We start from the raw sequence: 72,089 nt of genomic DNA on the forward strand, positions 1-72,089 counted from the left end.
CACAGTATCATAATCGCATGTGTTTATAATTCGCTGAATACATACGTACTGCGATAAGAAATACCACAGCAAGCAGTTCAATTCAATAGCAGTCGATGTCTTTAAGTTGGGAATCTGAGTAGTTAGAAAGACATACGCACAAGGAAGTGAAATGCGAACAGTTTGCCGGAAACAGAGAAATGCTTCAACCGTTTAACGAAAAATTGCGGTACAAAACCATTCAGGTTGCTTCATGAATACACAAACAGAGGTAATTTAATCAATGTGAAAAAGTGTAATGCTAAGCAGTATCGCATCCGTTTGAAATCTCTCAGGCTATATATATTGCAGTAAGAAATAGCACAGCAAGAAGTTCAGTTGAGGAGCACTGACTCTATTTAAACTTGGTCGTCGGAGAAAGTACAAACACACAGGTACAAGGAAGACAACTGTGTAGCTATTTTCGATAGTGGACGAGGTACTTGAAATAACTGACGAAAGAACAGTGTACAAAATTGTTGAGCGCAAATCATGGATACAGAATTATAGGTATTTTAAGCAGTGTGAAAACACATGTCATACTGAAATACCTGGTGGAAACTGCATGTGTTTGGAATTCACTGATTACTTGCGTACTGGAATAAGGACTACAACAGGAGACAGTTGCAATGAACAGAATAGTTCCTTGGCCTTTTTAAAAAACGTTGAAGTGACACTTTACGTCTCTTCACAGTATACACATAACTACATACCATTTTGGTAACACTTGATAGCACTAATCACTTTGACCTCTGTCGGTCAATAGATAAGATCGATGAAAGCGACACAGTATGTCCTTTCATGCATGTATATTAAGCCAGTTGCATTATTTGACCTTTCAAGTCAACAGCTATTAGAACATAAAGGTCGTTTGTCAGTTAAACGCTATATGCGTTCACAGTCCTCACTTGATTAAGTTGCAGGGTTCAGTACCTCAAGTACCTGATTTTAATAAATTTAGCTTTAGGTTTTTTTCGTACTATTATGCTACATATCCGATAGCACTATTCAAAATGACCTCTGTCGGTCAGGAGATATTAAGGGCGATTAAGGCGACGATTCACCCCCTTTCACCCAATCACACTAAGCCTGTCATACTAATTTGACCCTTTTCTGATCAATAACGACTAGAATTAAATATAGTAGCTCTACATGCTTTCCAAGCGTGACCATCAAATACAGTCGCCGACACCAAGTAATTGAAAAATGGATTATTGATCCCCCATATTTTTAACCTGCTTCTAGCTAATGCTATTTTGTCTGTCCTACGAGCATGCGTTTTGACCATCTGTGGAATATGCTATCCCACATACATAGTTTCAGCCTATCCAAGTTCTATAAAATTGCCCTCGAGCTAGGACATTATACATACACAAGCATTAACTCCCTGCGCCACGGACCCACTTATCGGAACACTTTCGTAACACATTTTATGCCAATCACATAGATGAAGACGATTTCTCAATTTGCGCATCCGCGTTTCTTTGTGACATTCTCACAGCCTAGCTGAAGGCTCGACATCAGTTTATTTCAGAGCCCGCGGACCACCGAACGTTGGCTCGGGTGAGGAAGCACGCTTCTGACGTTTGAACTAAGTACAGCTATTGACATGGTGGACACGTACCGTTTATTTTACATTTTATGTGAGCATTTTGCCCCTTTGGGCGTTGACTATTAATGTTGGAACATGTCTCTTTAGGCAGTTTGTAGTTTTAGTGTGTTCCGAAGAAGGCATACTTATCCGTACCGACACCTAGGTCAACAGTCGGTTTCTATTTGCAATCGAAGCGGATTCATTTCAATCATTACAAAAATATTAATGGTAATTCATGATTACAGAAATACAAGCATTTTACTCAATGTTGAAAATCGTTCGGTTCTAAAATGCTAAAGAATAATCTAAACTGTGCGAAATTCTTGAAACATTCGTCTCAAATACACTAATTACATACATTTCGCGAAAAGAAACACCACAGTGGGTAGTTCTCATGAAGAAGAGGGGATTAATTTAAAAGGGATAAGTCAGAAGAAAATATTAGCAGCCAGAAACATACTAGATACGAAAAAGACAGTGAGGTTCAGTTAGTTTAATGAAGAAATATTGAGGCTAATCCGCGAATTAGTGAAACAAAACAACGATCATGGGTATTCGTGAATACATTAATAAAGGTATTTTAATTAATGTAAGTAGTCAACACATTAGGACATAATGTGGGATTAGAATAGTGTATGCAATTTGATGATTGTATAAATACTGAGATTACAAACTCCAAAGCAGTTAGTCCAGTTGATAAGGAGTGGATGTCTCTTAAAGCGACAGTGACAAGATTAGACAAAAATCTCTGGAAGGAAGATAACTGCCAACACTTTTTCCAGAAGAGGAGAAGTATTTGATGTGACACGCAAGAGTGAAGTACGAATTGCCCACAACAGTTCATCAATAATCAAATAAAGATATTTTCATCGATGCGCAAAGAACTGGCACAGTAAAAAACTGGGAAGAACGACACGTGTTTAAAATTCATTGATTTTATCTCTACTACATGAAGCAATGCCACAGAATACAGTTCAGTTGAAGACCAATCGATGACGTTAAACGGGAGATTCACAGTAATCACAGAAACGTACGTACAAGGAAGACAACTGCAGAATGTTCAAGAAACATAACAAATACTCCAGTGATTGACGAAGAAATGAAGTACACAAATGTGCAGTGTCCTTATATAGCAGGAAATGATCACAACTTCGTAATTCTCTGAGTCTATGGATACAGCGATAAGATATACAGCAGACTTGTCCATTAAAGAAGGCAAGCAAGAAAAAACTTGTTCTGATGAGAAATACTTCAAATGGCTAACGGAAGAATGATCTAGAAAATTTTTAGGAGAAGATCGTGACTATGGAAATGAAGGTATTCTTTCGAATGTGCAAGGATGTGGGATGCTGAAATCATAGGTAATTATGATATCTAATTGTAACCCAATGAGGAAATAGGCACGCAGTATAAAATACTAGAGTAGGTAGTTCACTTTAACTGAAGCGCATTCTTGAAAAGGGAAAATCATAGAAATTAAGGAAAAAGGCATTCGTGGAAAAAACCAGCGTGAAATTCTTCGGTACTAGAGTAATTACTTCATCTGGTTGACGAAGGAAAGAATTACAAATATATTCAAGCGATATCATCAATACACTAGTTAAAGGAGTTCGTACATGTGCGAAGACATAGGTTACCGAAACAGTTAAGAAAAATGCCATGAGTTGGAAATTGTGAAAGGCTGCTTCCATAAGAAAACAACAGGAGAGAGGTCAGTTGAACAGCGATAATGTGATCAAATGGGAAAAATGAGAGAAGTTACATAAACATCTGTACAACGAAGGTAGCTTAAAAGGAATTTTTGGGTAACAGAACTAATACTTCCATTGACTGACGAAATAATGAAGTAGAAAAGTTTAGCGTAGTTACTGACTCCTGCCATAAAGATAAGTTACTCAATGTGTAAGATGCAAAGTACTGAAACGCAGGGAATATATCACATCTTTGAAATCCATTGCTTATACACATTTTCCGATAAGAAATACCATTGAAAGGGGTTCAGTTGAACAGTGGCAGATATTGACAAAATAGAGAATCACAGGCGTTAGACAAACATACGCAGAGGGAACATCACTGCGACGAATTTACTGGAAACAGATGAACTACTTCACCTGATTGACGAAGGAATTACCTACAACCATGTTCAGAGGACATCATGATTAGAGAATTACAAGTAATTAACCAATGTGGCCAGTCGTGTGATTCTCAAATACTAAGTAAGAATCACATATATTTCAAACTGTGTCGGCTGTACATACTGTGTAGCCATCCTAGTTGAACAGCAGTGGATACACTTAAAAGCGCTAGTGACAGATGACAGACAAATATACGTACAGGGAAGACCGCTGCGAAAGATTTCTGGGTAACAGAAGAAGGTCTTTAACTCACTGACAAAAGACTGATGTACCAAAATGTTCAGGGCATTTCCTGAACACGGATATAAAGGTTGTTTAATCGATGTGCAAAGAGCTGACACGTTATTACAATGGGGAGAAATCCCATGTATTTATAAATCGCTGATCTCATACGTACTGCGATAAGAAATACCACAACAAGCACTTCAATTGAAGTACAGTCGGTGTCTTTAAGTTGGGAATCAGAGGAGTTAGAAAGACATCCATACAAGGAAGTCAAATGCGAACAGTTTGTGGGAATCAGAAAAAGATGCTTCCTACCACTTAACGAAAAAATGCGCTACAAAAACATTCAAGATCCTTCAGTAATACACAATCAGAGCTATTTTAATCAATGTGAAAAACTGTAATGCTAAGCAGTATAGCATCTGTTTGAATTCTCTCAGGCCATACGTATTGCAATAAGAAATTGCACAGCAAGTGGTTCAGTTGAGGAGCACTGACTCCCTTCAAACTTGTGTGTCGGAGACAGTACAAACACAGAGGTACACGGAAGGAACTGTGAAGCCATTTTAGATAGCAGAGAAAGTACTTCAATGAACTGACGAAAGAACAGTGTACAAAAATGTTGAGCGCAAATCATGAATACAGAATTATAGGTATTTTACTCAATGTGAAAACACATGCCATACTGAAATACCTGGTGGAAACTGCATGTGTTTGGAACTCACTGATTACTTGCGTTCTGGACTAAGGATTACAACAGGAGACAGTTGCAATGAACAGCAGTGGGAATTTAAAAAACCGGAATCATGGAATCATGGAATTAGCGTATGTACAAGGAACATCATTGCGATAATTACGGGAAACAAAAAACTACTTCATCTGATTGACGAAAGAATGAGCTATAAAAATGGTCATGGGAATTCATGAATACAGGATTACAAGTATTTTAGTCAAGGTCGAAAGTCGTTCAACTCTGAAATGCTAAGTTATAGTGCAATCTATGCGAAATTCTTGAAACATATGTTTCAAATACACTGATTATATACGTTCTGCGAAAAGAAATACCACAGTGGGAGGTTATCATGAAGAGAAGTGGACGTCTTCACAAGGGATAACTCAGAGCAGCTAGAGAAAATTGCGAAATATGGAAAAGACAGTGAAGAACAATTGGTTTAATGAAGAAACACTGAGGCTCATCCACGAACGACTGAAATAGAACAACGTTCATGGGTATTCGTGAATACAGTAACAAACGTATTTTAATTAATGTTAGAAGCAAACACATATTGATGTAATGAGGGATTATGAATAGTGTATGTAATTTGCTGGTTGTATAAATACTGAGAGAACAAATTTAACAACAGGTAGTTCAGTTGATGATGAGTGGATGTCCCCTACAGCGACTGTGAGAAAAGTTAGACAAACATTTCTAGAAGGAAGATAATTGCCAAGCCATTTGCGGAACACGAGAAGTACTTGATGTGACGCGTAAGAGTGTAGAACGAAATGTTCAGAGCAGTTCATGAACAATCAAATAAAGATATTTTTATCGATGTACAAAGAATTGGCATACTAATAAACTGGGAAGAATGACCCGTGTTTAAAATTCATTGAGTATATTTCTAGTGCAAGAAGTAATACCACAGCAAACAGTTCAGTTGAAGAGCAATAGATGACTTTAAACGGAGAAATCACAGTAATCAGAGAAACTTACGTACAAGGAAGACAACTACGGAATGTTTAAGAAACATAAGAAATATTCCAGTGACTGACGAAGAAATAAAGTACAAAAATGTTCAGTATCCTGATATAGTAGGAAATGATGACAACTTCGTAATTCTCTGACTCTAGAACAACGTTCATAGGTATTCGTGAATACAGTAACAAACGTATTTTAATTAATGTTAGAAGCCAACACATATTGATGTAATGAGGGATTATGAATAGTGTATGTAATTTGCTGGTTGTATAAATACTGAGAGAACAAATTTAACAACAGGTAGTTCAGTTGATGATGAGTGGATGTCCCCTACAGCGACTGTGAGAAAAGTTAGACAAACATTTCTAGAAGGAAGATAATTGCCAAGCCATTTGCGGAACACGAGAAGTACTTGATGTGACGCGTAAGAGTGTAGAACGAAATGTTCAGAGCAGTTCATGAACAATCAAATAAAGATATTTTTATCGATGTACAAAGAATTGGCATACTAATAAACTGGGAAGAATGACCCGTATTTAAAATTCATTGAGTATATTTCTAGTGCAAGAAGTAATACCACAGCAAACAGTTCAGTTGAAGAGCAATAGATGACTTTAAACGGAGAAATCACAGTAATCAGAGAAACTTACGTACAAGGAAGACAACTACGGAATGTTTAAGAAACATAAGAAATATTCCAGTGACTGACGAAGAAATAAAGTACAAAAATGTTCAGTATCCTGATATAGTAGGAAATGATGACAACTTCGTAATTCTCTGACTATGGATACTCCTATAAGACATACAGCAGTATGAAAAGCAGTGGTCCATTAAAGGAGGGTGGAAAAAATTTTTATCTCATGAGAAATACTTCACCTTTGATTGTGGCACCATACACAATCATTAACCCGGCTCCAGGGAGGTGGGGTGCCCTTCCCTATTCCTCCACTGGGGTAATTCCTGTCTGGCGCGTCCACGTCGCGGAGGTGGGCATCCTACACTTCAGTAGGCCGGAGTGCTAGGATGGCTGAGTTCACACAGGGACCCAATCCCGTGGGGTATAACACGGAACCCATGCCCAGGGTTACGGGTGAAGACCTTAATGGCAGCGACGGCGGAGAAGGAAGACTTCAGAACGGCGTAGCTGGCAGATAAGGCAACCCTCCTTTCTGGGGATTAAATGAGAAGGGAACCACTGCCTTTTGGTGGAGGAGAAACTCCAAAGGCTAAGGAAGACAACCCCAAAAGAAAATCCTTTTTTGCGTTAGGCCTAGCAAGAGAGTAGGAAAGTCTTAATAAACTCCTGGAAATTGAAATAAGAACACCGTGAATTCATTGTCCCAGGAAGGGGAAACTTTATTGACACATTCCTGGGGTCAGATACATCACATGATCACACTGACAGAACCACAGGCACATAGACACAGGCAACAGTGCATGCACAATGTCGGCACTAGTACAGTGTATATCCACCTTTCGCAGCAATGCAGGCTGCTATTCTCCCATGGAGACGATCGTAGAGATGCTGGATGTAGTCCTGTGGAACGGCTTGCCATGCCATTTCCACCTGGCGCCTCAGTTGGACCAGCGTTCGTGCTGGACGTGCAGACCGCGTGAGACGACGCTTCATCCAGTCCCAAACATGCTCAATGGGGGACAGATCCGGAGATCTTGCTGGCCAGGGTAGTTGACTTACACCTTCTAGAGCACGTTGGGTGGCACGGGATACATGCGGACGTGCATTGTCCTGTTGGAACAGCAAGTTCCCTTGCCGGTCTAGGAATGGTAGAACGATGGGTTTGATGACGGTTTGGATGTACCGTGCACTATTCAGTGTCCCCTCGACGATCACCAGTGGTGTACGGCCAGTGTAGGAGATCGCTCCCCACACCATGATGCCGGGTGTTGGCCCTGTGTGCCTCGGTCGTATGCAGTCCTGATTGTGGCGCTCACCTGCACGGCGCCAAACACGCATACGACCATCATTGGCACCAAGGCAGAAGCGACTCTCATCGCTGAAGACGACACGTCTCCATTCGTCCCTCCATTCACGCCTGTCGCGACACCACTGGAGGCAGGCTGCACGATGTTGGGGCGTGAGCGGAAGACGGCCTAACGGTGTGCGGGACCGTAGCCCAGCTTCATGGAGACGGTTGCGAATGGTCCTCGCCGATACCCCAGGAGCAACAGTGTCCCTAATTTGCTGGGAAGTGGCGGTGCGGTCCCCTACGGCACTGCGTAGGATCCTACGGTCTTGGCGTGCATCCGTGCGTCGCTGCGGTCCGGTCCCTGGTCGACGGGCACGTGCACCTTCCGCCGACGACTGGCGACAACATCGATGTACTGTGGAGACCTCACGCCCCACGTGTTGAGCAATTCGGCGGTACGTCCACCCGACCTCCCGCATGCCCACTATACGCCCTCGCTCAAAGTCCGTCAACTGCACATATGGTTCACGTCCACGCTGTCGCGGCATGCTACCAGTGTTAAAGACTGCGATGGAGCTCCGTATGCCACGGCAAACTGGCTGACACTGACGGCGGCGGTGCACAAATGCTGCGCAGCTTGCGCCATTCGACGGCCAACACCGCGGTTCCTGGTGTGTCCGCTGTGCCGTGCGTGTGATCATTGCTTGTACAGCCCTCTCGCAGTGTCCGGAGAAAGTATGGTGGGTCTGACACACCGGTGTCAATGTGTTCTTTTTTCCATTTCCAGGAGTGTATATTGCTTTCAAAACACAGATGAGCCTCGGAACGAACCATTCACGATTTGACCCCACTGCTTCTTCAAGTACTGGTGCAAATGATGGGAGACCTGATGATATTCATCAGTACAAGAAGATGAAACCAATCGGACTAAAAGGTAACCTACATTTAGACACCCTTAATATATTAACCCTCAATGGAAAAATGGAAGAAATGACAGATGTACTAACAGAGAGATATATTGGGATTTAGCGAAACAAAGTCGAAGGAAAAGGTGAGAAGAATTTGAGAGGAGGAGGAAAACTGTACTGGAGTGGGAATAACAGGTCTGGAAGAATTGGTGTGGCAGTGATGGTGAATAAGAATGTTCAAAGCTGTATTGAAAATGTGAGATATATATCAGACAGGATCATATTCTTAAACCTGAGATTCCAAAAAGATACACTAAGAGTAATCCAGATTTATGCACCTCAAGTGGGATATAGCGAAGAAGAGAAGATGTGTTAGAAAACCATATAGAGAGTGCTAATATAGTGATGGGAGATTTTAAGGCACAGGTAGGCAAAGACAGAAAGGGATTTGAGCAAGTATTGGGATGTTTTGGATATGGAGGAAGAAATGAAGAAGGGGAAAGACTCCTGGATTTGTGCCAGAGGAATGGAATGAAAATAGCAAACAGCTGGTTTATGAAGAGAGAAAGTCATGTTATCACCAGATACAGTTGGGATGGAAGAACCACGAGTGTAATTGGTTATATTCTAGTAGATAGGGAATGGGGAGAGAAAGTGACAAAAGTTAGACAAACATTTCTAGAAGGAAGATAATTGCCAAGGCTTTTTGCGGAACACGAGAAATACTTGATGTGACACGTAAGAGTGAAGTACGAAATGTTCAGAGCAGTCCGTCAACAATCAAATAAAGATATTGTCATCTGGCAGACTAAAGTATTGGGAATAACGACATGTGTTTAAAATTCATTGATTATCTCTGTAGTACAAGTAGTAATACCACAGCAAACAGTTCAGTTGGAGAGCAGTGGATGACTTTAAATGGGAGAATGACAGTAATCAGAGAAAAATCCGTACAAGGAAGAAAACTGCGGAATGTTCAAGAAACATATGAAATACTCCAGTGAATGACGAAGAAATAAAGTACAAATATTCTCAGTATCTGGATACAGTATGAAATGATGACAGCTTTGTATTTCGCTGAGTCTATGGATACTGCGAAAGGAGGCAAGGAAAAAAAATTGGTCTCATGAGATATACTTCAAATGGCTGAAGGAACAATGATCTACAAAAGTGTTCAGGAAAGTTCATGACTACGGAAATGAAGGTATTGTTTTGTATGTGCAAAGATGTGGGATACTGATATCCTGAGCAATGATGACGTCAATTTGTAACTCTATGAGGAAATAGGCACAGAATAAAAAATACTACAGTAGGTAGTTTAGTTTACCTGAGGCGTATTCTTGAAAAGGGTAAATCATAGAAATTAAGGAAAAATGGATTCGAGGAATATACCAGCGTCAGATTTTTGGGTACCAGAGTGAATACTTCATCTGACTGACGAAGGTAAGAATTACAAAGACATTCAAACGATATCATCAATACAATAAATAAAGATGATCGTGCATGTGCAAAGACATTGGATACCGAAATAGTTAAGAATCGTGACATGAGTTTGAAATTGTTTCCATAAGAAAAGCACAGGAAAGACTTAAGTTGAACATCGATAATGTGCTAAATTGGGAAAAAAAGAGAAGTTACACTAACATCATTACAAATACGACAAACAATTCTAGAAGGAAGATAACTGCAAAGACTTTTTGCGAAACAGGGGAAGTAATTCATCTGACATATAAGAGTGAAGCACGACATGTTCCGAGCTGTTCATGAATATAATGAAGGCAACTTAAACGGAATTTTTGGGTAACAGAAAAAAACTGATTACTGGCATAGAGATATGTTATTCGGTGTGTAACTACGTAAAGTCCTGAATACAGGGGAAATATCACGTGTTTGAAATTCTTAACTCATAAACATTTTTCGGTAAGAAATACCATTTAAGGCAGTCCTGTTGAACAGCGGTGGATGTCTTGAAAATGGAGAATCATTGGCATTAGACAAGTATACGTAGAGGGAACATGACAGCGACGAGTTTACGGGAAACAGATGAACTACTTCACCTGAGTGACGAAGAAATGACCTACAAAAGGTGTCAGAGCAATCATAATTAGAGAGTACAAGTAATTAACCAATGTGGCCTGTCATGTGATTCTGAAATACTAAGGAATAATGACAAACATTTCAAATTGTCTGGGCTGTACCTACTGTGTACTCATGCCAGTGAAGTAGCGTTTTTGCAGTTAAAAGCAGTAGTGATAGATGTTAGAAAAATATACCTACAGCGAATACCGCCGCGAGGGATTTTTGGGATACAGAAGATCTTCAACTAACTGACGAAAGACTGAAGTAAAAAATGTTCAGGGCAAGTCCAGAGTGCAGACATAAAGGTATTATTATCGGTGTGGAAAGAGCTGACACACTATCACATAGGGAAAAATCGCATGTGTTTGTAATTCGCTGATTACATATGTACTGCCACAAGTTCTACACGGTAAGCAGTTCAATTGAAGAGTAGACTATGTCTCTAAGTTGGGAATCAGAGAATTTGCAAACACAGACGTACTAGGAGGTTAATGCGAACAGTCTGTGGGAAACCGAAGAAATGCTTCAAATATTTAACGAAAAAATGACCTACAAATACATTCAGGTTGCTTCATGAATACAGAATCGGAGGTATATTAATGAATGTGAGAAAACTGTAATGCGAAGCAGTATCCCATCTCTTTGATAGCTCTGCGGCTATGAGTATGGCAATAAGAAATAACACAGCATTCAGTTCAGTTGAAGAGCTCTGACTCTCTTTAAACTTGGGAGTGGGAGTAAGTACAAACGCAGAAGTACAAGGATAACAACTGTGAAGCCGTTTTGGATAGCGGAGGAAGTACTTCAGATAACTGACGAAACAATGGCGTAGAAAAATGTTGAGCGCTAATCATGGATACAGAATTATAGGTATTTTAATCAGTGTAAATACACCTGCCATACTGAAATACCTGATTACAAGCGTACTGCGATAAGCAGTACAACAGGACACAGTTGCAATAAACAGGAGTGGATATTAGAAAAACGGGAATCAGAGAAACTAGACAAGCATATGTACAAGGAACATCATTGCGAAGAATTACGGGAAACAAAGAACTACTTCAACTGATTGACGAAGGAAATAGCCATAAAAATGTTGAGAACTTTTATTATTGCAGTGCGTCAGCAATCGTGAATAATTTAATGATTATAAAGAATCCGCCACGTTTGTAGAAACCAGATGTTGACCTAGGTTTCGGAGCGGATAACCACGCCTTCTTCGCAACACACTTAAACTACAAACTGTCTAAAGAGGCATGGTTCAACATTAATACAGAACGCCCAAAGGGGCCAAAGACAAGCATAAAAAAGTAAAATTAACGTACGTGTGTACTATGTCAGTAGCTGTATTTAGCTTAAACGTCTGAAGAACTCTATAAAATCTGAGTAGTGGAGAAGGGTACTCTAAATCCATAGGTTTTAAGTAAACGTCCTAATTTGTAACTTATTTTACCTATGAAAGGAACAGATATAACTGCCATTCGTGCGTCATCTACTACATACTAAAATATTGGGAAGAACGACATTTGTTTAAAATTCATTGATTATATCTGTAGTACAAGTAGTGATACCACAGCATACAGTTCAGATGAAGAACAATGGATGACTTTAAATGGGAGTATCACAGTAATCAGAGAAACTTACGCACAAGGAAGACAACTGCGGGATGTTTAAGAAACATAAGAAATACTCAGGTGAATGACGAAGAAATAAAGTACAAGTATGTTCCGTATGCTGATACAGCAGGAAATGATGGCAGCTTCGTAATTCTCTGAGAGTATGGATACAGTGACATACAACAGTATAAATAGCAGTGGTCCATTAAAGGAGGCTAGCAAAAAAATTTTGGTCTCATGAGAAATACTGCAAATGGCTCAAGGAAGAATGATCTACAAAAATGTTCAGGAAAGTTCATGAGAACGGAAATTAAGATTTTCTTTTGAATGTGCATAGATGTGGGATACTGTAATCCCAAGGAATGATGACATGAATTTGTAACTCTATGACGAAATAGGCACTCAATGAAAAATACTAGAGTAGCACATTCTTGAAAAGGGAAAATCATAGAAATTAAAGAAAAATGCACTCCAGGAATATACCAGCGTCAAATTTTTGGGTACTAGAGTAATTACTTCATCTAACTGACGAAAGAAAGAATTACAAATATATTCAAGCAATATCATCAATACACTCGTTAAAAATGTTCCTAGATGTACAAAGACATAGGTTACCGAACTAGTTAAGAATCATGACATGAGTTTCAAGTTGTGAAATGCTGCCTCCATAAGAAAACCACAACAGAGAGGTCAGTTGAAGAGCGATAATGTGATCAAATGGGAATAATGAGAGAAGATACACAAACATCTGTAGAATGAAGGTAACCTAAAAGGAATTTTTGGGTAACACAACAAATACTTCATCTGACTGACGAAAGAATGAAGTAGAAAATGTTTAGCGTAGTTACTGATCACTGCTATAAAGATATGTTATTCATTGTGTAAGTACGGAAAGTACTGTAACACACGGAAAATATCACGTCTTTGAAATTCATACCTTATACAAATTTTCCGATAAGAAATACCGTTGAAGGCAGTTCAGTTGAACAGTGGTGGATCTCTTCAAAATGGAGAATCAGAGACGTTAGACAAAGATACGTAGAGGGAAAATCACTGCGACGAATTTACTGGAAACAGATGAACCACATCACCTGATTGACGGAGGAATGACCTACAAAAATGTCCAGACGACATCATCATTAGGGAAATACAAGTAATTAATCATTGTGCTCAGTCGCGTGATTCTGAAATACTAAGGAATAAGCAGAAATATTTGTATCCGCTGTACATATATTGTATCCGCTGTACATACTGTGTACTCATGCCAGTTGAACTGGAGTGGATACATTTAAAAGCGCTAGCGACATATGCTAGTCAAAAATACGTAAAGGGACGACCGCTGCGAAAGAGTTCTGGGTAAGAGACGAAGGTCTTCAGCTCACTGACGAAAGACTGAAGTACAAAAATGTTATGGGCATTTTCTGAACACCGATATAAAAGTATTTTACTCGATGGGCAAAGAGCTGACACACTACCATCATCGGGTAAAATCGCATGTGTTTATAATTCACTGCTTACATACGTACTGCGATAAGAGAAGTTAGAAATACATACGTACAAGGAAGTCAAATGCGACAGTTTGTGGGAAACAGAAGAAATGCTTCAACCATTTAACGCAAAAATGCGCTACAAAAACATTCAGGTTGCTTCATGAATACACAATCAGAGCTATTTTAATCAACGTACAAAAACTGTAATGCTAAGCAGTATCGCATTAGTTTGAAATCTCTCATGCTATGGATATTGCAATAAGAAATAGCACAGCAAGTAACTCGGTTGAGGAGGACTGACTCCCCTGTTACTTGGGGGTGGGAGAAAGTATAAAACACAGAGGTATCAGGAAGACAACTGTGAAGCCATTTTAGATAGCGGAGGAAGTGCTTGAAACAACTGACGAAAGAATGGCGCACAAAAATGTTGAGTGCAAGTCATGGATACATAATTATAGGTATTTTAATCAGTATGAAAACAGATGCCATAACGAAATACTTGGGGAAAATTGAATGTGTTTCGATTATACTGTTTATTTGCGTACTGCGATAAGCACTACAACAGGAGGCAGTTGCAATGGACAGAAGTGGGTATTTCAGAAACGCGTATCATGGAAATTAGACAAGCATACGTAGAGCCTACATCGAACATAATTGTGAAGTATTACGGGTAACAAAGAACTACTTCACCTAGTTGACGAAAGAAAGAGCTAAAAAATGGTCATGGGAATTCGTGAATACAGGATTACAAGTATTTTACTCAATGTAGAAAGTCGTTCATCTCTGAAATGCTAATGTATAACGCAATGTGTGCGAAACTCTTGACACATATGTTTGAAATACACTGATTATAAACCACAGTGGGAGGTTCTCATGAAGAGGACGTTTTTATAAGGGATAAGTCAGAGAAAAATATTAGCAGCTAGAGAAAAATACGAAATAGGAAAAAGACAATGAAGAACAGTTGGTTGAATGAAGAAAGAATGAGGCTCATCCGCGAATGACTGAAATAGAACAACGTCCATGGGTATTCGTGAATACAGTAACAAACGTATTTTAATTACTGTTAGAAGGCAACGCATATTGATGTAATGAGGGATTATGAATAGTGTAATTTACTGGATGTTTAAATACTGAGAGAAGAAATACAACAGCAGGCAGTTCAGTTGATGAGGACTCGATGTCTCCTAAAGCGACAGTGACAAAAGTTAGACAAACATTTATAGAAGGAAGATAACTGCAAAGATTTTTTGCGTAACACAAGAAATTCTTGATGTGACACGTAAGTGTCACGTTCGAAATGTTCAGAGCAGTTCATGAACAATCAAATAAAGATACATTCATCGATGCGCGAAGATTGGCATACTAAAATATTAGGAAGAACGACAGGTCTTTAAAATTCATTAATTATGTCTGTAGTACAAGTAGTAATACCACAGCAAACAGTTCAGTTGGAGAGCAGTGGATGACTTTAAATGGGAGAATCACAGTAATCAGAGAAACTTACGTCCAAGGAAGACAACTGCGGAATGTTTAAGAAACATAAGAAATAATGAATGACGAAGAAATAATGTACAAATATGTTCAGTATCCTGAGATAGTAGGAAATGATGACAGCTTCGTAAATGTATGAGTCTATTGATGCTGCGATAAGACGTACAACGGTATGAAGAGCAGTGGTCCATCAAAGGGGACAAGAAATATTTTAAATGGTTGAAGGAAGAATGATCTACTAAAGTGTTTAGGAAAATTCATAACTACGGAAATTAAGGTATTCTTTTGAATGTGCAATGATGTGGGATACTGAAATCCTAAGCAATGATGAAATCAATTTTTAACTCTGTGACGAAACAGGCACGAAATAAAAAATACTAGCGTAGGTAGTTCATTTTAACTGAAGCGCATTCTTGAATAGAAATTAAAGAAAAAAGCGTTCCAGGAATATATCAGCGTCAAATTCTTGGGTACTAGAGTAATTGCTTCTTCTGACTGACGGGGGAAACATTAAAAAAAAAATATTCTAGCGTTATCTGCAATATAAGAGATAAAAATGTTGGTCCATGTGCAAAGACATAGGTTACCGAAATAGTTAAGAAACATGTCATGAGTTGAAGTATTGAAAGGCTGCTGCCATAAGAAAACCACAGGAGACCAGTTGAACAGCGATAATGTGTTCAAATGGGAAAAACGAGAGAAATTACACAAACATCTGTACAATGAAGGTAACTTAAAAAGGAATTTTTGGGTAAGAGAACAAATACGTCATCTGACTGACGAAAGAATGAATTAAAAATGTTTAGGGTAGTTACAGATTACTGCCATGAAGATATTCAATGCGTAAATGTTTATAATTCGCTGATTACATACATACTGCGATAAGAAATACCACAGCAAGCAGTTCAATTGAAGAGCAGTCGATGTCTTTAAGTTGGGAATCAGAGAATTTAGAAAGACATACGTACAAGGAATCAAATGCGAATACTTTCTGGGAAACTGAGGAAATGCTTCAATCATTTAACGAAAAAATGCGCTACAAAAACATTCAGGTTGCTTCATGAATACTGAATCAAAGGTATTTTAATCAATGTGAAAATGTGTAATGCTAAGTAGTACCACATATGGTTGAAATCTCTCAGACTATAGATATTGCAATAAGAAATAGCACGGCAGACAGTTCAATTGAAGAGCACTAACTCTGTTTAAACTTCGTTGTCGGAAAGAATACAAACATAGAGGTACAAGGAAGACAATTGTGACGCAATTTTGGATAGCGGAGGAAGTACTTCAAATAGCTGACAAAAGATGGAGTACAAAATTGTTGAGCGCATATCATGGATACCGAATTATAGCTATTTTAATCAGTATACCGGGGGAAAACTGCATGAGTTGGTATTACACTGGGTACATGCGTACAGCAATAAGTAGAATAACAGGATGCAATTGGTATGAACTGGAGTGCATATTTCTAAAATGGGAAAAAGGGAAATTTGACAAGCATACGTACAATGAACATCATTGCGAAGAATTACGGGAAACAAAGAACTACTTCGATTGATTTACGAAAGAATGGGATATAAAAATGTTGAAAACTTAGAGGCCAAAGCCTCGCAAAAAAACGTAAACAAACGGTACGTGTGTAGCATGTCAGTAGCTGTGCTTAGCTCAAACTTCTGAAGCCAACGTTCGGTGGGCCGCGGGCTCTCGTGTAAACTGTTGTGGTGCCGGCAACTAGGACGTGAGAATGTCAAGAAGGGACGCGCATGCGCTAATAGAGAATTCTTCTTCATCCATGTGATTGGCATAAAATGTGTTACGAAAGTGATCTGATGACCGAGTCAAAGGCACAGGAACTTAATATGTGTGCATGTATAATGTCCTAGCTCGAGGACAATTATATTGAAGTATAGAACGTGGATAGGCTGGAACTATATATGTGGGATAGCAAATTCCGCGGATGGACAAAACGCATGCACGCAGGACAGACAAAATACCATCAGCTAGAAGCAGGCTAAAAATATGGGGGAGAAATAACCTATTTTTCACTTACGTAGGGTCGGTGATCGTATTTGATTAGTATGGTTTGATAAGCGTCTAAATTTACTATATTAAATTCTAAACGCTACTGAAAACTAAAGGGTCAAATTAGTTAGACAGGATTAATGTAGTAGCGTGAAAGCATGTGCAACGTCGCCTTAAACGCCCTTAATATCTAATGACCGACAGAGGTCATTTTGAATAGTGCTATCAGATATGTAGCAAAATAGTGTAAAACGAACCAAAAGCTAAATTAGTTTCTTAGAATCAGGTACTTGAGGTACTGAACCACGACGCTTATTCAAGTGAGGTCTGTGAAGCATATAGCGTTCACCAAAAAACTACCTTTGAGTTCTAATTACTGTTGACGTGAAAGGCAAAATAATTTAACGGGCTTAATATACATGCGTGATAGGACGTACAACGTCGCTCACTTCGCCCTTATTATCTATTGACTGCAAGTGTTCAAAATGATTAGTGCTATCAGATGTTACCAAAATGGTATGCAAAGTTATGTGTATATTGCGAAGAGACGTACGACGTAACTTCAACGTTTTTTTTAAAAAAAAGGTTAAGGATTTATTCCCTAATTTTAGCCCAGTGCTCGGACTTGGAATGAATATGACTTAAAACATCCTTGCTTCACCACATTCGACTTGGATACTTACAACTAAATGTGAATGGGTATATGGAGCATATTAGAAATATAGGAGCTTGTAAGAAGTGAGAATACTGTGAACATGTACACGTATCTCTCATTATAAGGTGTCAAATGAAAGATAAAAACATGTGTATTGTATTAGTGTGCCCACGTTTGTAAGGGCACTCGTCATAACTAAGATAAAGGGAAAATAGAGCGTGACTAAACGAATGGAACATCCGTGATAACAAGCCACCGAAAGAATGTATCGACTATCTTCTACGTCGTATTAACTGGAGTTGGACGTTACGAATGCAGTCTTTGTCATACCACATATATGTTTAAAAATCTCCATATCTTCCAATACGTCTAATCTCATACCTTTAACTTCAGAATGAAGCAGCTCGGTACTGGCCGAGGGAATAGGCGCGTGAGCCATTTGTAGGAGATGTTCAGCGACGGTGGAACCTCGCGTACCGTCACCACTTCTGATGGGAATGTGTCCTTATATCCAGTAGCTAGCGCTCGACCTGTTTGACCGATATAATATTTCGGACAGTCACCGGAAGTAATTTCGTAAACCCCAGACTGAGTAAGTTTATCACCAGCGAATTTTCCAAACTATTATTAGTGGAGAAGGCTACTCCAAACTCATAGGTTTTAAGTAAACGTCCTAATTTGCAACTTATTTTACCTATGTAAGGAACAGATATAACTGCCATTGGTTCGTCATCTATTGCATCACCTAATGTGGAAGCTGTATTATTATTTTTATTTACTTTCTTACTGTCCATTCGTCTTACTAAGTGTGAATTGTAACCGTTATTTTTAGCGATAGTTTCCAGGGTAACTATCTCCGTTTCTAGCGCCTCCGGGGAAGGGAGATAGCCATGCCACAATGTAGACTTGAATGAAACAAGGTCGTTTTTTGGGATTGCGGATGTGCGGAGTCATCAGGAATTATGTTATCAGAATATGTTTTTTTTTTCGATGTGTGTTAAAAGGAATGTGGCTGTCCACTACAGTGAAGGTGAGATCTAAATAATTTAAAGACATGGTACTCTTTTTCATACATTAAGTTGATGTATTCATGAAACTCGTTTAATATTGAAAATATGTGGTCTTTTTCTTTTTGAGTGCCATTAAAGACAAAGATTCTATCGTCAAAACATCTTACATAAAATTTTATTTTACTCAAAATCAAAATTTGTGCATTACTCAAGAAACAATCAGATTCTATAGAATTCAGTAAAATTTCAGAAAGAATACCAGCTATTGGATTTCAATGATAAAATGTATTTTCAACCAGTCGGATTCGCTATGGGAATCCCCATAGCAGGTATTTTTTCTGATATTTTGCAGAACTCTATAGAATCTGATTCTTTTGTCCAGTAATGTAGAGATCTTGATTTTGAGTAAAATAAAATTTTATGTTGGATATGTTTACGATACAATCTTTCTCATTAATGGCACTCAAAGTGATATACACCACATATTTTGAATATTTTATGACTTTCATCAAAACATCAATTTCATATATGAAATTGACTCCTCTACCAGGTCCTTAACTTATTTAGATCTCACCTTTACTGTAGTGGAAAGCCACAATGCTTTTAAATATATATCGAAAAAATTCATATTCTGATAACATTAATCCTGGTGTCTCTGCACATGCGCAAGCCCAAAAAAGAGCTTCTTTCATTCAAGTCTACATCTTGCCATGGCTAACCCCCTTTCCCCGGTTAATTCAGACTTAGTAAGACGAATATATAGTAAGAAAATGAATAAAAATAATAATACGGTTTCCACATTACATGATGCAGTCGACGAAGAACCAGTGTCATTTATATCTGCTCCTTTCATTGGTATAATAAGTTACAAATTAGGACGTTTACTCAAAACCAATGGATTTGTAGTAGCCTTCTCCACTAACAATAATTTGAAAAGGACATTAATCCACTGTTTACAATTCGCTGGTAATAAACTTTCTCAGTCTGGGGTTTGCAAAACTACTTGCGGTGATTGTGCGAAATATTATAAGGGGCAAACTGGTCGAACGCCAGCTACTAGATATCTGGAACATATTCCCACCAGAAGTGGTGACGGTACGCGAGGTTCCACCTTCGCTGAACATCTACTACAAATGGCTCAGGCGCCTAATCACCCAAGCTGTACCGAGCTGCTTAATTCTGAAGTTAAGTGTACGAAATTAGACATATTAAATGAAATGGAGATTTTCAAACATCTATGGTATGATAAAGACTAAATCATTAACGACCAAGTCCAGTTAAAAAAACAAAAAATAAAATTTCGAACGTTTTATCCAATTGCTCAGTGCTTCACATTCCATCATACGACATAGAGCTTGCCGAAAGATTCATTAGGTCGCCTGGTGTCACGGATGGTCAATTCGTTCAGTGACGCTCTAGATTACCTTAATCTTAGTTATGACGGGTGCCCTTACAAAAGTGGCCACACTAATACAATACACACGCTTTTTCTTAATTTAACGCCTTATAAAGAGTGATTCTTGTACATGTACACAGTATTCTTACTTCTTACAAGCTCCAATATTTCTAATATGGTTCAAATAGCCATTCCCACTTAGTTATAATTATCCAAGTCGAATATGGTGAGGCTCGGATATTTTTAGTCTTATCATTCCAAGTCTGAGGTCTGGCCTAAAATTAATAATTAGTTCCATAGCCCTTTTAAAAAATGTTGAATTGACGTCGTACGTCTCTTCACAATATACACATAACTTTGCATACCATTTTGGTAACACCTGATAGCACTAATCACTTTGACCTCTGTCGGTCAGTAGATAATAAGGTCGATGAAAGCGACGTTGTCCGTCCTTTCGCGCATGTATATTAACCCTGTTACATTATTTGACCTTTCACGTCAACAGCTATTACAACATAAAGATAGTTTGTCTGTTGAACGCTATATGCGTTTACAGACCTCACTTGATTAAGTTGCATGATTCAGTACCTCAAGAATCTGATTTTAATAAACTAATTTAGCTTTATGTTCTTTTCATACTATTGTGCTACATATCCGATAGCACTATTCAAAATGACGTCTGTCAGTCAGGAGATATTAAGGGCGATTATGGCGACGTTGCACGTCCTTTCACGCAATTACATTAAGCCTGTCATACTAATTTGACCATTTTCCTCGCTGTAACGCCTAAAATTTAATACAGTGGCTTATATGCTTATCCAAGCGTAATCATCAAATACACTTACCGACACCAAGTAATTGAAAAATGGGTTCTTCATCTCCTATATTTTTAGCCTGTTTGTAGCTAATGCCATTTTGTCTGTCCTACGAGCATGGTTTTTGACCATTTGTGGAATTTGCTATCCCAAATATATAGCTTCAGCCTGTCCAAGTTCTATTAAATTGCCCTCGAGCTAGGATATTATACGAGTACATACACACACATTAACTCCCTGCGCCACTGACTCGCTCAAAGGATCACTTTCGTAACACATTTTATGCCAATCACATGGATGAAGACGATTTCTCAATTTGCGCATGCGCGTTTCTTTCTGACATTATCACAGTCTAGCTGCCGGGGCCACATCAGTTTACCTCAGAGCCCGCGGCCCACCGAACGTTGGCTGGAGTGAGGAAGCACGCTTCTGACGTTTGAGTTAAGTACAGCTATTGACATGGCACATACGTACCGTTTATTTTACGTTTTATGTGAGCATTTTAGCCCTTTGTGCGTTGTGTATTAATGTTGGTACATGCCTATTTAGTCAGTTTGTAGCTTAAGTGTGTTCCGAAACGGCATACTTATCCGTGTCGACACCTAGATCAACAGCCGGTTTCTATTTGAAATCGAAGCGGATTCTTTACAACCATTATGAAAATGTTAATGGTAATTCATGATTACAGAAATACAAGTATTCTATTCAAGGTTGAAAGTTGTTCAATTCTGAAATACTAAAGAATAATGCAAACTGTGAGAATTCTTGAAACATGTGTCTAAAATACACTAATTATATACATTTCCAGAAAAGAGATACCTCTGTGGGCAGATCTCATGGAGAAGTGTGGATTAAGTCATAAGCGAAATGTCAGAGGAAAATAAAAGCAGCCATAGAAAAATACTTGATACGAAAAAGACAGTGAAGAACAGTTGGTTTAATGAAGAAATACTGAGGCTAATCCGCGAAGGGGAAACTACAGCCGTAATTTTTCCCGAGGGCATGCAGCTTTACTGTATGATTACATGATGATGGCGTCCTCTTGGGTAAAATATTCCGGAGGTAAAATAGTCCCCCATTCGGATCTCCGGGCGGGGACTACTCAAGAGGATGTCGTTATCAGGAGAAAGAAAACTGGCGTTCTACGGATTGGAGCGTGGAATGTCAGATCCCTTAATCGGGCAGGTAGGTTAGAAAATTTAAAAAGGGAAATGGATAGGTTGAAGTTAGATATAGTGGGAATTAGTGAAGTTCGGTGGCAGGAGGAACAAGACTTCTGGTCAGGTGACTACAGGGTTATAAACACAAAATCAAATAGGGGTAATGCAGGAGTAGGTTTAATAATGAATAGGAAAATAGGAATGCGGGTAAGCTACTACAAACAGCATAGTGAACGCATTATTGTGGCCAAGATAGATACGAAGCCCACACCTACTACAGTAGTACAAGTTTATATGCCAACTAGCTCTGCAGATGACGAAGAAATTGAAGAAATGTATAATGAAATACAAGAAATTATTCAGATTGTGAAGGGAGACGAAAATTTAATAGTTATGGGTGACTGGAATTCGAGTGTAGGAAAAGGGAGAGAAGGAAACATAGTAGGTGAATATGGATTGGGGGACAGAAATGAAAGAGGAAGCCGCCTGGTAGAATTTTGCACAGAGCACAACATAATCATAACTAACACTTGGTTTAAGAATCATGAAAGAAGGTTGTATACATGGAAGAACACTGGAGATACTAAAAGGTATCAGATAGATTATATAATGGTAAGACAGAGATTTAGGAACCAGGTTTTAAATTGTAAGACATTTCCAGGGGCAGATGTGGACTCTGACCACAATCTATTGGTTATGACCTGTAGATTAAAACTGAAGAAACTGCAAAAAGGTGGGAATTTAAGGAGATGGGACCTGGATAAACTAAAAGAACCAGAGGTTGTACAGAGATTCAGGGAGAGCATAAGGGAGTAATTGACAGGAATGGGGGAAATAAATACAGAAGAAGAAGAATGGGTAGCTTTGAGGGATGAAGTAGTGAAGGCAGCAGAGGATCAAGTAGGTAAAAAGACGAGGGCTAGTAGAAATCCTTGGGTAACAGAAGAAATATTGAATTTAATTGATGAAAGGAGAAAATATAAAAATGCAGTAAGTGAAACAGGCAAAAAGGAATACAAACGTCTCAAAAATGATATCGACAGGAAGTGCAAAATGGCTAAGCAGGGATGGCTAGAGGACAAATGTAAGGATGTAGAGGCCTATCTCACTAGGGGTAAGATAGATACCGCCTACAGGAAAATTAAAGAGACCTTTGGAGACAAGAGAACGACTTGTATGAATATCAAGAGCTCAGATGGAAACCCAGTTCTAAGCAAAGAAGGGAAAGCAGAAAGGTGGAAGGAGTATATAGAGGGTCTATACAAGGGCGATGTACTTGAGGACAATATTATGGAAATGGAAGAGGATGTAGATGAAGATGAAATGGGAGATACGATACTGCGTGAAGAGTTTGACAGAGCACTGAAAGACCTGATTCGAAACAAGGCCCCCGGAGTAGACAATATTCCATTGGAACTACTGACGGCCGTGGGAGAGCCAGTCCTGACAAAACTCTACCATCTGGTGAGCAAGATGTATGAAACAGGCGAAAAACCCTCAGACGTCAAGAAGAATATAATAATTCCAATCCCAAAGAAAGCAGGTGATGACAGATGTGAAAATTACCGAACTATCAGCTTAATAAGTCACAGCTGCAAAATACTAACACGAATTCTTTACAGACGAATGGAAAAACTAGTAGAAGCCAACCTCGGGGAAGATCAGTTTGGATTCCATAGAAACACTGGAACACGTGAGGCAATACTGACCTTACGACTTATCTTAGAAGAAAGATTAAGGAAAGGCAAACCTACGTTTCTAGCATTTGTAGACTTAGAGAAAGCTTTTGACAATGTTGACTGGAATATTCTCTTTCAAATTCTAAAGGTTGCAGGGGTAAAATACAGGGAGCGAAAGGCTATTTACAATTTGTACAGAAACCAAATGGCAGTTATAAGAGTCGAGGGACATGAAAGGGAAGCAGTGGTTGGGAAGGGAGTAAGACAGGGTTGTAGCCTGTCCCCGATGTTGTTCAATCTGTATATTGAGCAAGCAGTAAAGGAAACAAAAGAAAAATTCGGAGTAGGTATTAAAATTCATGGAGAAGAAATAAAAACTTTGAGGTTCGCCGATGACATTGTAATTCTGTCAGAGACAGCAAGGGACTTGGAAGAGCAGTTGAATGGAATGGACAGTGTCTTGAAAGGAGGATATAAGATGAACATCAACAAATGCAAAACAAGGATAATGGAATGTAGTCTAATTAAGTCGGGTGATGCTGAGGGAATTAGATTAGGAAATGAGACACTTAAAGTAGTAAAGGAGTTTTGCTATTTGGGGAGCAAAATAACTGATGATGGTCGAAGTAGAGAGGATATAAAATGTAGGCTGGCAATGGCGAGGAAAGCGTTTCTGAAGAAAAGAAATTTGTTAACATCCAGTATTGATTTAAGTGTCAGGAAGTCATTTCTGAAAGTATTCGTATGGAGTGTAGCCATGTATGGAAGTGAAACATGGACGATAAATAGTTTGGACAAGAAGAGAATAGAAGCTTTTGAAATGTGGTGCTACAGAAGAATGCTGAAGATTAGATGGGTAGATCACATAACTAATGAGGAAGTATTGAATAGGATTGGGGAGAAGAGAAGTTTGTGGCACAACTTGACCAGAAGAAGGGGTCGGTTGGTAGGACATGTTCTGAGGCATCAAGGGATCACCAATTTAGTATTGGAGGGCAGCGTAGAGGGTAAAAATCGTAGGGGGAGACCAAGAGATGAATACACTAAGCAGATTCAGAAGGATGTAGGTTGCAGTAGGTACTGGGAGATGAAAAAGCTTGCACAGGATAGAGTAGCATGGAGAGCTGCATCAAACCAGTCTCAGGACTGAAGACCACAACAACAACAACAACAATCCGCGAATGACTGAAACAAACAACGATCATGGATATTCGTGAATACAGTAATAAAGGTATTTTAATTAATGTGAGAAGACAACGCATTAGGACATATTACGGGATTATGAATAGTGTATGTAATTTGATGATTGTGTAATACTGAGATTACAAACTCCAAAGCAGTCAGTTCAGTTGATAAGGAGTGGATGTCTCTTAGCGACAGTGACAAAACAGACAAAAATCTCTGGAAACAAGATAACTGCCAACACTTTTTGCAGAACAGGAGAAGTATTTGATGTGACACGCAAGAGTGAAGTACGAATTATTCACAGCAGTTCACGACAATCAACTAATGATATTTTCATCGATGCGTAAAGAATTGGCATACTAAAAAACTGGGAAGATCGACATGTGTTTAAAATTCATTGAGTTTATCTCTAGTACAAGAAGTAATACCAGAGAAAATAGTTCAGTTGAAGAGTAATGGATGACTTCAAACGGGAGAATCACAGCAATCACAGAAACGTACGTACAAGGAACACAACTGCAGAATGTTCAAGAAACATAAGAAATACTCAAGCGATTGATGAAGAAATGAAGTTCACAAATGTTCAGTGTCCTGATATAGTAGGAAATGATGACAACTGCGTAATTCTCTGTGTGATAAGACATACAGCAGTACGAAAAGGAATTGTCCATTAAAGGAGGCAAGCAAGAAAAAAATTGGTCATATGAGAAATACTTCAAATGGCTGAGGGAAGATGAATTGAGCACAGAATATGAAATAGACACAGAAGTACGACAAGGGGATAAACTGTCCCCAGTGCTCTTAAATTGTGCTCTTGAAAAAGTTGTTAGAGAATGGAAAAAAGCAGGTGCACCAGCACACAGACTGGGACCAAGACATAAGAGCATAGAATTAGACCGTTTAGCATTTGCTGATGACATGGCACTGATCGCACAAGACATTACCGATGCACAGAAACAGCTAGAATTATTACAAGAACAGGCAGGTAAAATAGGATTACAAATTTCATTAAAAAAAAAAAAAAAAATTTATGACTGACATCAAAGATGCACCTTCTGATCTCAAAATTGGTAATAAATACATCTCTCGAGTAAAAGAATTTAAATATTTAGGTGAATGGATTGCAGAAAATTTTAATGAAAAGAAATAAGTCAGATCAAGAGTCCGGAAAATGGAGACGGCGTTTCAGTTAGCAAAACACATTTACAACAAAAAGAGTCTCTCGTGGAACTGCAAAATACCACACTATACAACAGTAATTAGACCCGAAGCTATCTACGCATCTGAGACACCAAACCTTAAACACAGAACACTAAAAGAGGAATTCGAAGTGAAAGAACGTAAGATAATGAGGAAAATCCTAGGACCAAGAACTAAAGATGGGGTGCATTATCCAAAACCCAATGCAGAAATATATAAAAATATCTCCAAAATAACAGACACAATGCGCATGAGAAGAATTCAATTCATGAGGCACTTAGAAAGAATAGACTCAAACAGGTTAACCCACAAAATCCATACATTTTTAAAGAACAAAACTACAGGACCGAACTGGTACAAACAGACGGAAAAAGACCTGAGAGAATTAGGGTCTCCAAATCTACATGATACAAATGAAATCAGAAAAATCACAAACACACGGGGTTTTGAGGAAGAAGAGAGAAAAACTAACCGACATACATGGTCTACGCAACGAAAGCTAGCCCATTCGTTGTTTATGAAGGAATACTGGGCGAAAAGGAAGGCCAACAAATGTTGATTACGTGTGGTCCTAAGTGATACATCCGCGAGAAGAAGAAGAAGAAGAAGAAGAAGGACATATGAGTCACGAAAGAATGCAGTACAAAATGTTTAGGGTAGTTACAGAATACTGACTAAAGATATGTTATTCAATGTGTAAGCACGTAAAGTACTGAAACACAGGGAAATATCACGAGTAGGAAATTCATAGCTTATACACATTTTGCAATAAGAAATACCATTGAAGGTAGTTCAGTTGAACAGTGGTGGATGACTTCAAAGTTAGATGTTAGACAAAGATTCGTAGAGGGAAAATCACTGCGACGAATTTGCTGGAAACAGATGAACTACCTCACCTGATTGACGAAGGAATGACGCACAAAAATTTTCAGAGGTCATCATCATTAGAGAAATACACGTAATTAACCAATGTGGCCAGTCTTGTGATTCTGAAATACTAAGGAATAATCACATATATTTCAAATTGTCTGGGCTGTACATACTGTGTAGCCATGCCAGTTGAACTGGAGTGGATACATTTAAAAACGCTAGTGACAGATATTAGATAAAGATACGTAGAGGTGACACTGCTCCGAAAGATTTCTCGGTAAGAGAAACACTGAAGTACAAAAATGTTCAGGGCATTTCCTGAACACGGATATAAAGGTTTTTTAATCGATGTTCCAAGAGCTGACACACTATCATAGTGGGGGGAAATCGCATGTGTTTATATTCCGCTGATTACATACGTACTGCGATTAGAAATACCACAACAAGCACTTCAATTGAAGTGCAGTCGATGTTATTAAGTTGGGTATCAGAGAAGTAAGAAAGACATACGTACAAGGAAGTCAAATGCGAACAGTCTGTGGGAAACAGAAGAAATGCTTCCTACCATTTAACGAAAAAAATGCGCTACAAAAACATTTAAGATGCTTCAGTAATACACAATCAGAGCTATTTTAATCAATGTGAAAAACTGTAATGCTAAGCAATATCGCATCTGTTTGAATTCTCTCAGGCCATAGGTATAGCAATAAGAAACAGCACAGCAAGTGGTTCAGTTGAGGAGCACTGACGCTCTTTAAACTTTAGTGTCGAAGAAAGTACATACACAGAGGTACAAGGAAGACAACTGTGAAGCCATTTTAGATAGAAGAGGAAGTACATGAAATAACTGACGAAAGAATGGTGTACAAAAATGTTGAGTTCAAATCATGGATGCAGAATGTGTAGGTATTTTATTCAGTGTGAAAAAACCTGCCATAATGAAATACCTGGGGAAAATTGCATGTGCTTGGAATTCACTGGTACTTGTGTTCTGCCATAAGCACTACAATAGTTGGCAGTTGCAATGAACAGAAGTGGGTATTTCAAAAACGGGAATCATGGAAATTAGACAAGCATACGAACCAGGAACATGATTGAGAAGAATTACGGAAAACAAAGAACTACTTCATCTGATTGACGAAAGAATGAGCTGTAACAATGGACATGGGAATTCATGAATACAGGATTACAAGTATTTTACCCAATGTCGAAAGTCGTTCAACTATGAAATGCTAAAGTACAATGCAATCAGTGCGAAATTCTTGAAAAATGTGTTTGAAATACACTGATTATATACGTTCTGCAAAAACAAATACCACAGTGGGAGGTTCTCATGAAGAGGAGTTGACGTATTTATAAGGGATAAGTCAGAGATAAATATTAGCAGCTACAGAAAAATACGAACTTGGAAAAAGACGGTGAAGAACATTTGCTTTAATGAAGAAAGACTGAGTCTCATCCGCGAATCACTGAAATAGAACAGCGTTCATGGGTATTCGTGAATACAGCAATAAACGTATTTTAATTAATGTTAGAAGCCAACACATATTTATGTAATGAGGGATTATGGATAGTGTATGTAATTTGCTGCTGGTACAAATACAGAGAGAACAAATTCCACAGCAGGCAGTTCAGTTGATGAGGAGTCGATGTCTCCTAAAGAGGGCGTGACAAAAGTTAGACAAACATTTCTAGAAGGAAGATAACTGCCAAGACATATTGCGGAACAGGAGCAGTACTTGATGTGACACGTAAGAGTCAGTTTATGAACAATCAAATAAAGATATTTTTATCGTTGTGCAAGGAATTGGAATACTAATAACCTGAGAAGAACGACCCCTGAAGTAATACCACAGCAAACAGTCCAGTTGAAGAGCAATAGATGACTTTAAACGGAGGAAACACAGTAATCAGAGAAACTTACGTACAAGGAAGACAACTACGGAATGTTTAAGAAACATAAGAAATATTCCAGTGAATGACGAAGAAATGTGTACAAAAATGATCAGTATCCTGATATAGTAGGAAATGATGACAGCTTCGGAATTCTCTGACTGTATGGATACTGCTGTAAGACATACAACAGTATGAAGAGTAGTGGTCCATTAAGGGAGGGAGGAAAAAAATTTGATCTCATGAGAAATACTTCACCTTTGATTGTGGCACCATACACAATCATTAACCCGGCTCCAGGGAGGTAGGGTGCCTTTCCCTATTCCCCCACTGGGGTAATTACTGTCTGGCGCGTCCACGTCACGGATGTGGGCATCCTACACTTCAGTAGGCCGGAGTGCTAGGATGGCTGAGTTCAGGCAGGGACCCAATGCCATGGGGTATAACACAGAACCCACGCCCAGGGTTACGGGTGAAGACCTTACTGGCAGCGACGGCGGAGAAGCAAGTCTTCGGCACGGCGTAGCTGGCAGATAGGGCAACCCTCCTTTCTGGGGATTAAATGAGAAGGGAACCACTGCCTATTGGTGGAGGAGAAACTCCAAAGGATAAGGGAGACAAACCCCTTTCTTGCGTTAGGCCTAGCAAGCCAGTCGGAAAGTCTTCATACATTGCTTTCAAAACAGAGATGAGCCTCGGAACGAACCACTCAGGATTTGACCCCAATGCTTCTTCAAGTACTGGTGCAAATGATGAGAGACCTGATGATATTCATCAGTACAAGAAGATGAAACCAACTGGACTAAAAATTAACCTAAGTATTGGAAACCTTAATATATTAGACCTCAACAGAAAAAAGGAAGAAATGACAAATGTACTAACAGAGAGGAAGTTAGATATATTGGGATTAAGCGAAACAAAGTGGAAGGGAAATGGTGAGAAGAATTTGAGAGGAGGAGGAAAACTGTACTGGAGTGGGAATAACAGGTCTGGAAGAAATGGTATGGCAATGTTGGGGAATAAGAATGTACAAAGCTGTATTGAAAATGTGAGATATACATCAGACAGGATCATAATCTTAAACCTGAGATTCCAAAAAGAAACACTAAAAGTAATCCAGATTTATGCACCTCAAGTTGGATGTAGCGAAGAAGAAAAGATGGACTTTGAAAATGTGTTAGAAAACCATATAGAGAGTGCTAATATAGTGATGGGAGATATTAATGCACAGGTGGGCAAAGACAGAAAGGGATTTGAGCAAGTATTGGGATGTTTTGGATATGGAGGCAGAAATGAAGAAGGGGAAAGACTCCTGGATTTGTGCCAGAGGAATGGAATGAAAATAGCAAACAGCTGGTTTATGAAGAGAGAAAGTCATGTTACCATCAAATACAGTTGGGATGGAAGAACCAAGAGTGTAATTGGTCATATTCTAGTAGATAGGGAATGGGGAGAGAAAGTAACAAATGTGAAGGTAATTCCAAGTGTGAGTGCAGATGGTGACCATAGATTACTGGTGGGAAAATGGAAAATGAATCAGTGTGTGAAAAATAGAAAACAGAAGAAAGTGATGAGGATACGGGATTGGAACCTGAAGGAGAGAGAATGTGCCGAGAAGTACAGAGAATTAATCACACCAAAATTTCCAAAACAAGTTTTCTGCGATGTAGAAAAAGAATGGAGTGTATTCAAAGACACTTTAGTCGAAGCAGCACAAAAAGTATGTGGCAGAACATCTGGAAAGGAAAAAATAAGACAGAAAAGTTGGTGGGATGATACCACAATCCAAGCAGATAGAAGAAAAAAGGGAGCATTGAGATAGTGGTGGAAATCTAAAAATGACGGAGACCATGAAAGATATATAGAGGAAAAGAAGAAGTGCAAAGAAATAGTGGAAACAGCAAAGAAAAAGGCATGGCAAGAGTTTACAAAAAAAACTTGAAGAAGATGTGAAGAGCAATAAGGAAATGTTCTATAAAATGATGAAAAATAAAATGAAAGGTTCTGAAGTCCCAGTAAAGATGGAAACAGAGGACAGGACCATTATTGAAGATCCAGGATCTCTGGAAAGAACATTTTAGGAAGCCGTTAAACGCCGAGGAGCAGGTACATGAGGAAACAACAAATAATGGAGAAATTGAGAGAAGCTGGGAAGCAGAATTAGGACAAATTACACGGGAAGAAATGGAAAAAGCTGTGAACAAGATGAATGAGGGGAAAGCCCCAGGACCTGATGAAGTATCAGTGGACATGACAAGAGTAGCAGGTCCAGTGGGAATGCAGTGGCTGTATAGAGTACTATCAAGCGTGTGGAGAAATAGTACAATACCTGACGACTGGAGAACAGGAGACATCGTCCCCATCTTCAATAAAGGCAATAAAAGACTTTGTAAAAACTACAGAGGAATAACCCTTATGAGACATACACCCAGATTTTTGAAAGAATTTTACTAAATCGATTAAGTGAAAACGTAGGAAAGGAGCTAAGTGAACAACAGCATGGGTTTAGGAAAGGAAGATGCACGATCGCCCTGATATTTTCTATCCGTCAACTGATGGAAAAAAGTTGGGAGTATAACAAAAGGGTGATCATGTTTAGCGTAGGTACTGATTACTGCCATAAGGATATGTTATTAAATGTGTAAGTACGTAAAGTATTGAAACACAGGGAAAATATCACGTCTTTGAATTTCATACCTAATACACTTTTTCCGATAAGAAATACCATTGAAGGCAGTTCAGTTGTATAGTGGTGGATGTCTTCAAAATGCATAATCAGAGACTTTAGACAAACATACGTAAAGGGAAAATGACTACGACGAATTTACTGGAAACAGATGAAATACTTAACCCGATTGACGAAGGAATGACCTACAAAAATGTTCATAGGACAGCTTCATTAGAGAAATCCAAGTAATTAACCAATGTGGCCAGTCCCGTGATTCTGGAGTACTAAGGAATAATCAAAAATATTTCAAACTGTGTCGGATGTACATACTGTGTAGCCATGCTAGTTGAACAGGATTGGATTCATTTAAAAGCCCTAGTGACAAATGTAAGACAAAGATACGTACAGGGAAGAACGCTGAGAAACATTTCTGGGTAAGAGAAGAAGTTCTTCAACTCACTGACGAAAGACTGAAGTACAAAAATGCTTAGAACATTTCCTGAACACGATATAAAGGTTTCTTAATCGATGTGCAAAGAGCTGATACACTATCATAATGGGGAAAAATCGCATGAGTTTATAATTCGCTGATTATATACGTACTGCGATAAGAAATACCACAGTGGGAGGTTCTCATGAAAAGGAGTGGACGTATTTATAAGGAGTAAATCAGAGAAAAATATTAGCAGCTACAGAAAAATACGAACTTGGAAAAAGACAGTGAAGAACAGTTGGTTTAATGAAGAAAGACTGAGACTCATCCGCGAATGACTGAAACAGAACAACTTTCATGGGTATTCGTGAATACAGTAGTAAACATATTTTAAATAATGTTAGAAGCCAACACATATTCGTGTAATGAGGCATTATGAATAGTGTATATAATTTGCTGGTTGTATAAATACTGAGAGAACAAATTCCACAGCAGGCGGTTCAGTTGATGAGGACTGAATGTCTCCTAAATCGACAGTGACAAAAGTTAGACAAACATTTCTAGAAGGAAGATAATTGCCAAGACTTTTTGCGGAACACGAGAAATACTTGATGTGACACGTAACGTAAAAGTGAAGTACGAAATGTTCAGAGCAGTTCGTCAACAATCAAATAAAGATATTTTTATAGATGTGCAAAGAACTGGCATGCTAATAATCTGGGAAAAACGACCCGTGTTTAAAATTCATTGACTATATTAGTAGTACAAGAAGTAATACCACAGCAAACAGTTCAGTTGAAGAGCAATAGATGACTTTAATCGATGGAATCACTGTAATCAGAGAAACTTACGTACAAGGAAGACAACTACGGAATGTTTAAGAAACATAAGAAATATTCCAGTGAATGACGAAGAAATAAAGTACAAAAATTATCAGTATCCTGATATAGTAGGAAATGATGACAGCTTCAGAATTCTCTGACTGTATGGATACTCCTATAAGACATACAACAGTATGAAGAGCAGTGGTCCATTAAAGGAGGGAGGAAAAAAATTTGATCTCATGAGAAATACTTCACCTTTGATTGTGGCACCATACACAATCATTAACCCGGCTCCAGGGAGGTCAAGTGCCCTTCCCTATTCCTCCACTGGGGTAATTTCTGTCTGGCGTGTCCACGTCACGGGGGTGGGCATCCTACACTTCAGTATGCCGGAGTGCTAGGATGGCTGAGTTCAGGCAGGGACCCAATCCTATGGGGTATAACACGGAACCCATGCCCAGGGTTACGGGTGAAGACCTTAATGGAAGCGACGGCGGAGAAGCAAGACTTCGGAACGGCGTAGCTGGCAGATAGGGCAACCCTCCTTTCTGGGGATTAAATGAGAAGGGAACCACTGCCTTTTGGTGGAGGAGAAACTCCAAAGGATAAGGGAGACAACCCCCTTACTTGCGTTAGGCCTAGCAAGCCAGTCGGAAAGTCTTCATACATTGCTTTCAAAACACAGACGAGCCTCGGAACGAGCCACTCAGGATTTGACCCCACTGCTTCTTCAAGTAACGGTACAAATGATGAGAGACCTGATGGTATTCATCATATACAAGAAGATGAAACCAACTGGACTAAAAAATAACCTAAGTATTGGAAACCTTAATATATTAGACCTCAACAGAAAAAAGGAAGAAATGACAAATGTACTAACAGAGAGGAAGTTAGATATATTGGGATTAAGCGAAACAAAGTGGTAGGGAAAATGTAAGAAGAATTTGAGAAAAGGAGTAAAACTGTACTGGAGTGCGAATAACAGGTCTCGAAGAAATGGTATGGCAGTGATGGTGAATAAGAATGTACAAAGCTGTATTGAAAATATGAGATATATATATCAGACAGGATCATATTCTTAAAGGCACAGGTAGGCAAAGACAGAAAGGGATTTGAGCAAGTATTGGGATGTTTTGGATATGGAGACAGAAATGAAGAAGGGGAAAAAGTCCTGGATTTATGCCAGAGGAATGGAATGAAAATAGCAAACAGCTGGTTTATGAAGAGAGAAAGTCATGTTATCACCAGATACAGTTACGATGGAAGAACCAAGAGTGTAATTGACTATATTCTAGCAGATAGGGAATGGGGAGAGAAAGTAACAAATGTGAAGGTAATTCCATGTGTGAGTGCAGATCGAGACCATAGATTACTGGTGGGACAATGGAAAATGAATCAGTGTGTGAAAAATAGAAAACAGAAGAAAGTGATGAGGATACGGGATTGGAAACTGAAGGAGAGAGAATGTGCTGAGAAGTACAGAGAATTAATCACACAAAAATTTCCAAAACAAGTTTTCTGCGATGTAGAAAAAGAATGGAGTTTATTCAGAGACACTTAAGTCGAAGCAGCACAAAAAGTATAAGAACATATGGAAAGGAAAAAATAAGACAAACAAGTTGGTGGGATGATACCACAATCCAAGCAGATAGAAGAAAAAAGGGAGCATTGAGATAGTGGTGGAAATCTAAAAATGACGAAGACCATGAAAGATATATAGAGGGAAAGAAGAAGTGCAAAGAAATAGTGGAAACAGCAAAGAAAAAGGCATGGGAAGAGTTCACAAAAATACTTGACGAAGATGTGAAGAGCAATAAGAAAATGTTCTATAAAATGATGAAAGATAAAATGAAGGGTTCTGAAGTACCAGTAAAGATGCAAACAGAGGATGGTACCATTATTGAAGATCAAGGGAATATATAAGATTTCTGGAATGAACATTTTAAGAAGTTGGTAAACGCTGAGGAGCAGGCACATGAGGAAACAACAAATAATGGAGAAATTGAGAGAAGTTGGGAAGCAGAATTAGGACAAATTACACGGGAAGAAATGGAAAAAGCTGTGAACAAGATGAATGAGGGGAAAGCCCCAGGACCTGATGAAGTATCAGTGGACATGACAAGAGCAGCAGGTCCAGTGGGAATGCAGTGGCTGTATAGAGTACTATCAAGTGTGTGGAGAAATAGTACAATACCTGACGACTGGAGAACAGGAGACATTGTTCCCAACTTCAAGAAAGGCAATAAAAGACTTTGTAAAAACTACAGAGGAATAACCCTCATGAGTCATACAGCCAAGATTTTTGAAAGAATTTTACTAAATCGAATAAGTGAAATGATGTTTTCTATCCGTCAACTGATGGAAAAAAGTTGGGAGTATAACAAAAGGGCGATAATGGTTTTTATAGACATAGAAAAGACATATGACTCAGTTAACAGGGAAAGACTCTGGGAAGAAACGAAGAAGATAGATATAAAAGATGGATACATTAATGTTATGAAGACAAAGTACAGAGGACACAATTGTAGAATTAGAACACCATTGGGGAACTCTGAATACTTCGAAAAAAGACAAGGACTTAAGCAAGGAAGTATTCTATTTCCTGCACTTTTTAATGTTGTGATGGAGGGAATGAATAGGGCAGTTAAAGATATAGTAAAAGAAAAAGACAAAAAGATAATTTTGCAGATGATATGGTAATATGGGGTTATAAAGAGGTAGATGTACAGCTACAGCTTGATGCATGGAAGGAAATAATGAAAAGTTATGGATTAAAAATAAATAAATATAAGAGTGAAGTAATGGTATTTGGAAGAGAGAAAGGAATCAACGGAAATATTACCTTGAATGGAGAACCCCTCAAAGTGGTAGAAAGATTCACTTATTTAGGGAGTGAAATATCTAGGGATGGAAGAATAATTAACGAAATTAATAGGAGGTTACAGAAGGAAGGCAATTTCTACCAAACAATAAAACACCTGATTTGGAATAATGAAGTTTCAGAAAGAGAAAAACTCCTTATTTATAAGAATTATTACACCCCTATTGTCATCTATGGTGGAGAAACATGGGCATCACAGAAAGGGACTGGAGCAGACTGCAAGCAGGGGAAGTGAAATTTCGCAGAGCAGTTAAGGGAAAAACAAGAATGGACCGAGTAAAGATTGTAGAGATGGACCTCAAACAAGAAAGTATGAGAGAAGAAATTGATAGAAAGAGATTAAGATGGTATGGGCATGTTAAGAGGATGCATGGGCAGACACTCCACAAAATTATGGAAAAACTAAAGATGGATGGGAAAAGATCTAGAGGGCGTCCAACAACACGGTGGAAAATGGGAGTGAGAATATCTGTAGAAAGGAGAGGTGTGACCTGGCAGCAAGTGGAGGAAGAAAAGTGGTGGGAGGACCGAGCCAAATGGAGAGGACCCATCATCACCCAGACCCAGCAGTAATTGGAGCCGGGTTTGGATATAGATAGATAGATAGATAGATAGAGAAATAGATAGATAGATAGATGGTTAGCAAATGGCTGAAGGAGAATCAGCTTCAAAAGTGTTCAGGAAAGTTCAGGATTACAAGTATTTTACTGAAAGTCGAAAGTCGTTCAACTCTGAAATGCTAAGGCATAATGCAATCTGTACGAAATTCTTGAAACATATGTTTGAAGTACACTGATTATATACGTTCTGCGAAAAGAAATACCACAGTGGGAGGTTCTCATGAAGATGAGTGGACGTCTTTATAAGGGATAAGTCAGAGGAAAATATTTGCAGATAGAGAAAAATACGAAATAGGAAAAAGGCAGTGAAGAACAGTTGGTTTAAGAAGAAACCCTGAGGCTCATTCGCGAATGACTGAAATAGAACAACGTTCATGGGTATTCGTAAATACAGTAAGAAACTTATTTTAATTAATGTTGGAAGCCAACACATATTGATGTAATGAGGGATTATGAATAGTGTATGTAATTTGTTGGTTGTATAAATACTGAGAGAACAAATTCCACAGGAGGCAGATCAGTTGATGAGGACTGGATGTCTCCTAAATCGACAGTGACTAAAGTTAAACAAATATTTCTAGAAGGAAGATAACTGCCAAGACTTTTTGCGGGACACGAGACATACTTGATATGACACGTAAGAGTGAAGTACGAAATATTCAGAGCAGTTCCTCAACAATTAAATAAATATATTTTCATCGATGTGCAAAGAATTGGCATACTAAAGTACTGGGAATAACAACATGTGTTTAAAATTCATTGATTATCTCTGTAGTACAAGTAGTAATACCACAGCAAACAGTTCAGTTGGAGGGCAGTGGATGTCTTTAAATGGGAGAATCACAGTAATCAGAGAAACTTACCTACAAGGAAGAAAACTGCGGAATGTTTAAGAAACATATGAAATTCTCCAGTGAATGATGAAGAAATATAGTACAAATATGCTCAGTATCTTGATATAGTATGAAATGATGACAGCTTCGTATTTCGCTGAGTCTATGGATACTGCGAAAAGACATACAACAGTATGAAGAGCAGTGGTCCACTAAACGAAGCAAGCAAGAAAAAAATTTGGTCTAATAAGAAATACTTCAAATGGCTGAAGGAAGAAATAGCTACACAAGTGTTCAGGAAAGTTTATGACTACGGAAATTAAGGCATTCTTTTGAATGTGCAAATATGTAGGATACTGAAATCCCAAGCATTGATGATATCAATATGTAACTCCATGAGGAAATAGGCAAGCAATGAAAAATACTAGAGTAGGTAGTTCAGTTTAGCTGAAGCGCGTGCTTGAAAAGGGAAAATCAGAGAAACGAAAGAAAAATGCATTCCAGGAATATACCAGCATCAAATTTTTGCGTGCTACAGTAATTACTTTATCTGACTAACGAAGGAAAGAATTAAAAATATATTCAAGCGAGATAGATGTTCGTACATGTGCAAAGACATAGGTTACCGAAATAGTTATGAATCATGACATGAGTTTGAAACTTGAAAATCTACTTCCATAAGAAAACCGTAGGAGAGAGGTCTGTTGAACATCGATAATGCGATCAAACGGGTAAAATGAGAGACGTTACACAAACATCTGTAGAATGAAGGTAACCTAAAAGGAATTTTTGGTCAACAGACCAAATACATTTTACCTGACTGACAAAAGAATGAAGTAGAAATTGTTTAGCGTAGGTACTGATTACTGCCATAAGGATATGTTATTCAATGCGTAAGTACGTAAAGTACTGAAACACTGGGAAAATACCACGTCATTGAAATTCATACCTAATACACATTTTCCGATAAGAAATACCATTGAAGGCAGTTCAGTTGTACAGTGGTGGATGTCTTCAAAATGCAGATTCAGAGACGTTAGACAAACATACGTAAAGGGAAAATGACTACGACGAATTTACTGGAAACAGATGAAATACTTAACCCGATTGACGAAGGAATGACCTACAAAAATGTTCACAGGACATCATCATTAGAGAAATACAAGTAATTAACCAATGTGGCCAGTCCCGTGATTCTGGAATACTACGGAATAATCACAAATACTTCAAATTGTGTAGTCTGTACATACTGTGTCGCCGTGCTAATTGAACAGAAGTGGATACATTTAAAGGCGCTAGTGACAGATGTTAGACAAAGATACGTACAGGGAAGACTGGTTCGAAAGATTTCTGGGTAAGAGAAAAAGGTCTTCAACTCACTGACGAAAGACTGAAGTACATAACTGTTCAGGGCATTTCCTGAACACGGATAAAAAGGTTTTTTAATCGATGTGAAAAGAGGTGACACACCATCATAATGGGGAATGTGTTTATAATCCGCTGACTACATACATGCTGCGATTAGAAATACCACAACAAGCACTTCAATTGAAGAGCAGTCAATGTCTTTAAGATGCGATTCAGAGAGTCTAGAAAGACATACGTACAAGGAAGTCAATTGTGAACAGTTCGTGGGGAAACAGAAGAAATGCTTCAACAATTTAACGAAAAAATTCGCTACAAAAACATTCAGGTTGCTTTATTAATACACAATCAGAGCCATGTTATTCAATGTGCAAAAGCTGTAATGCTAAGCAGTATCGCATCTGTCTGAAATCCCTCAGGGTATAGATATTGCAATAAGAAATAGCACAACAAGTAGTTCAGTTAAGGAGCACTGACTCTCTTTACACTTGAGTGCCGGAGAAAGTACAAACACAGAGGTACGAGGAAGACAACTGAGAAGCCATTTTAGATAGAAATAACTGACGAAAGAACGGTGTACAAAAATGTTGAGTTCAAATCATGGATACAGAATGTATAGGTATTATATTCAGTGTGAAAAAACCTGCCATAATGAAATGCCTGGAGGAAAATTGCATGTCTTGGAATTCTCTGGTACTTGTGCTCTGCCATAAGCACTACAACAGTTATCAGTTGCAATGAACAGAAGTGGCTACTTCAAAAACGGGTATCAGGGAATTTAGACAAGCATACGTACAAGGAACATAATTAAGAAGAATTACGGGATACAAAGAACTACTTCATCATATTGACGAAAGAATGAGCTGTAAAACTGGTCAAGTATTTTACTCAATGTCGGAAGTGCTTCAACTCTGAAATGCTAAGATATAATGCAATATGTGCGAAATTCTTGAAACATATGTTTGAAATACACTGATTATATACGTTCTGCGAAAAGAAATACCACAGTGGGAGGATCTCATAAGAGCAGTGGACGTCTTTACAAGCTATAAGTCACAGGAAAACATTAGCAGCTCGAGAAAAATACTAACTAGGAAACAGACAGAGAAGAACAGATGGTTTAGTGAAGAAATACTGAGGCCCATCCGCGAATGACTGAAATAGAACAATGTTCATGTGTATTCGTGAATACAGTAATAAACATTTTTTAATTAATGTTAGAAGCCAACACATATTGCGGAACAGGAGAAGTACTTGATGTGACACCTAAGAGTGAAGTACAAAATGTTCAGAGCAGTTCATGAATAATCAAATAAAGATATTTCCATCGATGTGCAAAGAAATGGCATACCAAAAAACTGGGAAGAACGACATGTGTTTAAAATTCATTGATTATATCTGTAGTACAAGAAGTAATACTACAACAAACAGTTCCGTTGGAGACCAATGCATGACTTTAAATGGCACAATCACAGTAATCAGAGAAACTTACGTACAAGGAAGACAACTGCGGAATGTTTATAAAACATAAGAAATAATCCAGTGAATGACAAATAAATAAGGTACAAATATGTTCAGTATCCTGTTATAGTATGAAATGATGATAGCTTCGTAATTCTCTGAGTCTGTGGATACTGCGATGATAAGACACACAACAGTATGAATAGCAGTGGTCCATTAAAGGAGGCAAGGAAAAAAAATTTTGGTCTCATGAGATATACTTCAAATGGCTGAAGGAACAATGATCTACAAAAGTGTTCAGGAAAGTTCATGACTACGGAAATGAAGGTATTGTTTTGTATGTGCAAAGATGTGGGATACTGATATCCTGAGCAATGATGACGTCAATTTGTAACTCTATGAGGAAATAGGCACGGAATAAAAAATACTACAGTAGGTAGTTCAGTTTACCTGAGGCGCATTCTTGAAAAGGGAAAATCATAGAAATTAAAGAAAAATGGATTCGAGTAATATACCAGCGTCAAATTTTTGGGTACCAGAGTAAATACTTCATCTGACTGACGAAGGAAAGCATTACAAAGACATTCAAACGATATCATCAATACACTAAATAAAGATGTTCGTACATGTGCAAAGACATAGGTTACGAAATTGTTAAGAATCATGACATGAGTTTGAAATTATTTCCATAAGAAAACCACAGGAAAGACTTAAGTTGAACGTCGATAATGTGTTCAAATGGGAAAAATAAGAGAAGTTACACTAACATCTTTACAAATACGACAAACAATTCTAGAAGGAAGATAACTGCAAAGACTTTTTGCGAAACAGGCGAAGTAATTCATCTGACATATAAGAGTGAAGCACGACATGTCCCGAGCTGTTCATGAATATAATGAAGGCAACCTAAACGGAATTTTTGGGTAACAGAAAAAAACTGATTACTGCCATAGAGATATGTTATTCGGTGCGTAAGTATGTAAAGTCCTGAATACAGGGGAAATATCACGTGTTTGAGATTCTTAGCTTATACACATTTTTCGGTAAGAAATACCATTGAAGGTAGTCCTGTTGAACAGCGGTTGACGTCTTGAAAATGGAGAATCATAGGCATTAGACAAATATACGTAGAGGAAACATCACAGCGACGAGTTTACAGGAAACAAATGAAGTACATCACCTGAGTGACGAAGGAATGACTTACAAAAGGGTTCAGAGCAATCATAATTAGAGAATACAAGTAATTAACCAATGTGGCCAGTCGTGTGACTCTGAAATACTAAGGAATAATCACAAACATTTCAAATTGTCTGGGCTGTAAATACTGTGTAGCCATGCCAGTGAAGTGGCGTTTATGCAGTTAAAAGCAGTAGTGACAGATGTTAGACAAATAAACCTACAGCGAATAGCGCTGCGACGGATTTTTGGGATACAGAAGAAGATCTTCAACTAACTGACGAAAGACTGAAGTACAAAAATGTTCACGGCAGTTCCAGAGTGCAGACATAAAGGTATTATTATCGGTGTGGAAAGAGCTGACACACTGTCATAATGGTGAAAAATCGCATGTGTTTGTAATTCGCTGATTACATATGTACTGCCACAAGTTCTACACGGTAAGCAGTTCAACTGAAGAGTAGTCTATGTCTTTAAGTTGGGAATCAGAGAATTTGCAAACACAGACGTACTAGGAGCTCAAATGCCAACAGTTTGTGGGAAACCGAAGAAATGCTTCAAATATTTAACGAAAAAATGACCTACAAATACATTCAGGTTCCTTCATGAATACATTCATTTTAAAGAATGTGCAAAAACTGTAATGCGAAGCAGTATCGCATCTCTTTGATAGCTCTGCGGCTTTAAGTATGGCAATAAGAAATAACACAGCACTCAGTTCAGTTGAAGAGCTCTGACTCTCTTTAAACTTGGGAGTGGGAAGAAGTACAAACGCAGAAGTACAAGGATAACAACTGTAAAGTCGTTTTGGATAGCGGAGGAAGTACTTCAGATAACTGACGAAACAATGGCGTACAAAAATGTTGAGCGCAAATAATGGATACAGTGTAAAAACACCTGCCATACTGAAATGCCGGAGAAAACTGCATGTGTTTGGATACCACTGATTAAATGCGTACTGTGATAAGCAGTACAACAGGACAATGTTGCAATGAACAGGAGTGAATATAAAAAAGACGGGGATCAGACAAACTATACAAGCGTACGTACAAGGAACATCATTGCGAAGAAATATGGGAAACAAAGAACTACTTCAACTGATTGACGAAGGAATTAGCTATAAAAATGTTGAGAACTTTTAACATTGCAGTGCGTCAGCAATCGTGAATAATTTAATGATTATAAAGAATCCGCCTCGTTTGTAAATGGAAAACTGATGTTGACCTAGGTTTCGGCACGGATCACCACGCCTTCTTCGGAACATACTTAAACTACAAACTGCCTAAAGAGGCATGGTTCAACATTAATACAGAACGCCCAAAGGGGCCAAAGACTCGCATAAAAAAGTAAAATTAACGGTACGTGTGTACCATGTCAGTAGTTGTATTTAGCTTAAACGTCTGAAGCTTACTTCCTCACCCCAGTTAACGTTCGGTGGGCCCCAGGGTCTCAGAAAAACTGTGGTGGTGCCGGCAGTTAGGTTGTGAGAATTTCAGAAAGGAATGCGCATGCGGAAATTGAGAAATCGTCTTCTTCCATGTGATTGGCATAAAATGTGTTACGAAAGCGATCCCATGACCGGGTCAAAGGTGCAGCAAGTTATGCGTGTATGTGTAGAGTTTACCAGCTCGAGGGCAAGTTTATAGAACAATAGAATGAGTATTCGCTGAAACTATATATGTGGGATAGCAAATTTCACGGATGGGCAAAACGCATGCACACAGGACAGACAAAATACCATCGGCTAGAAGCCCGCTAAAAATATGTGGGATGAATAACCCATTTTTCAGTTATTTGGAGTCTGTGATAGTATTTGTTGCGTACGCATTGATAAGCGTGTAAAGTTACTATACTAAATTCTAAGCGCTATTGACTAGAAAAGGGTCAAATTAGGATAACAGACTTAATGTAATTGTGTGAAAGGGCATGCAACGTCGCCTTCATCCGTCTTGATATCTAATAACCGGTCGAGGTCGTTTTGAATAGTGCTGTCGGATATGTCGCTAAACGGTGTAAAAAGAACCTAAAGCTAAACTAGTTTCTTAAAATCAGGTAGTTGAGATACTGAACCATGAAGTTTAATCAAGTGAGGTCTTTGAACGCTTATGGCGTTCAACAGACAAACTACCTTTACGTTCTAATAGCTGTTGAAGTGAAAGGTCAAATAATGTAACGGGCTAAATATACAAACGTGAAAGAAACGTCGCTGTCTTCGCCCCTATTATCTATCGACCGACAAAGGTCAAAGTGATTAGTGCTATCAAGTGTTGCCAAAATGATATGCAAAGTTACGTGTATATCGTAAAGAGACGTACCATGTCACTTAAATGTTGTTTTTTTTTTAAATAATGTTAAAGATTGATTTCCTAGTTTTAGGCCAGAGCTCAGACTTGGAATGATATGACTAAAATCATTTTTGCATCACCATATTCGACTTGGATAATTATGACTAAGTGGAAATGGCTATTTGGACCATATTAGAAATAATGGAGCTTGTAAGAAGTAAGAATACTGTGAACCTGTACAAGAATCACTCATTGTAGGGCTTCAAATGAAAGAAAGAAGCATGTGTATGGTATTAGTGTGCCCACGTTTGTAACGGCAGCCGTCATAACTAAGAATAAGGGAAAATAGAGAACGACTGTACGTACTGACCATCCGTGACGCCAAGCGACAGCATGAATGCATCGGCTACCTTCTATGTCGTTTGGTCGAATGTGAAGCGCTGAGCATGGCGATGAAACCTTCGTTTTTTTTTTTTTTTTTTTTTTTTTTTTTTTTTTTTTTTTTTTTTTTTTTTTTTTTTTAATGGAGTTGATCGAAAAGGGTGCAGAATTTGTCATACCATAGACGTTTAAAAATATCTCTATAATGGAGGTAACTTAAAAGGAACTTTTGGTTTACACAACAATTACTTCATCTGACTTACGAAAGAATAATGTTCAAAATCTTTAGGCTAGTTACTGATTACTGCCAAAAAAGATATATTATTCAATGTGTAAGTACATAAAGTACTGAAATACAGGGATAATACCACGTCTTTGAAATTCATAACTAATACACATTTTCCGATAAGAAATACAATTGAAGGCAGTTCAGTTGTTCAGTGGTGGATGTCTTCAAAATGCAGAATCAGAGACGTTAGACAACTATACGTAAAGGGAAAATCACTACGACGAATTTACTGGAAACAGATGAACTATTTCACCTGATTGACGAAGGAGTGACCTACAAAAATGTTCAGAGGACAGCATCATTTGAGAAATGCAAGTAATTAACGAATGTGGCCACTCGCGTGATTCTGGAATACTAAGGAATAATCACAAATACTTCAAATTGTGTCGTCTGTACATACTGTGTCGCCATGCTAATTGAACAGAAGTGGATACATTTAAAGGAGCTAGTGACAGATGTTAGACAAAGATACGTACAGGGAAGACTGGTTCGAAAGATTTCTGGGTAAGAGAAAAAGGTCTTCAACTCACTGACGAAAGACTGAAGTACAAAACTGTTCAGGGCATTTCCTGAACACGGATAAAAAGGTTTTTTAATCGATGTTAAAAGAGCTGACACACCATCATAATGGGGACTGTGTTTATAATCCGCTGACTACATAGATACTGCGATAAGAAATACCACAACAAGCACTTCAATTGAAGAGCAGTCTATGTCTTTAAGTTGGGAATCGGAGAAGTTAGGGCATCCGTACGAGGAATTAAAATACGAACAGTTTGTGGGAAACAGAAGAAATGCTTCAAATATTTAACGAAAAAATGCGCTACATAAACATTCAGGTTGCTTCATTAATACACAATCATAGCTATTTTAATCAATGCTCAAAAACTGTAATGCTAAATAGTATCGTATGTGTATGTAATCACTCGGGCTATAGATATTGCAATAAGAAATAGCACAGCAAGTAGTTCAGTTGAGGAGCACTGACTCTCTTTAAACTTGAGTGTCGAAGAAAGTACAAACACAGAGGTACAAGGAAGACAACTGTGAAGCCATTTTAGATAGCGGAGGATGTACTTGGATAACTCACGAAAGAACGGCGTACACAAATGTTGAGCGCAAATCATGGATACAGAATTATAGGTACTTTGTTCAGTGTGAAAACACCTGCCATAATGAAATACCTGGAGAAAACTGCAGGTGTTTGGAATTCACTGATTACTTGCGTACTGGAATAAGCACTACAACAGGAGGCAGTTGCAATTAACAGAAGAGCGTATTACAAAGACAGGAATCATGGAAATTAGACAAGCATACGTACAAAGAACATCATTGCGAAGAATTACGGGAAACAAAGAACTACTTCATCTGATTGACGAAAGAATGAGCTATAAAATTGGTCATGGGAATTCATGAATACAGGATTACAAGTATTTTAGTCAAGGTCGAAAGCCATTCAACTCTGAAATGCTAAGGTATAATGCAATCTGTGCGAAATTCTTGAAACATATATTTGAAATACACTGAATATATACATTCTGCGAAAAGATATAGCACAGTGGGAGGTTCCCATGAACAGGAGTGGATGTCTTTATAAAAGTCAGACGAGAATATTAGTAGCTAGAGAAAAATACGAATTAGGAAAAAGACAGTGAAGAAGATTTGGTTTAATGAACAAACCCTGAGGCTCATACGCGAATGACAGAACAACGTTCATGGCAATTCGTGAATACAGTAACAAACGTATTTTAATTAATGTTAGATAGCAACACATATTGATGTAAAGAGGGATTATGAGTAGTGTATTAATTTGCTGGTTGTATGAATACTGAGAGGTCAAATTCCTCAGCAAGCAGTTCAGTTGTTGAGGAATTGATGTCTACTAAAAGAGACAGTGATAAAAGTTAGACAAACATCTCTAGTAGGAAGATAACTGCCAAACCGTTTGCGGAACACGACAAGTACTTGATGTGACACATAAGAGCGAAGTACGAAATGTTCACAGCAGTTCAATAACAATCAAATAAAGATATTTTCATCGATGTGCAAAGAATTGGCATACTGAAATACGAGGAAATGAAGTACAAAAATGTTAATTACCTGATACAGCAGAAAACGATGACAGCTTCGTAATTCTCTGAGTCTATGGATACTGCGATAAGAAACACAACAGTATGAAGAGGAGTGGTCCATTAAAGGAGGCAAGCAAAAAAAAAGTTTTGTCTCATGAGAAATGCTTCATATGGCTATCGGAAGAATGATCTACAAAAGAGTTCAGGAAAGTACATGACTACGGAAATGAAGGTATTCTTTCGAATGTGCAAAGATGTGGGACACTGAATTCCTAAGCAAGATGACGTCAATTTGTAACTCTATGTTGAAATAGGCACGCAATAAGAAATACTAGGGTAGGTAGTTCAGTTTAATTAATACGCATTGTTGTAATGGCAAATGCATAGAAATTAAAGAGAAATGCATTCGAGGAAGATACCAGCGTCAAATTTTTTGGTACTAGAGTAAATACGAGAAAGAAAACTGGCGTTCTACGGATCGGAGCGTGGAATGTCAGATCCCTTAATCGGGCAGGTAGGTTAGAAAATTTAAAAAGGGAAATGGATAGGTTGAAGTTAGATATAGTGGGAATTAGTGAAGTTCGGTGGCAGGAGGAACAAGACTTCTGGTCAGGTGACTACAGGGTTATAAACACAAAATCAAATAGGGGTAATGCAGGAGTAGGTTTAATAATGAATAGGAAAATAGGAATGCGGGTAAGCTACTACAAACAGCATAGTGAACGCATTATTGTGGCCAAGATAGATACGAAGCCCACACCTACTACAGTAGTACAAGTTTATATGCCAACTAGCTCTGCAGATGACGAAGAAATTGAAGAAATGTATGATGAAATAAAAGAAATTATTCAGATTGTGAAGGGAGACGAAAATTTAATAGTCATGGGTGACTGGAATTCGAGTGTAGGAAAAGGGAGAGAAGGAAACATAGTAGGTGAATATGGATTGGGGGAGAGAAATGAAAGAGGAAGCCGCCTGGTAGAATTTTGCACAGAGCACAACATAATCATAACTAACACTTGGTTTAAGTATCATGAAAGAAGGTTGTATACATGGAAGAACCCTGGAGATACTAAAAGGTATCAGATAGATTATATAATGGTAAGACAGAGATTTAGGAACCAGGTTTTAAATTGTAAGACATTTCCAGGGGCAGATGGGGACTCTGACCACAATCTATTGGTTATGACCTGTAGATTAAAACTGAAGAAACTGCAAAAAGGTGGGAATTTAAGGAGATGGGACCTGGATAAACTAAAAGAACCAGAGGTTGTACAGAGATTCAGGGAGAGCATAAGGGAGCAATTGACAGGAATGGGGGAAATAAATACAGTAGAAGAAGAATGGGTAGCTTTGAGGGATGAAGTAGTGAAGGCAGCAGAGGATCAAGTAGGTAAAAAGACGAGGGCTAGTAGAAATCCTTGGGTAACAGAAGAAATATTGAATTTAATTGATGAAAGGAGAAAATATAAAAATGCAGTAAGTGAAACAGGCAAAAAGGAATACAAACGTCTCAAAAATGATATCGACAGGAAGTGCAAAATGGCTAAGCAGGGATGGCTAGAGGACAAATGTAAGGATGTAGAGGCCTATCTCACTAGGGGTAAGATAGATACCGCCTACAGGAAAATTAAAGAGACCTTTGGAGATAAGAGAACCACTTGTATGAATATCAAGAGCTCAGATGGAAACCCAGTTCTAAGCAAAGAAGGGAAAGCAGAAAGGTGGAAGGAGTATATAGAGGGTCTATACAAGGGTGATGTACTTGAGGACAATACTGTGGAAATGGAAGAGGATGTAGATGAAGATGAAATGGGAGATATGATACTGCGTGAAGAGTTTGACAGAGCACTGAAAGACCTGAGTCGAAACAAGGCCCCCGGAGTAGACAATATTCCATTGGAACTACTGACGGCCGTTGGAGAGCCAGTCCTGACAAAACTCTACCATCTGGTGAGCAAGATGTATGAAACAGGCGAAATACCCTCAGACTTCAAGAAGAATATAATAATTCCAATCCCAAAGAAAGCAGGTGTTGGCAGATGTGAAAATTACCGAACTATCAGCTTAATAAGTCACAGCTGCAAAATACTAACACGAATTCTTTACAGACGAATGGAAAAAATAGTAGAAGCCAACGGGGAAGATCAGTTTGGATTCCGTAGAAACACTGGAACACGTGAGGCAATACTGACCTTACGACTTATCTTAGAAGAAAGATTAAGGAAAGGCAAACCTACGTTTCTAGCATTTGTAGACTTAGAGAAAGCTCTTGACAATGTTGACTGGAATACTCTCTTTCAAATTCTAAAGGTGGCAGGGGTAAAATACAGGGAGCGAAAGGCTATTTACAATTTGTACAGAAACCAGATGGCAGTTATAAGAGTCGAGGGACATGAAAGGGACGCAGTGGTTGGGAAGGGAGTAAGACAGGGTTGTAGCCTCTCCCCGATGTTGTTCAATCCGTATATTGAGCAAGCAGTAAAGGAAACAAAAGAAAAATTCGGAGTAGGTATTAAAATTCATGGAGAAGAAATAAAAACTTTGAGGTTCGCGGATGACATTGTAATTCTGTCAGAGACAGCAAAGGACTTGGAAGAGCAGTTGAATGGAATGGACAGTGTCTTGAAAGGAGGATATAAGATGAACATCAACAAAAGCAAAACAAGGATAATGGAATGTAGTCTAATTAAGTCGGGTGATGCTGAGGGAATTAGATTAGGAAATGAGGCACTTAAAGTAGTAAAGGAGTTTTGCTATTTGGGGAGCAAAATAACTGATGATGGTCGAAGTAGAGAGGATATAAAATGTAGGCTGGCAATGGCAAGGAAAGCGTTTCTGAAGAAGAGAAATTTGTTAACATCCAGTATTGATTTAAGTGTCAGGAAGTCATTTCTGAAAGTATTCGTATGGAGTGTAGCCATGTATGGAAGTGAAACATGGACGATAAATAGTTTGGACAAGAAGAGAATAGAAACTTTCGAAATGTGGTGCTACAGAAGAATGCTGAAGATTAGATGGGTAGATCACATAACTAATGAGGAAGTATTGAATAGGATTGGGGAGAAGAGAAGTTTGTGGCACAACTTGACCAGAAGAAGGGATCGGTTGGTAGGACATGTTCTGAGGCATCAAGGGATCACCAATTTAGTATTGGAGGGCAGCGTGGAGGGTAAAAATCGTAGAGGGAGACCAAGAGATGAATACACTAAGCAGATTCAGAAGGATGTAGGTTGCAGTAGGTACTGGGAGATGAAAAAGCTTGCACAGGATAGAGTAGCATGGAGAGCTGCATCAAACCAGTCTCAGGACTGAAGACCACAACAACAACAACAGAGTAAATACTTCATCAGACTGACGAAGGAAAGAATTAGAAATATATTCAAGCGATATCAACAATACAATAGTTAAAAATGTTCGTTAATGTGCGAAGACATAGGCTTCCGAAATAGTTAAGAACCATGACATGAGTTTGAAATTGCGAAATGCTGCTTCCATTAGAAATCACAGGAGACCAGTTGAACAGCGTTAATGTGTTCAAATCGGAAAAATGAGAGAAATTACACAAACATCTCTATAATGATCGTAACCTAACAGGAATTTTTGGGTAAAAGAACATATACTTCATCTGACTGCCGAAAGAATGAAGTAGAAAATGTTTAGCGTAGTTAGTGATAACTGCCATAAAGAGATGATACTCAATGTGTATGTACGTGTTTGAAATTCATAACTTATACACATTATCCGATAAGAAATACCATTGAAGGCAGTTCAGTTGAACAGTGGTGGACGTCTTCAAAACGGGGAATCAGAGACGTTAGACAAAGATACGTGGAGGGAAAATCACTGCGACGAATTTACTAGAAATAGATGAACTACTTCACCTGATTGACGAAGGAATGACCTATAATAATTTTCAGATAACATCAGGATTAGAGAAATACAAATAATTAACCAATGTGACCAGACGTCTGATTCTGAAATGCTAAGGAATAATAATTGTCTGGGCTGTAGATACTGTGCAACCATGCCAGTTGAACAGGAGTGGTTGCATTCAAAAGCGCTAGTGACAGATGTTAGATAAAGATACGTACTGGGAAGACCACTACGCCAGATTTTTGGGTAACAGAAAAGGTCTTCACTTGACTGACGAAGAAGTACATAAATGTACACAGCATTTCCTGAACACGGATATAAAGGTTTTTTAATCGATGCGCAAAGAGCTGAAACACTATTAAAAAGGAGGAAAAATCACATGCCTTTATAATTCGCAGATTACATACGTACTGCGATAAGAAATACCTCAACAAGCACTTCAATTGAAGAACAGTCGATGTCTTTAAGTGTGGAATCACAGAAGTTAGAAAGACATATGTTGAAGGAAGTCAAATGCGACCACTTTGTGGGAAACAGAGGAAATGCTTCAACCATTTAACGAAAAAATCCGCTACAAAAACATTCAGGTTGCTTCATGAGTACTGATTCAAAGGTATTTTAATCAATGTGCAAAAAGTGTAATGCTAAGCAGTACCGCATCTGTTTGAAATCTCAGGCTATAGATATTGCAATAAGAAATAGCACAGCAGTCAGTTCAATTGAAGAGTACTAATTCTGTTTAAACTTCGTTGTCGGAAAGAGTACAAACATAGAGGTACAAGGAAGACAACTGTGAAGAAATTTTGGATAGCGGAGGCAGTACTTCAAATAGCTATTTTAACCAGTGTGAAAGCAACTGCCATACTAAAATAACGGGGAAAAATAACATGTGTTTGTATTTCACTGATTACATGCATACAGCGATAAGTAATATAACAGCAGGCAATTGCAACGAACCGGAGGGAATATTTCTAAAATGGGAATTAGAGAATCTTGACAATCATACGTACAAGGAAAATCATTGCGAAGAATTACGGGAAACAAAGAACTGCTTCGACTGATTGACGAAAGAATGGGCTATAAAAATGTTGAGAACTTAGGGGCTAAACACTCGGAAAAAACGTAAACAAACTGTACGTGTGTACCATGTCAGTAGCTGTGCTTAGCTCAAATTTCAGAGGCGTGATTCGTCACCCCAGCCAACGTTTGGTGGGCCGCGGGCTCTCAGGAGAACGGAGGTGGTGCGGGAACTAGGATGTGAGAATGTCAGAAAGGAACGTGCTGGCCCAAATTGAGAAATCATCTTCATCCATGTGATTGGCTTAAAATGAGATACGAAAGTTATCCGATGATCGAGTCAAAGGCGCAGGGAGTTAATACGTGTGCATGTACAATGTGCTAGCTCGAGGACAATTACATACAACTATAGAACGTGGATAGACTGAAACTATATATGTACGATAGCAAATTCCACGGATGGTCAAAACGCATGGACGCAAGACAGACAAAATACGATGCGCTAGACGCAGGATAAAATATGGGGAATGAATAACGCATTTTTCATTTAATTGGGGTCAGTGATAGTATTTGATGACTACGCATGGGTAAGCGTGTAAAGTTACTATACTAAATTCTAAGTGCTATTGACTAGAAAAGGGTCAAATTAGTATAACAGGCTTAATGTAATTGCCTTCATCGTTCTTAATATCTAATGAACGGCAGAGGTCATTTTGAATAGTGCTATCGGATACGTAGCAAAACTGTGCAAAAACGACCTAAAGCAAAACTAGTTTCTCAAAATCAGATACTTGAGTTACTGAACCATGAAGTTTAATCAAGTGCGGTCTTTGAACGCATATGGCGTTCAATAGACAAACTACCTTTATGTTCTAATAGCTGTTGACGTGAAAGGTCAAATAATATAACGGGCTTAATATACATGCGTGAAAGGAACGTCGCTGTCATCGCCCTCATTATCTATTGAACGATAGAGGTCAAAGTGATTAGCGCTATCAAATGTGACCAAAATTAAATGCAAAGTTATGTGTATACGGTGAAGAGACGTACAATGTCACTTAAACGTTCTTTTCAAAACAGGTTAAGGATTTATTTACTAATTTTAGGCCCGAGCTCGGACTTGAAATGAATATGACTAAAATCATCCTTGCATCACCATATTCGACTTGGATAATTATAACTAAGTGGTAATGGCTATTTGGACCATATTAGAAATATTGGAGCTTGTAAGAAGTGAGAATACTGTGAACATGTACAAGAATCATCCATTGCAAGGCTTTAAATGAATGAAAAAAAGCTTATGTACTGTATTAGTGTGCCCACGTTTGTAACGGCAGCCGTCATAACTAAGATTAAGGACAAATATAGCGTGACTGTACGAATTGACCATCCGTGAAATCAAGCGACCGCATGAATGCATCGGCTATCTTCTATTTCGTTTGGTAGAATGTGAAGCACTGAGCATGGGGATAAAACCTTCGAAAAAAATATTATTTTTATTTGTAAGTGGAATTGATCGATAAGGGTGCAGTATTTGTCATAACATAGACGTTGAATAATCTCGATTTTTTCTAATATGTCTAATTTCATACCCTTAACTTCAGAATGAAGCAGCTCGGTACTCGCCGGGGGATTAGGCGCGTGAGACATTTGTACGAGATGTTCAGCGAGGGTGGAACCTCGCGCACCGCTACCACTTCTGGTGATAATATGATCCTTATATCTAGTAGCTAGCGCTCGACCTGTTTGACCAATATAATATTTCGGACAGTCACGGTAAGTAATTTTGTAAAACCCAGACTGAGAAAGTTTATCACCTGCGACTTGTAAATAGTGGATTAGGTTCTTTTTAAAATTATACTTGGTGGAGAAGGCTACTCCAAATCCATAGGTTTTAAGTAAACGTCCTAATTTGCAACTTATTTTACCTGTGTAAGGAACAGATATAACTGCCATTGGTTCGTCATCTACTGCATCACCTAATGTGGAAGCCGTATTTTTTTTTCTTAGTGTATATTCGTCTTACTAAGTGTGAATTGTAACAGTTATTTTTACCTATAGTTTCCAGGGTAACTAATTCCGCTTTTAGCGCCTCCGGGGGAGGGGGATAGCCATGCCAAGGTGTAGACTTGAATGAAATAAGGCCATTTTTTGGGCTTGCGGATATGCAGAGTCACCAGGAATAATGTTATCGTTATAGGTATTTTTCCGGTATATATTAAAGCAATGTGGCTGTCAACTATAGTGAAGGTGAGATCTAAATAATGTAAGGACCTCGTAGAGGAATCAATCTCACACGTGAAACTGATGTTTTCATGACACTCGTTAAATATTGATAATATTTCGTCGATATCATTTTGAATGCCATTAATGACAAAGATTATATCGACAACATAGCTGCATAACATTTTATTTTACTCAAAATCAAAATCTCTGCATTACTGGACAAAAAAACAGGTTCAATAGAGTTCTGAAAAATTTCAGAAAGAATACCAGCTACTGGGATTCCCATAGCTAATCAGAAGGGTTGAGAATGGATTTTATCATTGAAATCCAATAGCTGGTATTCTTTCTGAAATTTTTCTGCTCTCTATAAGATCTGATTTTTTCCCCAGCATAGGAGAGATTTTGATTCTGAGTAAAATAAAATTTTATGCAAGATATGTTTACGATACAATCTTTGTCATTAATGGCACTCAAAACGACCACATATTTGCAATATTCAACGAATTTCATGAAAACATCAATCTCACGTATGTAATCGAATCCTCTACGAGGTCCTTAAATTATTTAGATCTCACCTTCACTATAGTGGACAGCCACATTACCTTTAATATACATATTAAGATACATATTCTGATAACATTATTCCTGGTGACTCTGCACATCCGCAAGCCCAAAAAATGGCCTTCTTTCATTCAAGTCTACACCGTGGCATGGCTATCCCCCTCCCCCGGAGGCGATAGAAACGGAATTAGTTACGCTGGAAACTATCGCTAAAAATAGCGGTTACAATTGACACTAAGTAAGACGAAAAATAGTAAGAAAATGAGTAAAAATAATAATACGGCTTCCACATTATGTGATGCAGTCGATGACGAAACAGTGTCGATTATTCTGTTCCTTTCAGCGATGAAATAAGTTACAAATTAGGACGTTTACTCAAAACCTATGGATTAAGAGTAGCTTTCTACACTAACAATAATTTGAATAAGAACCAAATCTACCCTTTACAATTCGCTGGTAATAAACTTTCTCAGTCTGGGGTTTACTAAACTACTTGCGGTGATTGTCCGAAATATTATAACGGGCAAACAGGTCGAGCGCCAGCTACTAGATATATGGAATATATATCCACCAGAAGTGGTGACGGTACGCGAGGTACCACCTTCGCTGAACGTCTCCTACATATGGCTCATGCGCCTAATCCCCCAGCCTGTACCGAGCCGCTTCATTCTGAAGCTAAATGTATGAAATCAGACATATTAGATGAAATAAAGATTTTTAAACATCTATTGTATGATAAAGACTAAATCCTTAACGACAAAGTCCATTTAAAAAAGCAAAAAATAAAATTTCGAACATTTTATCCCCTTGCTCAGTGCTTCACATTATACCATACGACATAGAGGATAGCCGACGCATTCATGCGGTTGTTTGGTGTCAGGGATGGTCAATTCGTTCAGCCACGCTCTATTTTTCCTTTATCTTAGTTATGACGGCTGCCCTTTTAAATGTGGGGACACTAATACAATACAGTCGCTTTTTCTTCTTTTAACGCCTTACAATAAGCGATTCTTGTACATGTCCACAGTATTCTTCCTTGTTACAAGCTCCAATATTTCTAATATGGTCCAAATAGTCACTAACATTCAGTTATAATTATTCAAGTCGAAAATGGTGATGCATGGATGTTTTTAGTCATATTGATTCCAACTCCGAGCTCTGGCCTAAAATTAATAAATAATTTCTTAGCTTTTTTAAAAAACGATGAAGTGACGTCGTACGTCTCTTCACAATTTACACATAACTTTCCATACCATTTTGTAACACCTGAGACCACTAATCACTTTGACTTCTGTCGGTCAATAGATAATAAGGTCGATGAAACCGACGTTGTACGTCCATTCACGAATGTATATTACGCCCGTTACATTATTTGACCTTTCACGTCAACAGCTATTAGAACTTAAAGTTAGTTTGTCTGTTGAACGCTATATGCGTTCACAGACCTCACTTGATTCAGCTTCATCGTTCACTACTTCAAGTACTTGATTTTAAGAAACTAGTTTAGCTTTAGGTACTTATTAAAGTATTTTGCTACATATCCGATAGCACAATTCCAAGAGACCTATGTCGGTCACTAGATATTAAGGGCGACGAGGTCAACGTTGCACGTCCTTTCATGGAATTACATTAAGTCTGTCATACTAATTTGACTCATTTGTGGTCAATAGCGCATATAGTAACTTTACACTCTTAGCCAAGCGTATTCATCAAATACAATCATCGACACAAAGTAATTGAAAATGGGTTATACATCCCCCCCCATTTATAACCTGCGACTAGCTGATGGTATTTTGCCTGTCCTGCGGGGATGCGTTTTGACCATCCGTGGAATTTGCTATTTCACATATATAGTTTGAGCATATCCACGTTCTATAGTTACATAAAATGTCTTCGCCCTAGGACTTTATACATACACACGCATTAACTTGCTGCGCCACTGACCCGCTCATCGGAACACTTTCGTAACACATTTAATGACAATCACATGGAATAAGAAGATTTCTCAGTTTGCGCATGCGCGTTCATTTCTGACACACTCACATCCCACCTGCCGGCGCCACTGACAGCCCGCGGGCAACAGAACATTGGCTGGTATGAGGAAGCACGCTTCTTACGTTTGAGCTTACAACAGGTATTGGCATGGTACACACGTAAAGGATATTTTACATATTATGCGAGTGTTTCGCCCCTTTGTTCATTCTGTATCAATGTTGGACCATTTCTCTTTAGATAGTTTGTGGTTTTAGAGTGTTCCGAAGATGGCGTGCTTATCCGCGCCGAAACCTTCGTCAACATCCGGTTTCTATTAGCAGTCGAAGCGGAATCTTTACATTAATTCTAAAAATGTTCATGGGAATTCATGAATACAGAAATAGAAGTAGTTTGCAAGATGTTGAAAGTCGTTCGATTTGGAGATGCTACGGAATAATTCAATCAGTGCGAAAGTCTTGTAGCATATGTGTGAAATACGCTGATTATAGACGTACTGCGAAAAGAAATACCACAGTGGGAGGTTCTCATGAAGAGGAGTGGACGTCTTTATAACGGATAAGTCAGAGAAAAATATTAGCAGCCACAGAAAAATCCGAATAAGGAAAAATACAGTGGATTAATGAAGAAAGACTGAGGCTCATCGGCGAATGACTGAAATAGAACAACGTTCATGGGTACTCGTGAATACAGTAATAAAAGTATTTTAATTAATGTTAGAAGCCAACACATATTGATGTTTTCCACAGCAGGCAGTTCAGTTGATGAGGACTGGATGTCGGCTAAAAGGACAGTGACGAAAGTTAGACAAACATTTCAAGAAAGAAGATAACTGTCACGACTTGTCGCGGAACACGAGAAGTACTTGATGTGACACGTAAGAGTGAAGTACGAAATGTTCAGACAGTGCATGAACAATCAAATAAAGATATTTTCATCGATTTGCGAAGATCTTGCATACTAAAACAGTGGGAAGAGCGACATGTGTTGATTATACCTGTAGTACAAGCAGTAATACCACAGCAAACAGTTCAGTTGAAGAACGATGGATGACTTTAAACGGGAGTATCATAGTAATCAGAGAAACTTACGTACAAGGAAGACAACTGCGGGATGTGTAAGAAACATAAGAAATACTACAGTGAATGACGAAGAAATACACTACAAATATGTTCAGTATCCTGATATAGTATGAAATGATGACAGCTTTGTAATTCTCTGAGTCTATGGATACTGCTATAAGACGTACAACAGTAGCCAGAGCAATGGTTCATTAAACGAGACAAGCAAAAAATATTTTGGGATCATGAGAAATACTTCAAATCGCTGAACGAAGAATGATCTACTAAGGTGTTCAGGAAAGTTCATGACTACTGAAATAAAGGTATTCTTATGAATGTGAAATGATGTGGAATACTGAAATCCTAACCAATGATGACATCAATTTGTAAGTCTATGAGCAAATAGGCACGCAATAAAATATACCAGAGAAGGTAGTTCAGTTTAACTGAAGCGCATTCTTGAAAAGGGAAAATCATAGAAATAAAGGAAAAATGCATTCGAGGATTATACCAGCGTCAGATTTTTGGGTACTAGAGCAATAACGTCATTTGACTGACGAAGGATAGAATTACAATATATTCAAGCGATATTATCAATACACTAGTTAAAGATGTTTGTTCATGTGCGAAGACATAGGTTACCGAAATAGTCAAGAATTATGACATGACTTTGAAATTATGAAAGGCTGCTTCTATAAGAAAACCACAGGTCAGTTGAACTGCTATAATGTGTTCAAATGGGAAAAATGAGAGAAGTTACACAAACATCTGTATAATGAAGGTAAACTAAAAGGAATTTTTGGGTAACAGAACAAATACTTCATCTGTCTGATGAAATAATGAAGTAGAAAATGATCAGCGTAGTTACTGATTACACATTTTCCGATAAGAAATACCATTGAAGGCAATTCAATTGAACAGAGATGGATGTCTTCAAAATGGAGAATCAGAGACGTTGGACAAAGATACGTAGAGGGAAAGTCACTGCGACGAATTTACTGGAAACAGGTGAACTACTTCACCTGATTGACGTAGGAATGACCTACAAAAATGTTCAGAGGACATCATCATTAGAGATATACAAGTAATTAACCAATGGGGCCAGTCGTGTGATTCTGAAATACTAAGGAATAATTACAAATATTTCAAATTGTGTCTGCTATACATACTGTGTCGCCATGCTAGTTTAACAGGAGTGGATACATTTAAAGGCGCTAGTGACAGATGTTAGACAAAGATACGTACAGAGAAGACTGCTCCGAAAGATTTCTGGGTAAAAGTAGAAGGTCTTCCACTCACAGACGACAGACTGAAGTACAAAAATGTTCAGGGAATTTCCTGAACACAGAAATAAAGGTTTTTCAATCAATGTGAAAACAGCTTACACACTAACATAATGGGGAAAAATCGCATGTGTTTATAATTCGCTGATTACATACGTGCTGCAATAAGAAATCCCACAGCAAGCAGTTCAATTGAAGAGCAGTCGATGTCTATAAGATATGATTCAGGGAGTTTAGAAAGACATACGTACAAGGAAGTCAATTGCGAACAGTTTGTGGGAAACAGAAGAAATGCTTCAACCATTTAACCAAAAAAATGCGCTACAAAGACATTCAGGTTGCTTCATTAATACACAACCAGAGCTATTTTAATCGATGTGCAAAACTGTAATGCTCAGCAGTATCGCATCTGTTTGAAATCTCTCAGACTAGAAATATTGCAAACGAAATAGCACGGCAAGTAGTTCAGTTGAGGAGCACTGACTCTCTTTAAAATTGGAAGTCGGAGAAAGTACAAAAACAGAGTTACAAGAAAGACAACTGTGAAGTTATTTTAGATAGCGGAGGAAGTACTTGAAATAACTGACGAAAGAACGGCGTACACAAATGTTGAGCGCAAATCATGGATACAGAATTGTAGGTATTTTCTTCAATGTGAAATCACATGCCATAATGAAATACCTGGGGAATATTTCATGTGTTTGGAATTCATTGATTACTTGCGTTCTGCCACAAGCACTACAACAGGAGGCAGTTACAATGAACAGAAGTGGGTATTTTAAAAACGGGAATCATGGAAATTAGACAAGCATACGTACAAGGAACATCATTGCGAAGAATTACGCGAAACAAAGAACAGTTACATCTGATTGACGGAAGAATGAGCTATAAAAAAGGTCAGGGGAATTAATTAATACAGGATTACAAGTATTTTATTCCATGTCGAATGTCGTTCATCTCTGAATGGCTAAGGTATAATGCAATCTGTGCGAAACTCTTGACACATATGTTTGAAATACACTGATTATATACCACAGTGGGATGTTCTCATGAAGACAAGTTGACGTTTTTAAGGGATAAGTCAGAGAAAAATATTAGAGCTACAGAAAAATACGAAATACGAAAAAGACAGTGAAGAAGAGTTGGTTTAATGAAGAAAGACTGAGGCTCATTTGCGAATGACTGAAATAGAACAACATCCATGGGCACTCGTGAATACAGTAATAAACGTGTTTTAATTAATGTTACAAGGCAACGCGTATTGATGTAATAAGGGATTATGAATAGTGTAATTTACTGGATGTTTAAATCCTGAGAGAAGAAATTCAACAGCAGGCAGTTCAGTTGATGAAGACTGGATGTCTCCTAAAGCGACAGTGACAAAAGTTAGACAAACATTTCTAGAAGGAAGATAACTGCAACGATTTTTTGCGGAACACGAGAAATATTTGACGTGACACGTAAGTGTGACTTACGAAATGTTCAGAGCAGTTCATGAACAATCAGATACAGATATTTTCATCGATGTGCAAAGAATTAGCATACTAAAATATTAGGAAGAAAGGTAATTCATGAATTATATCTGTAGTACAAGTAGTAATACCACAGCAATCAGTTCAGTTGGAGAGCAATGGATGACTTTAAATGGGAGAATCACAGTAATCAGAGAAACTTACGTACAAGGAAGACAACAGCGGAATGTTTAAGAAACATAAGAAATGCTCCATGAATGACGAAGAAATAATGTACAAATATGTTCAGTATCCTGATATAGTAGGAAATGATGACAGCTTCGTAATTCAATGAGTCTATTGATAATGCGATAAGACGTACAACACTATGAAGAGCGGTGGTCCATCAAAGGAGGCAAGAAAAAAAAATTGGTCTCATGAGAAATACTTCAAATGGTTGAAGGAAGAATGATCTACAAAACTGTTTAGGAAAATTCATAACTACGGAAATTAAGGTACTCTTTTGAATGTGCAATGATGTGGGATACTGAAATCCTAAGCAATGATGAAATCAATGTTTAACTCTGTGACGAATCAGGCACGAAATACAACATACTAGAGTAGGTAGTTCGGTTTAACTGAAGCGCATTCTTGAAAAGGGAAAAATCATAGAAATTAAAGAAAAAAGGATTCCAGGAATATACCAGCGTCAAATTCTTGGGTACTAGAGCAATTACTTCATTTGACTGACGGAGGAAAGATTTACAAATATATGCAAGCGATATCTACAATACAAGAGATAAAAATGTTCGTCCATGTGCAAAGACATAGGTTACCGAAATAGTTAAGAAACATGTCATGAGTTTGAAATATTGAAAGGCTGCTGCCATAAGAAAACTACACGAGACAAGTTGAACAGCGATAATGTGTTCCAATGGGAAAAATGAGAGAAATTACACAAATATCTGTCGAAGGAAAGTAAGTTAAAAGGAATACATAAAGCCGTGAATTACAGGGAAAATATCACGAGTATGAAACTCATAGCTTATACACATTTTCCGATAAGAAATACCATTGAAGATAGTTCAAATGGACAGCAGTGGATGTCTTCAAAATGGAGAATCAGAGGCGTTAGACAAACATACGTAGAGAGGACATCACAGCGAAGTGTTTACTGGAAACAGATGAACAATTTCACGTGATTGACGAAGGAATGACCTACAAAAATGTTCAGACGAAATCATGATTAGAGCAATACAAGTAAGTAACCAATGTGGCCAGTCGTGTGACTCAGAAATACTAAGGAATAATCACAAATGTTTCAACATGTCTGGGCTGTACATACTGTGTAGTCAGACCAGCGGAACAGTAGTGTATGCATTTAGAAGCACCAGTGATAGATGTTAGACAAATATGAGTACGACGGAGCCCGCTGCTAAAGCTTTCTGGGTAACAGAACTTCAACTGACTGACGTAAGACTGAAGTACAATAATTTTCAGGGTATATCCTGAACACGGATATAAAGGACTTTTAATCGATGTGCAAAGAGCTGACACACTACAATCATGGGGTAAAATCGCAAGTGTTTATAATCCGCTGATTACACACGTACTGCGATAAGAAATAACAAAGCAAGCAGTTCAATTGAAGAGCAGTCGATGTCTTTATGTTGGGAATCAGAGAAGTTATAAAGACATACCTACAAGGAAGTCAAACGCGAAGAGGTTGTGGGAAACAGAAGAAATGCTTCAACCATTTAACGAAAAAATGCGCTACAAAAACATTCAGGTTTTTCATGAATATAGAATCAGAGGTGATTTAATCCATGTGAAACGGTAAGCGGTATCGTATCGTTCGAAATGTCTCGGGCTATAGGTATTGCAATAAGAAATAGCACAGCAAGCAGTTCAGTTGAAGAGCACTGACTCTCTTTAAACTTAGGAGTCGGAGAAAGTACAAACACAGAGGTAGAAGGATGACAACAGTGAAGCTATATTGGATAGCGGAGGAAGTACTTCAGATACGTAATAGCGTAAAAAAAGCGTTTGGCGCAAAATATGGATATAGATTTATTGGTATTTCTAATCAGTGTGAAAACACCTGCTATGCTGGAATACCGGGGAATAATTACATGTATTTGGAATTTACAGATTACATGCGTACTGCGATAAGCAGTACAACAGGAGGCTGTTGCCATGAACAGGAGAGGATATTTCAAAAACGGGAATTACGGTAATTAGAGATGGATACGAATGTGGCCATCATTGCGAACAATTACGGGAAACAAACATCTACTTCAAATGTTTGAAGTAGAACAACGTTCAATGGTATTCTTGAATACAGTAATAAAGGTATAAAGGTATACTGACATGATAACGGATTATGAATAGTGTATGCGATATTCAGATTGTATAAATATTGAGATAACATATTCCACTGAAGGCAGTTCAGTTGATAAGGTGTGAATGTCCCTTAAAGCGACAGTGACAGAAGTTAGACACGCATTTCTAGAAGGAAGATAACTGCAAAGAGTTTTTGCGAAACAGAAGATTTACTTCAAGTGACATGTAAGAGTGAACTACGACATGTTCAGAGCAGTTCACGAATAATCAAATAAAAGATTTTTTCACCGATGCGCAAAGAATTAGCATACTAAAATACTGGGAAGAACAGCGTGCGTTTAAAAGTTATTGATTATATCTGCAGTCAAGAAGTAATACCACAGCAAACAGTTCAGCTGAAGAGCAATGGATGACTCTAAACGGGAGAATCACAGTTATCACATAAACTTACGTGCAATGAAAAAACAGTGGATTGTTTAAGAAACATAAGAAATACTCCAGTGACTGTCGAAGAAATGAAGTCCAAAACTGTTAAGTATACAGATATAGTAGCAGATGATGACAGCTTCGAAATTATTTGAGTCAATGGATATTGCGATAAGACGTACCACAGTAGGTGCTATTATGAACTGGAGTGGTCCTTTAAAAGCGGAAGCAAATAAAAAAACGACAATAAAAAATGGTCTCATGAGAAATACTTCAAATGACTGAGGAAACAATGACTACAAAAATGTTCAGGAAATTTCATGACTACGGAAATGAAGGTATGCTTTTGAATGGGCAAATATGTGGGATACTGAAATTCTAAGCAATGATGATATCAATGTGTAACTATATGTGGAAATAGGCACGCAATAAGCAATACTAGAGTAGGAAGTTCAGGTTACCCGATGGGTCTTCTTTAAAAATCGAAAATCATAGAAATTAAAGAAAAATAAATTCGAGCAATATACCTCCGTCAAATCCATCTGACTGACAATGGAAAGAATTACAAAAATATTCATGCGATATCATCAATACACTAGTTAAAGATGTTCGTACATATGCAAAGACTTAGGTTACGGAAATAGTCAAAAAACATGACACGAGTTTGAAATTGTGAAAGGTTGCTTCCATACACAACGACACGACAGAGATCAGTTTATCAGGGCCCATGGGTTCAAATGGGAAAAATGAGAGAAGTTACACAAACATCTCTATAATGGAAGTAACTTAAAAGGAATTTTTGGGTTACACAACAATTACTTCATCTGACTTACGAAAGAATAAAGTTCAAAATCTTTCGGGTAGTTACTTATTTCTACCAAGAAATATATGTTATTCCATGTGTAAGGACATAAAGTACTGAAACCCACGGGAAATATCACGAGTTATACACATTTCCCGATAAGAAATACCACTGAAGGCAGTTAAGTTGAAGAGCGGTGGATGTCTTCAAAATGGAGAATCAGAGGCGTCAGACAAACATATGTAGAGCGAACGTCACTGTGACGAATTTACTGGAAACAGATGAACTACTTCACCTGACTGACGAAGGAGTGACCTACAAAAATGTTCAGAGGACAGCATCATTTGAGAAATCCAAGTAATTAACCAATGTGGCCACTCGCGTGATTCTGGAATACTAAGGAATAATCACAAATACTTCAAATTGTGTCGTCTGTACATACTGTGTCGCCATGCTAATTGAACAGAAGTGGATACATTTAAAGGAGCTAGTGACAGATGTTAGACAAAGATACGTACAGGGAAGACTGGTTCGAAAGATTTCTGGGTAAGAGAAAAAGGTCTTCAACTCACTGACGAAAGACTGAAGTACAAAACTGTTCAAGGCATTTCCTGAACACGGATAAAAAGGTTTTTTAATCGATGTGAAAAGAGCTGACACACCATCATAATGGGGACTGTGTTTATAATCCGCTGACTACATAGATACTGCGATAAGAAATACCACAACAAGCACTTCAATTGAAGAGCAGCCTATGTCTTTGAGTTGGGAATCGGAGAGGTTAGGACATCCGTACAAAGAATTCAAATACGAGGATAAGTCAGAGAAAAATATTAGCAGCTAAAGAAAAATACGAACTTGGAAAAAGACTGTTAAAAACAGTTGGTTTAATGAAGAAATACTGACGCTCATCCGCGAATCACTGAAATAGAACAATGTTCATGGGTATTCGTGAATACAGTAATAAACGTATTTTAGTTCATATTAGAAGCCAACAGATATTGATGTGATGAGGAATTACGAATAGTGTATGTAATTTGCTGCTGGTACAAATACTGAGAGAACAAATTCCACAGCAGACAGTTCAGTTGATGAGGACTGGATGTCTCCTAAAAGGAGAGTGCCCATAGTTAGACAAACATTTGTAGAACGAAGATAACTGTCAAGAGTTTTTGCGGAACACGAGAAGTACTTGTTGTGACACGTAAGAGTGAAGTACGAAAGGTTCAGAACAGTTAATGAACAATCAAATAAATAGATTTTCATCGATACGCAAAGAATTGGCAGACCAAAATACTGGGAAGAACGACATGTGTTTCAAATCCATTGATTATATCTGTAGTACAAGTAGTAATAGCACAGCAAACAGTTCAGTTGGAGAGCAATGGATGACTTTAAATGTGAGAATCACAGTAATCAGAGAAACTTACGTACAAGGAAGTAAACGGCGGAATGTTTAAGAAGCATAAGAAATACTCCAGTGTATGGGAAGAAATAAAGTACAAATATGTTCAGTATCCTGATATAGTATGAAATGATGACAGCTTCGTAATACTCTGAGTCTACGGATACTGCGATAAGACGTACAACTGAACAAGGCAAGCAAAAAAAAAAAAAAAAAAAAAAACTCATGTCTCATGAGAAATATTTCAAATGGCTGAAGGAAGAATGATCTACATAAGTGTTAAGAGAAGTTCATGACGAGGGAAATTTAGGTATTCTTTTCAGTGTGCAAAGATGTGGGATACTGGTATCCTAAACAATGATGACATCAATTTCTAAGTCTATGAAAAAAGTGGCACGGAACAAAAAATACTAGAGTAGGTAGTTCAGTTTAACTGAACCGCATTCTTGAAAAGGGAAAATCACAGAAATTAAAGAAAAATGCAATCCAGGAATATACCAGCGTCAAATTTTTGGGTACCAGAGTAAATACTTCATCTGACAGACGAAGGAAAGAATTACAAAGACATTCAAACGATATCATTAATACACTAAATAAAGATGTTCGTACATGTGCAAAGACATAGGTTACCGAAATAGTTAAGAAACATGACATGAGTTTGAAACTGTTTCCATAAGGAAACCACAGGAAAGACTTAAGTTGAACATCGGGAATGTGTTCAAATGGGTAAAATAAGAGAAGTTACACTATCATCTTTACAAGTTCGACAAACAATTCTAGAAGGAAGATAACGGCAAAGACTTTTTGTGAAACAGGAGAAGTAATTCATCTGACACATAAGAGTGAAGCACGACATGTTCCGAGCTATTCATGAATACAATGAAGGCAACTTAAACGGAATTTCTGAGTAACAGAAAAAAAACTGATTACTGCCATAGAGATAAGTTATTCGGTGTGTAAGTACGTAAAGTCCTGAAATACAGGGAAAATATCACGTGTTTGAAATTCTTAGCTTATACACATTCTTCGGTAAGAAATACCATTGAAGGCAGTCCTGTTGAAAAGCGGTGGATGTCTTGAAAATGGAGAATCATAGGCATTAGACAAATATACGTAGAGGGAACATCACAGCGACGAGTTTGCGGGAAACAGATGAACTACTTCACCTGAGTGCAGAAGGAGTGACCTACAAAAGGTGTCAAGAGCAATCATAATTAGAGAATACAAGTAATTAACCAATGTGGCCAGTCGTCTGATTGTGAAATACTAAGGAATAATCAGAAACATTTCAAATTGTCTGGGCTGTACATACTGTGTAGCCATGGCAGTGAAATGGAGTTCATGCAGTGAAAAGCAGTAGTGACAGATGTTAGGCAAATATACCTACAGCGAATAGCGCTGCGACGGATGTTTGGGATACAGAAGAAGATCTTCAACTAACTGACGAAAGACTGAAGTACAAAAATGTTCACGGCAGTTCCAGTGTGCAGACATAAAGGTATTATTATCGGTGTGGAAAGAGCTGACACACTATCAAAATGGGAATAATCGTATGTGTTTGTAATTCGCTGATTACATATGTACTGCCACAAGTTCGACACGGTAAGCAGTTCAAGTGAAGAGTAGTCTATGTCTTCAAGTTGGGAATGAGAGAATTTGCAAACACAGACGTCCTAGGAGGTCAAATGCGAACAGTTTGTGGGAAAACGAAAAAATGACCTACAAATACATTCAGGTTGCTTCATGAATACAGAATCGGAGGTATTTTAATGAATCTGCATAAACTGTAATGCGAAGCAGTATCGCATCTCTTTGATAGCTCTGCGGCATTAAGTATGGCAATGAGAGATATCACAGCATTAGGTTCAGTTGAGGAGCTCTGACTCTCTCTTTAAACTTCGGAGTGGGAGTAAGTACAAACACCGAGGTACAAGGATGACAACTGTGAAGCCATTTTGGATAGCGGAGGAAGTACTTCAGATAACTGACGAAACAATGGCATAGAAAAATGTTGATCGCAAAACGTGGATACAGAATTATAGGTATTTTAATCAGTGTGAAAACATTTGCCATACTGAAATACCGGAGAAAAATTGCATGTGTTTGGAAATCACTGATTACATTCGTACTGTGATAAGCAGTACAACAGGACACAGTTGCAATGAACAGTAGTGGATATTACTAAAACAGGAATCAGAGAAACTAGACAAGCATATGTACAAGGAACATCATTGCGAAGAATTACGGGAAACAAAGAACTACTTCAACTGATTGACGAAGGAATTAGCCATAAAAATGTTGAGAACATTGCAGTGCGACAGCAGCCGTGAATAATTGAATGATTATTAAGAATCCGCCTCGTTCGTAAATGGAAACCCGATGTTGACCTAGGTATCTGCGCGGATCACCACGCCTTCTTCGGAACACACTTACAACTACAAAGTGTCTAAAGAGGCATGGTTCAACATTAATACAGAACGCCCAAAGGGGCCAAAGACTCGCATAAAAAAATAAAATTAACGTACGTGTGTACCATGTCAGTAGCTGTATTTAGCTTAAACGTCTGAAGCTTACTTCCTCACCCCAGCCAACGTTCGGTGGGCCGCAGGGTCTCAGGAAAACTGTGGTGGTGCCGGCAGTTTGGTTGTGAGAATTTCAGAAAGGAATGCGCATGCGGAAATTGAGAAATCGTCTTCTTCCATGTGATTGGCATAAAATGTGTTACGAATGTGATCCGATGACCGGGTCAAAGGTGCAGCAAGTTAATGCATGTGTATGTATAATTTCCTAGCTCGAGGGCAAGTTTATAGTACTATAGAACGAGTATAGGCTGAAACTATATATGTGGGATAGCAAATTTCACGGATGGGCAAAACGCATGCACACAGGACAGACAAAATACCATCAGCTAGAAGCAGGCTAAAAATATGTGGGATGAATAACATATTTTTCAGTTGATTTATCCACTACTGGCTTGCTAGGCCTATCGCAGCTTCACCAGAGCCCCGTTAGCCGTCACGTTTCGGGGTTCCCATAGGGCCTTCTCTGCTACCGTAGCGGTCGTGGGGCACACGAAGTCCCCGCCGTACATCGCCCCTATAGGCAGTCCACTACTTTGTGCCGTTGCCCATCTCCCACGACTTGGACGAGGGGTACGACTTTTAAAAAGTGAACATGCCTCGGATCACGGAACGGATTTAAAGAAAACCGACCAAGCAATGGAAAAGGATTACGAGATGGTTTACGACTGGGCACCTGGGAAGTTAGAAGAAATTGTAGAAATGATGGAAAGGAGGAAATTGGACATCTTGGGACTTGCTGAGACTGGGTGGAGAGGAGTTGGTGAAAAACCACTAAGTAAAGGATGTAAACTGTGCTGGATAGGGAATGAGAGGGGAAGAAATGGAGTGGCAATAGTGGTCAGAGAGGGTCTGCAGGAGGAGGTGGAAGGTATCAATAATCGAATGATAAAAGCCAGAGTACGGGTGAAAGGAAAAAGCATTGAAATCATCCAAGCATATGCCCCACAGGTGGGGTGTACAAAAAAGGAGAAGGAGGAATTTGAAGATGACATGCAAAAGCAGCTGAATGGAGGAAATCAGATTATAATAGGGGACCTCAATGCACATGTTGGCACAGACAGGGAAGGATTAGAGGAGATAATGGGACCAGAGGGCTGGGGGAACCGAAATAGAGAAGGAAAATTGTTGCTGGAATTCTGCAAGAGGAATGGGCTGGCGATCGCAAATTCCTGGTACAAGAAGAGAAGTAGTCACAAAATAACTTGGTACAGTGGGGACTGGTCCCAAACTTCAGTAGTAGACTATGTACTAGTGGATAGGCAGATGATGAGCAGCCTCACAGATGTTAAGGTCATTCCATCTGAGGCCTTAGACAGTGACCATCGGCTGTTGGTAGCCACCCTGAGAGAGAAAAAAGATAGGAGGGCAACAGATATACAGGACAAAAGGTTGAAGACATGGATGCTGAAAGAGGATGAACGGAGGACCCAGTACCAGACACTGATCAGGAAGAAGCTGCCAAAGGAAGATCAGAGAACAGTGGAAGAAGAATGGGGAGGTTTTAAGAGGGCTCTAGTTGAGGCAGCTGAGACTGTGCGGAAGAACTAGCACAAAGAGAAGTAGGGAAACCCCATGGTGGAACAACATATGTAAAGAGGCAGTACTTCGAAAGAACAAAGCCTTCAGAGAATGGTTCCAGACCCGAACAGAGGAAGCTAGGGTAAAATATAAGGAAAGCAAGAAAGCGGCACAGACCATAGTAAGGGCGGAGAAGAAGAAGTGGATGGAAAAATGGACAAGAATGTTAGAAGAGGACAGTGAAGGGAACAAAAAAGTACTTTACACCATGGTAACAAATAAGAGGAACGACAGAAGCGAGTGCCTGAGGATCATGGATAATAATGGAAGAGTTGTGGAGGAAATGCATGAGCTCAAAAAGATTTGGACGGAGTACTTTGAAGATCTGTTGAATGCCGCCAAGCGGGTAACTAACAGCGATGGAGAGCCTAAGGCACCAGACGATTATAATAGTGGGGAAATTGATGATCTAACTTGGAATGAAGTGGAAGAAGCCAGAAAGAGGATGAAAGGAGGCAAGACAACAGGTTGGGACGAAGTAACAGTGGATATGATACGAGCAGCAGGAGAAGTAGGAACCCAGTGGCTATACAGAGTGCTGAGGGTGGTGTGGAAGGAGAACAGAATTCCTGAGGATTGGAAGAAAGGGATTATAGTACCGATCTTCAAGAAAGGGGATAAAAGGAGATGTGAGAACTACAGAGGAATCACCCTGCTATGCCACTGTGGAAAAATCTACGAAAAGATCCTGGAGAAGAGAATAAGAAGCAGTATTGAAAGTAGACTGCAAGAGGAGCAGTACGGTTTCAGACCGGGAAGATCAACAACGGACCTCATATTTGCGGTAAGGCAACTGCAGGAAAGGCACTATGAGTACGGGAAGGACTTAATCATGGCCTTTTTAGATATTGAGAAGGCGTATGACAGTATCTGTAGGGACAAGCTCTGGGATGTGCTGAACGCAAAATGGATAGATGAAGAGATAACACGAAAAGTCAGAAAAATGTATGAGGGAAGTGAGAGTTGTGTGAAAGTGGGGAGAGAATGTACTGCATGGTTCAAGCTGGAAAATGGGCTGCGACAGGGAAGTGCACTTTCGCCTTTATTGTTTATTATTGTTATGGATGAAATCCTACAGATGCAATTGGAGATCATAAAATGAAAGCAGTGCTTTTTGCTGATGACCTGATGTTATGGGGAAATTGCGAGAAGGAGGTGCAAGAGCAGTTAGATGCATGGGAGGCAACGGCAGCACAATATGGAATGCATTTCTCTGTAAAGAAAAGTGAAATAATTGTCACAACAAGGAAGAAGAATAGGTAAAATGTGGATATAACTTGTGGAGGGGAAAAACTACAAGTGGTAGAGAACTTCAAGTACCTGGGAAGCGTGATTGAAAGTAAGGGGGGAAACGCAATGGAAATAAATGAAAGGTGCAGAAAAGCAGGGCAGTTCTACAAATGCATTAGGGGGCTTATTTGGAGCAAGGAGGTGCCACAGAAATCCAAGGGAATTATATACCGAACCTACTTTGTCCCCATATTGGCATACGGAAGTGAGACATGGGTAATGCACAAAAGCGACAAAAGTAGAATACAGGCTAGTGAAATGAAGTTCCAGAGGAACAGGTTGGGTGTAACAAGACGAGACAGATTGCGAAATGTGTATGTGAGGGAAAGACTAAAGGAGGAACCAGTACAGGACAGGATAGAAAAATCAAGACTGCAGTGTTATGGGCACATGAAGAGAATGGATGAGGGAAGAATTCCAAAGAGATTGTTTGATCTGCAACTGGAGGGGAAGAGGCCCAGACGAAGACCAAGAGATAGATGGGTGAAGGGAGTGAAGGAATGTGTGATGAGAAGAGGAGAGAACTGGACGAAGGTGGAAGAGGGGGAATGGTGGAAAGACAGAACACGATGAAGAGGCTTGTGTTCCCGACAGACCCAGCCAGTGGCTGGAAACTGTCCAAGATGATGATGATGAATAACCCATTTTTCAGTTGAGTCTGTGATAGTATTTGTTGACTGCACATGGATAAGCGTGTAAAGTTGCTATACCAAATTCTAAGCGCTATTGACTAGAAAAGGGTCAAATTAGTATAACAGACTTAATGTAATTGTGTGAAAGGACATGCAACGTCGCCTTCATCCGTCATGATATCTAATAACCGGTCGAGGTCATTTTGAATAGTGCTGTCGGATATGTCGCTAAAAGGTGTAAAAAGAACCTTTCTTAAAATCAGGTAGTTGAGATACTGAACCATGAAGTTTAATCAGGTGAGGTCTTTGAACGCTTACGGCGTTCAACAGACAAACTACCTTTACGTTCTAATAGCTGTTGACGTGAAAGGTCAAATAATGTAACGGGCTAAATATACATGCGTGAAAGAAACGTCGCTGTCTTCGCCCCTATTACCTATCGACCGACAGTGGTCAAAGTGATTAGTGCTATCAAGTGTTACCAAAATGATATGCAAAGTTACGTGTATATCGTGAAGAGACGTAACATGTCACTTAAATGTTGCTTTTTTTAAAAAAAATAATGTTAAAGATTTGTTTCCTAATTTTAGGCCAGAGCTATGACTAAAATCATTTTTGCATCACCATATTCGACTTGAATAATTATGACTAAGTGGAAGTGGCTATTTGGACCATATTAGAAATACTAGAGCTTGTAAGAAGTGAGAATACTGTGAACCTGTACAAGAAACACTCATTGTAAGGCTTCAAATGAAAAAAGAAGCATGTGTATGGTATTAGTGTGCCCACGTTTGTAACGGCAGCCGTCATAACTAAGAATAAGGGAAAATAGAGAACAACAGTACGTACTGACCATCCGTGACGCCAAGCGACCGCATGAATGCATCGGCTACCTTCTATGTCGTTTGGTAGAATGTGAAGCGCTGAGCATGGGGATAAAACCTTCGAACTTTTTTTTTTTTTTTAACTGGAGTTGATCGAAAAGGGTGCAGTATTTGTCATACCATAGACGTTTAAAAATATCCTTTCTTCAAATATGTCTAATTTCATACCCCTAAGTTCAGAATGAAGCAGCTCGATACAGGCCTACGGATGAGGTGCGTGAGCCACCTGTACGAGATGTTCAGCGATGCGTACCGCTACCACTTCTGGTGATAATATGATCCTTGTATATAGTAGCTAGCGCTCGACTTGTTTAACCG

Source organism: Schistocerca piceifrons, chromosome 10 (assembly GCF_021461385.2).
Source record: "Schistocerca piceifrons isolate TAMUIC-IGC-003096 chromosome 10, iqSchPice1.1, whole genome shotgun sequence".
NCBI lineage: Eukaryota > Metazoa > Arthropoda > Insecta > Orthoptera > Acrididae > Schistocerca > Schistocerca piceifrons.